Source organism: Aquarana catesbeiana, linkage group LG04, assembly GCF_042186555.1.
Source record: "Aquarana catesbeiana isolate 2022-GZ linkage group LG04, ASM4218655v1, whole genome shotgun sequence".
Taxonomy (NCBI): domain Eukaryota; kingdom Metazoa; phylum Chordata; class Amphibia; order Anura; family Ranidae; genus Aquarana; species Aquarana catesbeiana.
Window position 1 is genome coordinate 196,698,711 of NC_133327.1, and position 72,089 is coordinate 196,770,799.

The window sequence follows — 72,089 nt, forward strand, 5'->3', positions numbered from 1 at the left end:
AAAGAAAGAAAGAAAGAAAGAAAGAAAGAAAGAAAGAAAGAAAGAAAGAAAGAAAGAAAGAAAGAAAGAAAGAAAGAAAGAAAGAAAGAAAGAAAGAAAGAAAGAAAGAAAGAAAGAAAAAAGAAAGAAAGAGGGAGAGAGAGAAGGAAAAGAAAGGGAAGGAAATGAAAGATTTATAGCAGTTTTCAGTTACTGTTGGGGCATAACACACTGGGGTTGATTTACTAAAGCTGGAGAGTGCAAAATATGGTGCAGATGCGCATGGTAGCCAATCAGCTTCTAACTTCAGCTTGAAGTTTTAATAAAGCTTTAACAAAACAAAAAAATCTGGAAGCTGACAGCTGCTCTCTCCACCAGCAGATGGCGCTTGTCGCCTCCCCAGCCCTCCTTTTATTATTACTGTACTCTGGTTAGGAGAAATGAATGTGCAGGCCCCTCCCACTCAGCGCTTTAGTGCTCCTGTGGGCGGGTTAAAGGAAGCGATATTTAAAAGCAGCTAATGTAGCATGTGAGGAGTGTGTGTGTGCGAGTGTATGGGGAGGAATGGGCCGCCGGTCACGTACGGAGCAGCAGGCGAGAGTTGGATAGGAAGCCCTCCTCCTCCTCCTCCTCCTCCTCCTCCTAGAGACAGAGGCTCCTCCAGGGGACTACAAGCTGCAGAGCTGGGGCTCTCCGGACCTCACACTCTTCATCCTCAGGCAGGTAAGTCACCCTGCCATGGGACTATGTGCTGGACAGCGAAGCTGGATGTATGGGGAACTTTCCTAGGAGGAGTATGTTCTACACTGCGGGGCAGAACAAAGGATTCCTTCTTGTTCTATAGGAAGGCTCTGCACACCTACCTACTCCGGGGGTACACACCTACCTACCCATTTCTGGGGGGAGCTCACACTGCACCCCGATCTCTGATCACCTACCTACCCCAGGACTGGGGGGAGCTCACACTTCATCCCGATCTCTGAGCACCTACCTACCCCAGGACTGGGGGGAGCTCACACTTCATCCCGATCTCTGATCACCTACCTACCCCAGGACTGGGGGGAGCTCACACTTCATCCCGATCTCTGAGCACCTACCTACCCCAGGACTGGGGGGAGCTCACACTTCATCCCGATCTCTGAGCACCTACCTACCCCAGGACTGGGGGGAGCTCACACTGCACCCCGATCCCTGAGCACCTACCTACCCCAGGACTGGGGGGAGCTCACACTTCATCCCGATCTCTGAGCACCTACCTACCCCAGGACTGGGGGGAGCTCACACTGCACCCCGATCCCTGAGCACCTACCTACCCCAGGACTGGGGGGAGCTCACACTGCACCCCGATCCCTGAGCACTTACCTACCCCAGGACTGGGGGGAGCTCACACTGCACCCCGATCCCTGAGCACTTACCTACCCCAGGACTGGGGGGAGCTCACACTGCACCCCGATCTCTGAGCACCTACCTACCCCAGGACTGGGGGGAGCTCACACTGCACCCCGATCTCTGAGCACCTACCTACCCCAGGACTGGGGGGAGCTCAAACTGCACCCCGATCTGTGCACAAACTTTGTGATGGGCACACACAGATCATTGTATGGAGCTGTCACTCTGAGCCGGCTGATCGATGGCTTGTTATGTTATTGATAAGGAGGCGAGGGGTCTCAGGATCTGACAGTTCTAGGGGCTCCAGACATCTATGGGGCCTCATCATAGTCCTCCTAGCACTGTACAGTGTAATGGGGACACTGCAGTGACTGATCCGATCTACATCTATTCTCCTCCTATACTGAGAGACAACTTTCTATATGGACACCATTCTTCCCAGCACTGTACAGTGTGATCGGACATTGCAGGGACTGACTGACCTAATACTGATCTATTTCTCATAGTACCGGACAGTCTAATAACACTTCTCAGGAACTACAGAACTCACCTAATCTACATTTATATATACCAATTCTGATACAAGCAATGTAAAGAGACACTGCAGGGACTTTAGAACTGACCTGCTATAAATCTATACTCTATATTGATACTACTTTATATATGGACATTTCAGGGACTACCTGATTGACCTGCTGTTGATTAATAATAATATCTATCTATCTATCATCTATCTATCTATCTATCTATCTATCTATCTATCTATCTATCTATCTATCTATCTATCTATCTATATATATTAATATACGATTGTATTGGTATACAACTTTATATGTACACCATTGTTCTCATATCACTATACAATGTGAAGGGACATTACAAGGACTTTAGGACTGCCAAGCTATAAATCTATATTCATCATAGACCTAATACAAGTTTATATATGGATAGCAATGATCTCATAGCACTGTGCAGTCTACTAAGACATTTCTGGGACTATATGGCCACCATTGTTCTCATATCACTGTACAATGTCATTGGACATTACAAGGACCTCAGGACTGACCTGCTGTAGACCACTAGTATGAATGTAGTGATACCACTTTTTAAGTACAGTAATGTTCTCTTAGCACTGTACAGTCTATTGCCGTCTAGCTTGTCTCAACATTTTTAACACAGAGGAAGCCTTCAAATAACTTTGTGGTCTCAGGGGGCCCCAACTAATAATTACTGTATCTACAGCTTAATGATTATTAGTGTGGTGGTCAGTGAGAATAGAGCCCCAGTACATTGGTAGTCAGTCAGAGCAGAGCCCCCTTACATTGGTGGTCAGTGAGAAGAGCCTCCTTACAGAGAGCTGAAAAGATCATTGGTGTCAGTGTTTACTGCTCAGAGAGACAGAAAATTCTCAAAGAACCCCTAACAATCTCTGGAGGAACCCTAGTTGAGAAATACTGCTGTAAAAGGACTACAGGGACTACAAAGGTGAGCGGCTTTATACCCCTAGTAATCATATAGTGATACAACTTTATATAGACAGCATCGTTTTCATAGTACCGTACAGGGACTACAGAACTGACCTCTAGTACTCATATACTGATAGAACCGTACAGGGACTACAGAACTGACCTCTAGTACTCATATACTGATAGCACCGTACAGGGACTACAGAACTGACCTCTAGTACTCATATACTGATAGCACCGCACAGGGACTACAGAACTGACCTCTAGTACTCATATAATGATAACACTGTACAGGAACTACAGAACTGACCTCTAGTACTCATATAATGATAACACTGTACAGGAACTACAGAACTGACCTCTAGTACTCATATAATGATAACACTGTACAGGAACTACAGAACTGACCTCTAGTACACGTATAGTGATAGCCCTGTACAGGAACTACAGAACTGACCTTTAGTACACGTATAGTGATAGCCCTGTACAGGAACTATAGAACTGACCTCTAGTACACGTATAGTGATAGCACTGTACGGGGACTATAGATCAGACCTCTAGTACACGTATAGTGATAGCCTTGTACAGGAACTACAGAACTGACCTCTAGTACACGTATAGTGATAGCACTGTACGGGGACTATAGAACTGACCTCTAGTACACGTATAGTGATAGCCTTGTACAGGAACTACAGAACTGACCTCTAGTACATGTATAGTGATAGCACTGTACAGGAACTACAGAACTGACCTCTAGTACACGTATAGTGATAGCACTGTACGGGAACTACAGAACTGACCTCTAGTACACGTATAGTGATAGCACTATATAGGGACTACAGAACTGACCTCTAGTACACGTATAGTGATAGTACTATATAGGGACTACAGAACTGACCTCTAGTACGCGAATAGTGATAGCACTATATAGGGACTACAGAACTGACCTCTAGTACACGTATAGTGATAGCACTGTACAGGGACTACAGCACTGACCTCTAGTACACGTATAGTGATAGCACTATACAGGAACTACAGAACTGACCTCTAGTACTCATATAGTGATATGACTTTAAAAGCATATTGTTGTTCTCATAGCACTGTACAGTGTGAAGGAACATTTCAGGAACTACAAAGCTGTCCGTTTGTAGGAGGAGTGATAGTATGATCCAATGATACGTGGATAGAATAGCTGCCATAGCACTGTACAGAGTAAGGGAACATTTCATGAACTACAAAGCTGACCTGCTGTATCCATATAATGGTATACATGGTTAGAATAGTCCTCATAGCACTAATCAGTGTGAGGTTTTGGGAGTAGAATATTGAATTCTGTACATTTACTAACATTCAATGTATATGAATACATTAGGTGTGACTAAGGTTAGCTATACATTGTAGTGTTTAACCTTTGGTTTGCAAACAGGCCCATGTATAGCTTGCAATGCATATACACCATGTAGTCTATAGAACATCTATGTACATACATACCCCTCATAAATACCCCATGGGTGATGAGCTGTAGCACGGGGCTTGTTTATTCACAAACCATGGACAACAATGGGGAATTGGTAAAAAAAAAATCTCATCCAACATACACTTTTCTTTGCCTTGGTGTCCAGGGCTATCTTATAATGGATCTGTTGTATATGTAGGGGTCATTTACTAAACGTTCTTTAGACCTGCATTCTTTGTGAACTGAAACTCAGGTTATATAATGCATACACAAGGGGGAGCTTTATTTTTGGTGCAGTATATTTTATATGTAATTCAAGTAAGGGTGGCTGTTGATGGACAGTACATACTTAATCATCTTAATCAGATCCTTGCTAGGACAATGTTACATATAGTTACATAGTTAGTAAGGTTGAATAAAGACACCAGTCCATCCAGTTCAACCTGAGTGAGTGTGGGTGCGTGTCTACAGTTATCCCGATTTATTTAAGGTACCCATATAGCACTGTCAGTTTACGCAGCGCTCCACACAAAATCAGTCACTATACATGTGGATCTAGCTAGGATATACGAGATGCATGTAGAAGCAATGATCATGTATGACTGCACAGTGCTCTGAGGCCTAGCTCTCACAGGCTTTAGCTGGATTAAGACCAGTGTGTACAGTGACCTTTTACAAGGCTTTCAGTAAGGTTTGTTGGGGCCTTTAAAGTGACCTTTTAGCTCCAGCTTGAAAATGGTTAACAGAGATCTTAAAGCCAGTCTCCTGGGAAAACGTAAACCCCATCCCACATCTAAGTCTGCTGTCCATGTCCCACACCAGTGTGCAGGGGACCAGTAACCTGGAGATGTACCCATGCCAGCAGGTCCTTGCTGACCTTATCACTCCAGTCTATTGTTTGTATCCTCAGACTGCACTGCTGGACAGCCAATAGGAAGTTGCGTGCAACCGATTGCTACTTGTGTAGCTTAGACCATAGGGGGCCATGTGTTCCATTTCTTAGCGTTTAATTGCTAGTCGACCCAAGCTTCCGAGAGTTTAAAACTTTATCCACAATGTAGCTTAATCAAATTTCACACCTAATCTAATATGTTCAGGGCAATGACTGGCCCGTTTAGAGTTACACTAGGGGATAAGATGGAGAAGAGCACTTCCTGAAGTACTGACCAGTGTACACATTTCCAATCCCTGGGGCTAGTTGCAAAACAGTGGCGGCAAATTTCCAATCCCTGGGGCTAGTTGCAAAACAGTGGCTGCAAATCCTGGTGATACAATTTACATGAATTTGTCTTTCATTTGTTGTTCTGGGGAAGACGTTTCTTGTCTATGGTGAGCCCAGAGCTTGCAGAAGTGGGGTCAGTTTAATGGCTTATGGCAACATGCATTGTTTTCCTGTGTTTAGATTGCACATCAAATGCAGGTCAGCAAAATCCCATTGAGCAGTACATATGGCAGTTCAGGAGCTCCATTTAACCTGCACTGGGCAGCATTTCTTTGGATAAAAAACATCCTGTTGAGGTGTGTTTGAACTTCAGGCAAAGCCGGTCATACATAGCGTTTTCTTGTCAATACTGCATTTGACAAGAACGCCTGTTACGTGAGCCCTAAAAGCGGAGGAACTCTTCTATTAAAGGGGTTACTTACTATGTCTAAGGGGCTGAGATATGAGCTGTGGGAGAACAGCGGCTGTTAGGCCTCATATTGCCCATTATTGAAAGGCTTGTGTAGTAGATAGGGATAACTTCTGGATTACAGATTTCACTCACGTATTGAGACTGCTTTTCTCACAAGGAAATTATTTTATTTGTCATTATTCTAGTTAGAGGTCGACCGATATATCGGCCGGCCGATATATCGGCCGATATTTGGCTTTTTTTACTTAATCGGCATCGGCCGATTGTGCTGATAAAAAAAGCCGATTATAACTTCAGCGGGACTTGCAAATGACTTCTGTAATAGAAGTCAATTGCAAGCTGTTTGAAGTTTGTTTTCTCTCCTCCTCTGGGCAGCCTGCCAAGTCTGATAAGAAGATACATTTGTATCTCTTCGGGTTCTTTTTATCAATAGACTGAACTCCGTGGAGAATTTCTCAGTTTAACCATTTAAAGACTAAATCTTTTCTGACACTTGTTGCTTACAAGTAAAAATCCTGTATTTTCTGCTAGAAAATCACTTAGAACCCCCAAACATTATATATATTTTTTTTAGCAGAGACCCTAGGGAATAAAATAGCGGTTGTTGCAATATTTTATGTCACACGGTATTTGCGCAGCGGTCTTTCAAACGCAATTTTTTTTAAAAAAATACACTAATTAAAAAAAATAAAAAATAAACAGTAAAGTTAGCCCATTTTTTTTTTCGTCCAAAAGTTTTGATTACTTGTTTTTGTGTATTTAATATTTAAGATATAGTTATTTTTTTTTAATCTAAATTCTACATACAAGTAAACTGATTGGAGGTTTGTTTTGTTTAATAAATGTTTAAATGTAAAAAAATTTTCTGTATCACTTATTACTTAAGGCTGCTTTCACACTGGAGCGGGCATGCGTTGACGGTAAAACGCTGTTAGTTTTAGCGGCGCTTTACCGTCATTTTAGCGGCGCTATTCGGCTGCTAGCGGGGCGCTTATAACCCAGCTAGCGGCCGAGGAAGGGGTTAAATGCGCCCATGAAGCGCTGCTGCCAAAACGTTATGCAGGTGCTTCGGCAGCGGTGCGCATTCATTTTAATGGGCAGGAGTGGTGGAGCAGCAGTATACACCGCTCCAAAGATGCTGCTTGCAGGACTTTTTTTTTTACATCCTGCCAGCGCATCGCCTCAGTGTGAAAGCACTCGGGATATCACACTGAGACTGCAGGGGAGCCGTTTTACTGGCACTTTACAGGCGCTATTTTTATCCCTAAAAAAAATGCCCCAGTGTGAAAGGGGTCTAACTGTTAGATTTTATGAGATGAAGGGGGAAAAAAAAAGAAAAAAAAAAAAAAATCGGCCTAATATATCGGCCCAAAAAAATCGGCATCATATATCGGCCATCGGCCACCGCGATTTCTAAATATCGGCATCGGCATCGGCCAGAGAAAAACCCATATCGGTCGACCTCTAATTCTAGTCATGGAGGGACATATGTTGGATAACAACGCTCTTGGTAGATGATGCACAATGTGCAGTGTCTGACATAATGGAGGTGTCTGTCATTTGAGGGACTTCCGATGTTCCCATGGGCTCCTGTTTGAGTGTTTTAATGAACATTGCAATCTGGGGGATTCTGTTTGTCTTTGCTCAATGAATTCCCATAAGTCGTAGTAAAGAAAACAGAATTACATCATGTTATAGTGTATGCCCACATTAGTAATACACGGGTCATGTTCAGCTTTCTGTCTCATTGACTGAAAGGAATCGGCGTCCCAATTTAATTGTCGCTCCAGTGTAGCATTAGGGAGTTCTGTCTCTTGGTTGATTGGCATTTGGCAGCATTAATTAATAGTATACCACTTGCAGATTTTTGTTCCCAACTTGGGCGGGTATAATAATTTCAGTATTTGGCTGGATACAAAACAAGAAGTCAGGCAGCTCATGGATTCATGTTTATCCTTTGTTGCTTGAGGTGAAAAAAATCAATGATTTGTTGTAAATTTAATTAGGACATCACGTACCAAATATAAAATCACTGAGTTGTCGTCAGAGCTCAGGGGGTGAAATGGTGCATTTATTAAGGGGAATATTCTGCTTTGTTTCCAGTCAGTATAGTTACCAGATGAAAAAGATCTACTGGCTATCAAATATTTACATCATGTTCAGTCACCTTTCTGAGATCTATGGCCAGCTTTGTTAAAGTGACTGAACATGTTTAGATAATATTATATACCAAAAAACCTGTGCTTTGTGTAACGGTCGCTAATAAGACGATGTTTAGATAATAAACTTAGATATAGCATTGTGGTGTGTGTGGAAAGCATGGCACGAGAACAAAGAAAATCATAGAAATCCATTCATTTTTTGGGCATTGTAATGTATAATTCTACCATAGGGATGTTTATATAAAAGGAAGGATCACTTCATCATCTCATATTGGTTATTTAGTAAAATAAAGAGCTTAGGGTAGCCATACACATGAGGCGATCGTCATCTGGCCAATCAAACTGGGATACAATTGTACGTCTGTGAACACGCTGTCATCTCTGCAGACACTCCTGCTTGACCAATCACAAGAGATAAATAGAGCCATGATAAGGAGAGTTCCTAAAACAATTGCTATTGTTTCCGCAAGATAAGACAGGCGCCAGGTGTCTGCCCAGTGCATACAAGGGCATGTTCAGTCAAAATAATGGTGAATCTTATGGAAAAATAGGTATCCTTTGGCAGTCAAACAGCAATGTGGACAAAACATAACCATCAGGTTTATATGCTGTTATTATTATATCCTGTGTTGGTGCATTTATGGGCTTGTATAACCACTCGGTGAAAATAACCACAGCATGTAATTACCTCACAATACATTTCAGCAGGCCAAAGTGGACTTGGGCTGATCTCTTGCTGTGAGTTCCTCATACCACTGCTCATTGCTCTCTGGTATTATATAACAAAACCTTGTAACAGTGGCATCTGCAGTTTTAGTGATAGTTTTCCACCATTTTAAGGCTTCATGTACAGTAGTCTACTCTGGCAGCTCCTAAATGTCTGGTGTTTTTTTTTTGCCAAAGCTGCTAAACTCAACTCCATAAAAGCCTTTGTACCAATGTACACATGGGCTTTTAGCAGAGTTTAGGAGCTGCCGTGTTTAGGTGAGCTTCAACTTCCCTCTCCTGAATGCGGAAGAATCGCGTTCAGGATAGGAACATTTTGACCAATGGCAGTGGGAAAACGCAAAGCGTTTTGCATTTTCCCATGGCTGTGGTAAATGTAGGTCAGTGTACATGAAGCCTTAAAAGGATTCGTCTTCAGTACTTGAAGAGCTAGGGCAGTAGCGCATTCACTTTTTTTCATCTGGTCCCTTGATTAGTAAAACATCTGTTGCTTTAGGCCTCTGGCACACTGACACCTAAAAATCACACATTCTTAGGCATTCAGACATTTTTTTTTTTACTGATCTAAATGCACCCTATTGCTTTTAATGGGCTTGTACACATAGGAGCATAAACTTGCTCTGCATACAAATCAGTTAAATAACAAGAAATGCAAAAATCTGCATTGCTGGTCAGTATTTTTTTTCTGCATATGCCCATATATATGCACATATGCACATATGCCACACTTTCTTGATAAAGCGTTTTTTTCTGCTAAGAATGTCTGATGTTCATACAGCACTACAGTGTGCAAGTACCCTTAAAGTTGACCTCCTGGACCGTGGCTGCTGCTGCTAAGGGCCTTCAAAAAGCCCTGAAGGCTAAGATTGCCATTTACATAACAAAAAAAATAAAAGGTCACTGCCCCCACCGTTCGCCTTTTAATTAAACTGACCCCTGCAGACAAGGGGCCCCAGTAGTTTAAAATGCACTCCGTCATTTGTAAAAGATATTGTTATGCAAAAGCCATACCAGTAGGCCTTTTCTGTCATCCATGAAGCCTGGCGGAAGTACTACCAATGTTTACAATCCCAAGTCCTTACTTATTTCCAGGAGATAGCAGTTGTCATGCGCTCGCCCCCAGCATTGCAAGATCAAGCGATCTTCCTGATTCTAAAGCCATGTAGTGCGCTCTCTCATTCCCTGTCCCAGCAAGGCCAAGCTAAGTGCTGTTGGGATAAGGGGAGAGTGCACTGTGCATGCACGGCTTTTGAATCCGTATTTGCGCTCAGGTCTGTGTTGCTGGGGGGCAAGCTTCCAATGTCTGCCGTGTCCTGGAAATAAGTTAGGACGTAGGACTGTAAACATTAGGGGCTTCACGGATGACAGAAAAGGCCTAAAAATGAGAAAAAATATTTTTACAGATGCACTGTGCTCCCCTTGTCTGCAATGGCCAGTTAATATAAAAGGTGAACTTAGCCTTGGAGGCTTAGTGATCTGCCTCACAGATGGGAAAGAGAAAATGGACATGTGAATGTGTCAGACTGGGTGTGTGTCAGAGCGCAAGATAGTGAGTGAGACAGGGTGTGTACACATGTGACATTAGACAGCCTTTTAGTCAGCCTGTGCCTGACTGTTTCGCTAGACCTGTTTGCAATATACTGTGTGCTTTTTTTTTTTTTTTTTTCTTCAAGTCTTCTGCTAATGTAAATAAAAGGTAAGACGTGTGCAAAGATCTGATGTTGTTATGTGCAAGTATCTGTGGCTTTGGATACTGAGAGGCGAACCACCCTAAGGTGCAATGTACATTCCTTTGTGGTCGATGTCTGTTAAGTGTGGGCAACTGATGTATCCACTCAACATTCTTTTGATTCATAGGTACATTTAGCAAAGAGAATTCTAAATATTTCTGTTAGGACTTCTGAATTTGCATTTTTATCCTATGTTGCTTTTTTTGAATTTTTACCCCATGCTGTCTTATGGTCGTAAGAATGGCTGCTAAATGTTTGTGATTCCACACATTATTATATGCTGAACAGTGTTATGTTATCACAACCAACAATTCAATGTTTATCTGCATTCTTTTTTTGTGTAGGTTAGACTGGAAACTTTGGTCATCAACATGGAGGATGCTTTACAAGTAATGGAAGTGGGACCTGTGGGTGACTGTGCATTAAAGGGATCGGAAGTGTCAAGCCGGGAGTTTTCTAGGCACACTGATAAAATTCCTTTGGTGAAACCTTGTTTTAAAAAGAAGCCAGCCCAGAAAATATTAGATGCAGAAACCCTACATGCTTTGCAACCACTCTTCACTAGTTTTCTAGGGTCTGGTACTCTTAATGGGTTATTTGTGTCCAATGATCAGGCTGGGACTGCTAGTAACCTATGTGTACCCCTTGTGAAAAAAGCACTAGGCTCTCAAAGTACTGCACTGATATCTGGGAGTTCAAGTCTTAGGCCAGTAACAGATCACCCTACATCTGTGCATACCACACAAGAGCTGGAGGAAGAGCAGACACCTGTAATAGAGAGCACAGAACCCTCCTTTCCTTCAGAAAGCACTAGTGGAACTGTTCCTAACACTGCCAATGGCTCTTTCCAGGATCCTCTTTTACAAACAAATTCTAGCGATCCCACCAACCCAGTCTGCCTGGACAAGATGATAGAAAGTTATTCATCTGGGTTATTCCAGGACACAAGTCTTCTGGACCAATACAATGTTAGCCAAAATAATAATTCAAACGCTGGGATATTTGAGGACAAAACAGAGGAAGCATCTCTACTTCTTGTGTTTGAACTTTTGAATCAGCTTCAATACCATGTCCACCAGAAGGATGGGATTGACATTTGTGTGGAATTCCTACAAGGGTTATGTTTTTATGGTAAAGATTGCCAAAAACATCATACAGTGTTGCCGTATCATTGGCAAGTTAGGAAACGTAGCACTGGCCTTTGGCAAAGCATAAATGACGATTCCCAGGAGCATCTGGAAAGACTGTACTGTAGCCCGGATAGTGACAGAATCAAACTGCGATATCGGTAAGTATTTAAAATGGAAGTCTTTTGGTTAATCATGTTAATAGTAGTGTACTATTTTGTAATAGGTCTTTGAGGTTGAGCTTTTATTGACCTGCATGATATGACTTTGTTCATATTTTATTTGTGACATTTCGTCAACCCAGCTCCATATATGGTAGAAACAGCTCAAAATAAAATGATGAGAATGTCAGTTGTGCTAGCTCCTCAGGGCTACTCTAACCTTTTTTATTTTTTCTACATGTCCTGCTATACATAACTTAGATGTAGCTTTTGTTAACAGTTTAACATAATGGTAACTTTAACACTAGTGTAATCTTTTATGTTTCTAGATAATTATTAGTATAGTGTTGGTCCAAAAATTGTAATTCTTTGATACTACCTATATTGCATTTTATTATATGATGTTGTTGAAAGACTTCTGGTTGGTGCTAGTGTCTTTTGCATACAGTTTTATTTTTGTCAGTTGACCTAGTATGTGTATATTTCCTTTTTCAGCCTATGAGTGAGTCTTGTGGTACACTCTTCTGCCAGGTGGGACCACCAGTTTAAAATAACATGATACCATTGTTGGTTGTGTATACTTCATGTGCGTGTCTTTCTTTTATTATTGCAAAACTGTTGGAACTAGTTGAATGTCTGGATTACTATCACTCATGTTTTCTGTAAAGGTTCTCTGTTTCCCAATACATTTTTGTAGCTTATTCCTAGATTTTTTAGCCTTTTTTTCAGTCACAGTATCCTTTAAAAGTATCCAAAATCTTGGGACACCACAGTCCAAATTATGAAAAAAACATAAATGTTACTTACTATCAATGGGAAAACCTGAGCCTGGGATTAACGCACCACCCCCTTGATGAAATTTACTTTAATCAGAAGCCTCCCTTTATCAGAGGTCCCCCCTTCACATCAGAGCCCCGCTTCAAATCAGAGTTCATCCTTATCATTAGAGTACACCCATCACATAAAAGACCCACTCATTACATCAAAGGTCCCCCGTCACATCAGAGCCCCCCCATTACATCAGATCCCCCCCTCCCTCCATTACAGAATCCTCTCATCACATCATAAGCCCTATCAGAGTACCCTAATTACATCAGAATCCCCTCCTCAGATATGAGCCCCCATCAGAGTCCTCTGTTCCCATCAGAAGCCTTACATCTTATGGCTCCAGCAGCCATGGCAGAGGGTGGAGCAGATCTGGATGGAAGTGCACTTCTGTCTTCTTCTGAATGCTTGCAGTAGACTCTTCATGCTGATCCAGGGCAAGCTACATCCCATGTTTAAGGCAACCAAGAGTGCCTGGCACCCTAGTTGAGAATGAGAGGTAAGGGGAGCATAATAGCGACCCCTACCCCTGGGACTGACCCAAATTTGCTGTTAAACAGTTAAATTAATTTAATTGGATACTTACCTGTCATGTGATTTTTAAATCCTCTGGAATGTTCCGCAGTTAGTCAGGTGACCCAGAGTACCTAAAAGAAGAAGTTAGCCTTTAGAGAGGCAGTGATAGTAGAAGAAGATGCATCCCTCCCATTGTCACAGTCCTTTATGGAGTGGTCTTGTCCCTTCTGCTGAAGGGGACAGTTTGTTTTATTTGTTAACTGATTGATGGTTTGAGCTGTAATGGCTGAACTATTTATATGTTTAAACAAGTACTTTGGTTATTTGGTGTAGTTAGTGTAACTAAGTATTGTTATGAATAAATAAATAATTATTACTGGTCAAATTGTTATTATACAAATAATAATGTGCTGCAGCCATTTCATACCATTATATCTGGTTTGATAGTCTTTTATTCTGCCGTTTTTAGGTTCGATCTCCAGCCCCATTGCTAACTTATTTAACCACTTCTTTATTTCTATCGATTGTCAGGAAAACACCCCAACATTTACAGATATAGGATAATATGTTAACACTTATTATGCCTCCTACATACTGAGTTTTTTTTATTTTTATTTTTGTTAAATTCATCGGGTTGATTAAAAAAGAGGAGCTCAAAAGGAGGCGCTGTACTAACTATGCAACGTTAGTACAGTGATCTCCCAGCTGAGCTATTGTGTTCAGACAGGGGGACTGCCGTTGGCTGCTAGCGCTGATCGGATGCTGGTTTTCCAGCATGCACATTCGGCAGAAGTCGGCTGTTCAGTCAGCTTCTGTCGGACAAGCTGATGTACACATGGGCCGAATGGCGGCTGGTTTTTGTTAAACCCGCCATTACCGGCTGATATTTGGCCCCTGTGTACCAGTCTTTAGAACTGAAGAAGAAGCTTGGATATGAAATGTCTTCAACATTACTAAACAAGTCCAATTGAATGTGACTAACTACTGCTGGACATAGCACTGCAAGTTGTTACATTGCCCACGTAGAACTATATTGAGCCGTGTTTGTTTGTGGTGATGTCTTTTGTGTTCATTGTGTTTTAGAAACCCGTCTGCTTATTTTTAAGAACCAAATGAACCCATTGTGTAGTGTTTACCCCATCACAACCTGCTAAGCTTGGTCAGAGCATCAGTACCCAGACAGAAAGTTTGATGCTTTCTGTGGTTGTAATCAAGCAGTAATTAACTCCCTGAAGTCAGCATGGGTCATTTAGTCAGAGAGATCAATAAAAAGTCTTCACAGCAACCTATGCTTCCCAGTATTTGAAGGCAGTGTTGTGTTTCCTGGCAACAGAGCAAAAATAATTGAGTGTTGAGCCATTCAAAGGAGTTCCCAAACAAGTCAGAGCTGCACAAGCATGGTTACCACAGTACATGGACAAAGCTGTTAATCTCTTGTGGTCAGATGGGCTCAGCAGGCCTATCGGTTCATCATGGGCAAAACCAGGAAGTGCCTGCTTAGCATTTTACATAACCCAGAGAGGCCAAGTGGGGTAGCTGTTTGTTCCTGTTTTTAAACATTGTTTCCTTGGCATTGTAAGCAATTAATGCCCTGTCATCCATAACTCATCCCATTGTTTTTTGTTATAGAAACAGCCTTCTGATTCTTCACTTGCCTGTTTACGATGATTCATAAATAGGTGAACATTACTCAGGTAGCCAAAGAACATATGAACTGAGATAACTTCAACATTGTTCTAAATTGCAGGAATTTATGGCTTTCATTCTATCAGCCGATTATCACTGAATAAATAATACATCGCTGTATCACAGTTGGTAGAGGCCAATAGATCCAACCAACATCTGTTTTGGCAGAGCCTTTTACACTACACGTTTGTGTCACAAGACCATTAAAGTTTTAGTAATGATCTGCCATTTATATATCTATCTTTACATGTTGTTGCACTTATCGGAATAATTCTATGGGGTTGATTTACTAAAACTGGAGAGTGCAAAATCTGGTGGAGCTGTGCATGATAGACAATCAGCTTCTAACTTCAGCTTGTTCAATTAAGCCTTGACAAAAAATCCTGGAAGCTGATTGGTTTCTATGCAGAGCTGCACCAGATTTTGCACTCCCTAGTTTTAGTAAGTCAGCCCCTAGCGTTATTTACTAAGGCTGAAGAGTGCAAAATCTGGTGTAGCTCTGCATAGAATCCAATATGCTTCCAGGTTTTATTGTCAAAGCTTAATTGAACAAGCTGAAGTTAGAAGCCGATTGGCTACCATGCATAGCTACACCAGATTCTGAGTGCATTAGTTTTAGTAAATCTCCCCATGAGTCACTAGGCCATTTCATGTTGTATAGATATTCTAAAGATGGTGGGTTCTCCTGAAGGCTTTCATGGTCAAAAAATGGGCTCTTATTATGATCCTGTCATGGAGCTTGTTAGCCGTGGGGGTGAAACAGGAACTGGGAAGATGGCAGCAAGGTATGCAGAGCTGCTGATCACATGGCGCATCTTCGGGGTGATCCTACTGGTAGATACAATGTGTTGGTCTCTGGTGCAGAGTGTGCAAGGAGGTGCCAGGGCTCCTATATACGACTATTAAAAAAGTGCAGTGTATGATGGATGGGGTGGCGTGATTGTGCCTTGAGTTCATCGGACGTCCTAGAACTGCCACTGACTTGGCTGTGGTTTATGTGTAATTATGAAGTAGGGAAATGGCCATAACAGAAACACAGACAACAATAGCACTTTATCATGGAACTGGGGAAGGATCTAAACCTCTGACATGGTTTTATTGCAGTCTGTATCCCCTTGAAGAGATTTGCCTTCACTTCCTGCCCCAGTGACTGGTTTAAAGAAGAAAACTACAGATGACAAATCTTGGCACAAAGATTCTAACCCTTCCCCATTCTATCCAAAACCAAAATATTGGCTAGTTTAAGTTACAACTAATTTCTAAATTGCAGCTATACGCCTTCATCCATCCCAACCTGTTTAGAATGCGACAGCTAAAATATGTTAACAAGCTGAGCTGAAAGCTGTTTATTGCCTTCAGCCAAAGCTTGTTAGTGAAGTGGTTATTCCTAATGGAAGGTATGCATATGTGTACATGTGACATGTGTACATGTGACCTTAGAACATTACCTAACATTCCTAATGATCTCAGATAATAGCTTCCTTTGTCATTGACTTTTTTTTTCCATTACAGACATTAGATATTGTTCACCAATTCCGTTTTGGAGATCTGGGTTTGCAGAAATGTGATAAAACACTGTGAACATTTTACCAAGAATTTTTAAACAAACAAAAAAAAGCTTTATTTTTTGCAGTGGAGGCTGCAAAGAATTGGAACCAAAATGGCAGTTCAGAAATTGATGAAGGGGAGCGCTTTGGGTGTGGGGGGGATGCGGACACTAAATATTGGTTTAACATGAAACATGATCAGAAAGTTGGAATTAGCTTTTAAAAATGGGCAGTGTGTAGCTAGCATCACCTTTAAAAGCCCAAACTGTTTAAAGGAGAAGTATGGGCAAAGCTTTTTTTGGCTATACTTCCACTGTGGATCACAGGAGGTCAGTTAGTTCTTCACTCCTGTGACCTGTTTTCAGCTGACAGCAGGCTAAAATCCGCTGTCAGCTGATATCACAGAGCTGGTCCAGGCTTTGAAAAGATCCTGACCATATGGACCGTCAGCTGGCTCACCCTCTTAGCGAGTCACTTGAGAGGCTGAGCCGGCCACTCCTGCCCCCTCCACAGCCCAGCACTCCAGTGAGTGTTGGAGGGGCAGAGCAGAGAGCCGGTGATTGTCAGTCACCAGCTCTCTGCAGGCTGAGGACCAAGAGCGGAGCAATCAGCAGTGTTTAATCACTCAGTTCTTGGTCTTAGCCAACTGCAGCTTGGGTCAGTGCTGCAGGCACCTAGGTGAATATGGTGTTTTTGTTTTTCGATTCGCACAGTTCTCTTTTAAGGAAGGTAAACAGAACTGCATTAAATAATATTCGGTGACTAGACAACTAGTCCATTGTTTTTTCCTTCCTCGTGACTTCAGCTTGAGTTGTATTTCTGGCTCTTGTCATTTACACTTTCTCTAGCAGATGGCTCAGCAACAGATCTCAGTGTGTTATACTGTTTGTTGCCCCTGGAGAAGCCGCAGTCTCTCAGTACACTGCAATTATCCCGTTACTCTGCAATTTTAGCCATAACACACATTTTCCTAGGTGATGTGTGTTGGCTATGTCTATTTTGGTAGTTCCTGTTTTGCAGTAATGTGCAGAGTATATACGGAATTGGGGAATTTGTAGGATAAAGCTAGATTTCGGTCAGACATAGGTGATTTTTGTCTTTTCCCAAGTACTATTGTGCCATTGTGGAATGCTACACAGATATTTTCATTCTACGTTTAGTTGTATACGTGCTGTTGTACATGATCGACAGAAACAGGCTAGAATTAGGCTTGTCACCACAGTTGACAAGTACTAATATTGTCTTAATAATATATTGCTAAAAAACAAAGTCTTGCGAGCTACCATGTGAAAATCCAAATGATAATTAGAGATGATTAAAGGACAGCTGGTAGCGTTGATCACGTCCCATATGCTTGTGCCAATTTGGTGTATATATAACAAATATATTGGTATAAATAATATATTGCTGTTTGGCCCCCCAGAAGCATTCAACCCTGGGAACCTTTCAGTATTCGGATTTGGAGGGTGCCTATGTTGCATAGTGGGATGCACGTCACTGCCCCTCCTCCCTACCTCATTTAATGAGAGAACGCAGCATATTATATTCATGTAACTGGGTGCCCAGTAGGCTTTAGGACAGTCTGCCTGCAGATTGTGATCTCACAGGGATTGGCTGACAGTGATCAGGCAGTGACAGCCAATTCTTAAATCCAAGATGACAGCCTGGGAAGAAAGAAACCTGCAAAGACTTCAGGTGAAAGGAAGGTGGCGCTGGTTGTTATGGGCTGGTAAGTTTTTTTTGTTTTTTTTCTTAAAGCAGAACTCAACTGTATCAGAGCACCACAAACTGAAACGCTATTTAATTCATTTTTAATATTCAAAGCAAACTCACCCAATCCATACCTCTATACTTTTTTTTTTTTTTTTGACTTATTGGGAAATCATTTTGAAAACCCACCCTGGCATTTCTGGCCGTAGCCATCTTGAGTAAGGGCAGATGATTTATGTAGCATTTACTTCCTGGAATCCATCTGGCCTTAGCTGAGACATGCAGGCAGGAGGGTGAGCTTATGTGATAAAGCCACCCTCCTCCAGATGAAAGAAAAAAAATCTGCTTGAAGACTCCTAGGATGTATGATATCATTTTAGCCTAGGCCTGAAACCAGGAAGCCACTGAAGAAATGTAAAAAAATAAAAGTTTAGAACAAGTAAATACAATATTATCTACTTATTAATGCAAGCTAGGGCTGGGAGATTTTCTTTAAAAAAAAAAACTTGATTCATGATTCAAATTGAGTTTTTATTTATTTATTTTTTTCACCACGCCGGTCCTGAGTAGCTGCGGGCAGGAGTTTTTAGGTGAGGCTGCGGCTTCGGCCTAGTCCGCAGCGCCCGACCTCGTTGGACTAGGCCGAAGCTGCGGACTAGGCCCAGCGCGGTAAAAATAAAAAAATCGATTTGCTTAAATTTTGAATCGATTTGACCTCTCAACTCGATTCAAAGTTTAAATCTATTTTTGTCCCCAGCCCTAATGCAAGCAGCATAAGGATTAAAAATGGGCAATGCTGATGATAGAGAGAGAAGTTTCACTTTAAAGGCAGCAGTTCAGTACTTGTGGGTGCTGACTTTTATTTTTTGATAGCTGGATAAGATTCCTCTTTAAGATGGTGGTTCATTTAAAACTCTTGGCTCAATATTGTGTTTTCTATATCTGGAAAACAACAAGACAAAAACAAACTCTGTGGACTATGTTGGAGTTTTTCTGTATAAATAATTTGAAACTCAGCAGGACTTGGCAACACAAATGACAAAGCGGCCGTGTCCTTTAAGCGTCAGAGGGGTTTAAAATACATTCTTTGAGCAGTCTGGGTACTATCAGCTGCACGTTTTCCTATTTCCATATGAAATCAAACTAATTGGTTTCTACTCGAGCGATCCAAGAAGCAGCAAGCCTTTTGAAACGTGGTCCTGGAGATTCTGCAATCACAAATGCATTCACTATTTGTTTCATTGAATAAACTGTTTAAAGTTTCGGCGAGCATCTGTCACCTGTGCGTCAGAGCATCCCTTTCATGCGCCAGCTTTGAAAACGAGGAGTTTAACCACTTGGCTCTCTTCTTTTCCAGGAGGAATAATACTACATGATTGTTGCTGACTGCACAGCAACCTTTTCCTTTATTTCCCAAGGGAGCTATCCATTCATGAGCAAGTGCTTTCACTTCCTGAGTCTTGTGTAAATATGCCGTAGTACATTGTCCACAAGCATGGCTCATTGTTCTTATCCAATATTCTACACCGATAGAAAATAACCTAAAGAGCAAGAGCAGGCAGCAAGCAAAATTCAGTAACCTGCTGGTTTAGAAATGTACCTTCTGTATTTTTTTGTATATATATGCATTCCATTGGAACCACGTTCTGTTTTTTCATGGTACGTCCGCTAACACTGCAGCATTTCATCACAGCATGTCCTGTGCAGTTGCCATTGTTATTACCATACAGAAGTAAAACTGGCCATACATCGATTGAAATTCAGCCGGTTCAGTAGGGATAAGCTGAATTTCGATCCATTCATTGTTGCTGCGGTTGAACAGAAGTAAGTCTACCAACTGACTTCCATTGAACTACCATTTTGCAATTTTTTTTTGCTTGATCAGTGCAGCAGCCTATAGACTGCAGCCTGGATCTGTGTATTCTGATGGCGGGGGAGTTTCCTCACTTTCAGAATGCAATAACACAGCAGGGAGGATTCCCCCATTGACATTGAGTGCATGGATGGGGAAATAAAGTCAATTTAATTTCGTTCAACCTGCTTGTTGAACAAAAAAACTGACCCATGTAAGACCAGCTTTATTCAGAGAATGTCAACTAAGGTGGCCATACACCAGTAGAATTTTACTGTTCTTACAAAAATTCTGAAAAATAGTTTGAGAGCTTTTGATCTTGCCTTCATTGAATCAACTAATCTCATTCAAAAGCCCTTAAAACTAACCATTAGAAAGTTGAACGAGTGCTCAGAAAATGAAGATACTTTACATGGACCAAAAATCCTTTTATAAAAAAAAACACCAGAACCAGCAGTAAATTGCCTGATATGCTGTGATGCTGACAAAGAGTGCCCTGAATGATGCCAACATGGAGCCAGCTGATTCAAGTTTGGCTAAGCAAGATTGGGCATAGCATAGTGCAAGTCATGCTGTGTCTGAGCTCAACTGAACTTTGATCAGCTGGCTCTAGAACTGCCCATGCACACTGCTTCTTGGCGGAGGGGATTCTTTTTAAAAGGTGCTTGTTCTGATCCATTAAAGTCTGTGGAGTACTGGTGCAAGTAAAAAAAGTCCCTGATTTAAAGTTTATGCTTTAGCCAGACAACCTTGCCTTTTACATTATTTATATATATATATATATATATATATATATATATATATATATATATATATAATTATACAGATGTGGTATACAGATGGGTAAAGCTGCTGTGTTGGATGGTTAATCTTGGCTGGTCCCCCACTGTTGTGCACTCATTGTACAGCGATGGACATGGAGTCACACATTTATGCTTGTCTAGTATAAAAAAATTATTAAGTCTTTAATTTGTCACAGACAAGCTTCCAGGAACATTGCTGGCTTTAAAATATATGACTGATCTTGAACATATTCATATACCTTATTGTACATGGCTTGTAATATGTTGAACCATTTTTATTATTTAACCATAAAACCAGCTAGAAAATTGCTGGTTGGCTGACGTAAGGTATGCCTTAACCGTTTACTGCCCATAAAACACAAAAAAATAATTTTTAATTGTAGAAGTTAGTGTTGCAGAGGTGTGTGGGAATAATTTTTTGACATCCATCCCTCTTTACCTTGAGTAATTGCGCCTGTGTGGACGCAGTGGGTACGCGCGAGCCTGTGTGGACGCAGTGGGTACGCGCGAGCCTGTGTGGACGCAGTGGGTACGCGCGAGCCTGTGTGGACGCAGTGGGTACGCGCGAGCCTGTGTGGACGATGACACGTGAGCGTGGCTGTGTGGATGAGGCTGTTTTGTGAATTTGCTGGTAATGTTCTCAGTCGTGTCAAATATTTGAATGGGATTGCAACCCTTGACCTGCGCTGTTGTGTTTCATTTCACCTCTAACAAAATAGGGACCGCAGTGCGGCGTGTTTACTGAGGGTGGTACAAGATAACATTCCTACGTTCACGCTATCAGCACAATTTATAAGCATGTAAAAGCAGTTTAATCATTCATTTCACCACATTATAGAAGATGTGAGCAATCAGGCCAAATGATGTGACACCAGCACAACTCTCCTTATTTTGTCCAAGTATATGGTTACCGTAACCAAGATATTAAGGCTTGTGCATACAAGGGAGTGAGCCGAGGACTTGCATTTTCCCATAGCACAAGGGAAAATCATTCCTCCCAGATGGATTGAACAGTGTGGCTTTTCTGGCAGTTTCAGAAAGCCGTTCTTCTTCCCCGCCTATGAACACAAACCAGCTTTGCATTAAGAATATGCTGCTTAGCAGGCTGCACTTGCTGGGACAAGGTGCCCTTGCCTTCTGTTGCTGCACAGATAAAAAAATGACTAGCTCGTGCTTCAGTAATGAATGGCTAGACTGGACCTGGGAGCAGTTCTGCTCACCTGACCCCATACTGCTACCGGGAAATATGCTTGTTTCATTTATGTTCTTTCTTCCCCCACAGAGACGCTCTGATCTGCTCAGTGTTTTGTCACTGAGTCATAATAGGGTTTTAAATAAAAATAAGTCACTGAAAGTAAAGCCTGCAATGCATGGCTCAATGTTTGGCCTGTTCATGCTGAATTGGTCAAATTTCAAGCCGTGGGTGACCCCATTGGCACTACACAGCTTAATTAAAAAATCAAGGGAGTCGGTGGAAAATTGTCAGCTGAATAATAACTGCATCCAATCAGATGCACTTATTGTTCAGGTATTCAGACAGCTGCAGGTTTTGAACACCAACTGATGAGATACCGGATAGTTCTAGCAAAGCCGTATATTTGGCAAGTCCATATTCTAAAACTCAGTTCTAGTGACTCCACCCAGGTTGAGACTGATGAGTCCACACTGGTTACTCAGTATTAAAGTACATCTAAACCTAAAACCAAAAATGTTATATATTGCATGGTGGCTGCATTCGTTTTCTTTTTATGGGTGTTTTTTGTTGTTGTTGTTGTTGTTGTTTTTACCTGGTGATCCCACCAGTACCACACTTCCTGTACTTCTACAGTACCTATAGTGAAACACGGTTGTCACCTTAGGTGGCTTTCCTTTCTTGGACTACAAACACCTCCTCCCCTTTAGTTCATGGGGAGGAGGGGTTTTGCCGTTAACAGAATATAGCTGGGAGGGTTGATAACATTGTTTAAGATCTCAGATCAGGATGCAAAAAGTTACAAAGATACTGGGTTTCTATTAGAGTCAAGTATATATCTGTATACACAAAAATATTGGCATACACATCAGGCATCAATATAGATACCATCATATGGGAAGATTTACTAAAGGCAAATAGACTGTGCACTCTGCAAAGTGCAGTTGCTCCAGAGCTTAGTAAACAAGACAATGGGGTAATTAACTAAAAACAAATAGACTGTGCATTTTGCAAAGTACAGTTGCTCCAGAGCTTAGTATATGGGCAGAAGCTCTGACTTCCATCGACTAATTCTATGCAGGCACAAATGCAGTTTTTATTTTCCTTGCATGTTAGGGAAGCTTTACCTCATTTCCTAAGCTCTGGAGCAACTGCACTCCCAGAGGGCAACTGCACTTGCAAAGTGCACAGTCTACTTGCCTTTAGTAAATCAACCCCAAGCCTCACTTTGCAAGAAATACCCAATCACATGCAACACAAATAACAAAAAAAAACAGCATTTTTGCTTGCACGTGATTGGATGCTGAAAGTCAGCAGAGCCTCCCTCATTTACTAAGCTCTAGTCTAGAGCAAGTGCACTTTATTGAGTGCAATTGAACTTGCAAAGTGCATATAGTCTATTTGCCTTTAGTAATTCAACCCCTATGGATCTGTTTTCTTCATCTGCACCTTGGTAAACTTTTGCTGTAGTTTATTGTGATATACAGACATCCTGACAGTACAGGCCGAGGCAGATGGGAGGGGATTAGATTTATCCTTACTTTGGTTGGCCAAGAACTGTAGTTTCTAGGGAGGTGAAAAAGTAATAGATTTATAGGTATATACTTGTAAATTAGGGTTTAGTACCCACTGTATTTTGTGTTCCGAAAGAGTGTCATATATCATCCAGGTAAAAAATGTATATTAACTATCATAATTACATAGTCGGTAAGGTTGAAAAAAGACACAAGTCCATCGAGTCCAACCTGTGTGTGTGCGCTTTTATGTCAGTATTACATTGTATATCCCTGTATGTTGTGGTCGTTTTGATGCCTATCTAATAGTTTTTTAAATTATCTATGCTCCCTGCTGAAACCACTGCTTGTGGAAGAGAATTCCACATTCTTACCGCTCTTACCGTAAAGAACCCTCTACGCAGTTTCTGGTTAAACCGCTTTTCCTCTAATTTTAGTGAATGGCTGCGAGTCTTTTTAAATGTCCTTTCACTGAAAAGTCTTATCCCTATTGTGGGGTCACCAGTATGGTATTTGTACATTGAAATCTATCATTGTTCCTAAATTCCCTTGCGTGCTTTTAGTGTGGTTACTGGTTTTGCTGGTTAAGATGTAACATGTAAGTTTAGAGAAGTAGTAAATAATGAGCAGCTTTGTGTTCCTGTCACACAGAGTACTGGTGTTCTGGGACATCACCGATCTGCTCGGTCTTCCTGACTTGTGTCTGATCATCATTTGTTGTTCCATGCAGTCATTTTCCGGAGCACGGCGTGCTGCAGTTTCCCATGTTACACCAGACATTGCTCAACATGCAGATTTGCGGATAAGAGGTTGATGGCTTTTCAGAGGGAGGGTCATGTAATGGAAACTAAAGACTGATTATTCCAATAGGTTTAGAGGCCATATCTGCAGTGTCCAGCACTTTATCTGCAGATGGCAGGGACTGGCACTGACCTGCCGTTTATGTAACAGGCTTATTTTATGTAGGTTACCTCTCCAATCAAGTGCTAGATGTTGATCCTTAGCTTTTTATCTTTTAAAGATAACATGGATCCTATCCAGAGTCCACCAGCACTAATGCAAGTGTTTTTTATGTGCCGTTCCTGTAATTGATGACTTTGCTCTTTGGCTGTTAAAGGTTTGTTTGCAAGGATAATCTTAGTTAATGGTTTCACTCTGAAATACTTTTTATCAGCAATCCAGGATGTGCAGAACATAAAGCAAACCAACATGACCTGAACTGCACAGTACAGCACAGTGTATTCTGGTCACCTTCTCCCTACAAACAAGACGGCAATGGGGTGCAGAGACCCATAACAACCAAGCTTTAGTAAATACCCCCCAAAAATAAAAAAAGTTTCTACAATAAATGTGTATCTTTATTTAATGAAAATATCAGCTGCTTCTCCCAGAGACTTCCTCTCGCTTGTTATAAGTGGAAAAGGTCTATGGACTCGACTATCCTCTGCAGGGTTGCCACCGTTGTGGAGGTGTGTATGGCTTACACACTTTTTTGAGCAGCAGGTAGAACGAAAAAAAAATGAGGAGCTTGGGAGGAGATCCCGTACTAACAATCCGATGTTGGTACAGCAGTCTCCCCCCGCTGAGCTCTTTTGTTCTGACTGCGGGGCGGCCCCGCTACCAGAACTCACCGCTCTTGGCGTCATTGGCTGAGAGTGCTGATCGGATGCCAATCGTCAGACCTTTTTCAGTCATGCCCCTTTGAGAGAACCTGGACGTTGGGTGGGCTTCTGTCGGACTGGCTGCCGTACACACGGGCCGAATATCGGCCAGTTTCTATTGAACCGGCTGATACCGCCCGATATCTGGTCCGTGTGTACAGGGCATGTGATAGTGGCTCCTTCTGTTCCAAAGCCCAACCATCAACATTGTGACTGACAGTGGCTCATGAGCATTTTGTGTAGTCTCCGCCCTCAGCCCCCCAAGCAGTGGGGGGAAAAGGGGGCCAAGTGGTCCCTTGACTGCAGATGAAAGCCCAAATAAAAGGATTTAATGCTAGAAAATAGGGGGAAATCTTTATTGATGGTGCCATGTGTTTACATTTGTTTTACTGGCTTTGCATTTACAAACCCTTTAAATATGCCTGAAGCCAAACTTCAACTAAATGGATAAATAAACAGTTGAAAAACAAATGACTGAACTATTTTGTTTAAAGTGAAAGGCAGAAGGTTTTTTATCTTAAAGCATTCTATGCGTTAAGATGAAAAACCTTCTGTGTGCAGCAGCCCCCCTAATACTTACCTGAACCCCATCTCGATCCAATGATGTTGCACGAGAAACTTGGCTGGCCAGGACTCTCCCACCTGATTGGCTGAGACAGCAGCAGAGTGCCTTTGGCTCCTGCTGCTGTCAATCAAAGTCAATATGCCAATGAGGAGAGGGATGGGGCCTTGACGTGGCTCCTTGTCTGAATGGACACACAAGGCTGCAGCTACACTCGGGTGACCCCAAGCAAGTTGCTTGCTTTGGGGGCACTCAGCAGGGGGGAGGGGCTAAAGAGGGACCCGAGAAGAGGAGGATCCAGGCTGCTCTGTACAGAAAACCACTGCACAGATCAGGTAAGTATAATATGTTTGTTATTTTTAAATGGGGAAAAAAAAAACATGGCTTTATTATCACTTTAATTTGGTGATCCAGACACCCTCCAACCAGCTTAGCAAGGTTGGTGACCCTCCCCCCCCCCCCTCCCTTTCTCTGTTCCAACTTGGTTATCAGCCCGCCCCCAGCCTGTGATTGGTCCATGAAGGAAAAGCAGCGCACTGATGAGGTCATCACTGTGCGCTTGTCGACACTGATGCCTGACAGTACTCAGCAATCCAGTAGAGTACTCATTGGCTCAGAGACATACAGTGCAGGGGCTTACAGAGCAGATTCAGATATTTACATTATTTCTATTGAGCATTTAATAATCCACAACGGGATTCACTGATCATGTATTACTATCTACTTGGAGTTCAGCTATAAATTTGGCTTTGCTTACATTAGGAAGGAATATAATTAGCAGTCAGTATGTGTGCATTTGCAGTGTCCTAGACTGTTCTAGAGAAACCTTAGCAGTTCATTTAAGGCCTGTTACGCTCATTCATCTTTATTGCTAATGTCTTGATTGGATTTCCCCCCTGAGATAATGAATCCCGCATAAGCCAGTTACACTGCAGGGTATGGTATACAAATGCATGCACCCACTGTGATTTCTCTGTGATGATACCACATTTGACTTGCAGCATGATAGGATGGTAATGTCTAATGAAGTACATCTCTGAGCTGCTCCATTACAGGAAGAATAAGCCGTAAGGCTGGAAACACTTATCTATCTATCCATCTATAGAAGGCTTGGCTCTTCTGATTGAGCATTGCCCTGAAGAGATGCTGTGAGGTCAGAGAATAATAAACAATGCTAGTACCACAATGCCTAGAGATTCAGAAAGGGCTGGATTGAAACTATCACCTCTGGAGGAGAAGGGTTCCATTCATTTATAAAAATGGTTGGAGAATATTTTTTTAAATGAGCAATTTCTTCCCTGTGATCAGGAAAAATAAATACTTTAAAGTGGATGTAAATCCGAATTTTTTTTTTTTTTTTTTTATGTCCAAATGTAGAGTATAAGATTTCCTATCATTTGAGCCCAGTCTTGCCAAAAAGAGTTAATCCATCTCTGAGCAATCCTCTTTTATTGTTCAGTGAGATAAATCTTGACAAACTGAGAAAAACTTTGTCAAATCCTCCCCCTTGCTGTGAGTGACAGGTGATTTACATCTCGTGCACTAGCCTAAGACATGCATTATTTTTTTTATTCCCTCCCACGCCTTTCTTCATCAGCGCTGCAAGGATTGGATGTTCCACACCTCAGCATGATTTGGCATGCTGAAGTCATGTGGTTACTTTCCTGTCTTTTCACTGGATGTTAGAGATCATAGCAGATGTTCAGTATAAGAAATACACAGGAGAAAATGCATATTGACAAGGGGAGTGTAGAGGTGGGCGGGGAGTCTACTGACATCACGACTCCACCCACCGAGCTCCAGACAACAGACCCACCCACAGAATCTGCAGTTTTTCGGGTCTAATAACAGACAGAGGGGAGACATTTGACAGGTAAAGATATATGCAGGAGGCGTGTATATCCTTATAGATAACCCCTATTGCAGTAGTTTAGAAAAGATGACATTGGGTTTACATCCACTTTAAAGAGGAACTGCAGTCTGCTCACATACATAATTTGTAATTAAAACATCTGTGCCATTCTGAAGCTTCCCTCCAACAACTTTGCGTATTATTTTATATATACTGTGATTCTGCTATGATTAAGCACTTGGTGTAAGTGCAAAACACGTCAGCTATTTTTGTACCACCCCACAGTCGTGTTTTGTGTACCCCATGATCCTGTATTTTGAATAAAAAGACAGATTTATCTGTGCGGCTGTCCAGGTCTTCTTGTTCTCTTCTACTGTGATTCTGTACTTGCCAATTATGCTGCAGAAATCTCCCTGTCTTCAGATTTACCAAAACCATGTAGTGCAAGGGCCTGCCTGATTGCATACAAATTGAAACTCTTAAGGTTTGACCTGATATTATATGGTTTTGGTAAATCTAAAGACAAAAATCTGCAGAAAATCTAATTGTGTGTGTGGGGCTTAAGTCTGGCTGCATCCATTTTAACTGGGCAGCTGAAGCTGCTGCCTGTTCACTTCCTGGATTTACACAGACACACAGAGGCACACCTCCAGCTCTACAGCTCTCATTGGCCCTCTTATGACTCCTCCCCCTCCCTTCCTGGCAAACTCTCACAAGAGTGTGAGAGAGAGCTGTGCATGATGTCATAAGCCTAGGCTTTTTACCAGACAAGAAACAGGGCTGTATAAGATATTTACTGGCTGAAAAAAAAATGTTTTCTTATCCAAAGTTAAAACAACAAGGACAGAAGATTTAATAGATGGAAAGTTGAAAAAATGACTGAAGGTCCACTTTAATTAAAAGGGGTGCTAGGCTCACACCGCTAAAGTGGGTTGCATTAAAACATGCAGTTTTTTCGAGTGTTAAAGCGGGGTTCCACTCAAATTTTTAACTTAATCTTACCCCCTTCAGTTAATTGCATAGATGTTCAAATGCCACACGAATTTTTTTTTTATTGCTGTAATTACCTTTATATTGTACTTTATTGTGGCACTTCCTGTGTTTATTGCCTTTCCCCGGCACCGCACTGTCTCCTGGGAGCTTAGTGTCAGGCTTCCGCAAGCTGTGAATGAACAGCATTCACCGCATCCAGGAAATCAATGCTTGTGGGTTTCACATGCCCACAAGCAAGATGGAAACAGCCAGCATCATATTTTTTAAGTTATTCTTCAGTACGAAAACAGACAGGCGGAAATATTACACCCAAACTGTGAGTATTATTTTGGGATTAGCAAAGTGTCTCAATGACCTAAAAAAAAAAAAAAAAAAGATTGGTGGCCGGACTCCCACTTTAACATGCCCTGCATTAGGCATTAAAAAAACTACCTGTTTTCTGGCACCGCACTGCACCACAACATGTTAGTGCGTTGTTGTGTATTGCGTTGCAGCACACCTCCATCAGCAGGATGTGTTAAGAGTGACGGGCGCTGCATCACACCAATAGCATGTAGTACTGCGCGGTATAGGAATGAACATACATTCCCACAACACTGAAATATATTCAGAGCCTTATTGCTGTCGTGTCAGTCAGAAACCACATTATTCATTGCAAGACCAACATAGATATATTTTTTAAATCTGAAAATGCAGAGTCCACAGATTCCGTACAGCTTTTACTGATGCACTCCTTGTGTACACGTAAATGACACCATTGCTGTTTTACCGGTTTTGTGTCACCACTCCTTTAAATATAATACTTGACATATTCATATTATTCATATTACTGTCACTTGTTTCAGGAACAAAAATTGATAAGTGACAGTAATCAGTTTTAGCAGTGAACAAAGGGAAGTTCTTGTTGTTTACAGTGAGAAAGGTAACCACTCCGAAATAAAAACTGAATCCAGGAAGTGAAACTGACTGGTCTACAAACCAATACTGCTTATTCATGGAACTTCACCAGATCACCTACATTTCACCTGCTACGCAATTTCCTTGTACGATACCAGATCGTAAGATTTTCCTTTAGTCAGTACAGTTGTCATCCGAAAATACAATACAAAGACATTACAACACATGACATCACTTCCGATTTTTTTTTTTTTTCTGTCGTACGAGGATTTTCGTGACTCTAGTAACCTGTTCAATTTTTACTTGCGACTATTAAACGAAAAAAGTCAGACGATCTGTCGTCCGATTTTCGGATTGTGTGTACAGGCCATTAGGTCTGTTACTGGGCTTGATGCTTTAAGGGAAACTATGGTCACAGAACTATAGATGACATGGCATTCTGATGCTCCAAGTGTCCTCCAAACAGCATGCAGGTAGATGAAAGAATATGGCAACGCATACATCCGTGATGAAATCTTTTTTTTTTTGTTTTTGTTTTCTTTTTTTTTTTTTTAGCTACAGGATAGTGACAGTAAAAACAGCTTACACTTTTTGGCAAATATCCTTGGCTAAGGTTACTTGGCGTAACGCATAAGCTGTTTTTACTGTCACTATCCTGTAGCTAAATAAAGATTTGATCACGGATGTATGAGTTGCCGACTCCTTTCATCTACCTACCACTGACCTGTAACATGCTGGATGAGAGGTCAGACTTCAAATTTCTCTGCTTAGTGACCCAGTAGGCAATAGTAGGATGAGAATGGAGATTTTTTTTTTATATAAAAGACCTTTCTGTAATCAAAGTGTTTAGTGACAGGCCTAGTGACACTAAAAAAAAAGTTGAGAATTTGTTTGTTTGTTGCGTATTTGTGGACACAGCACAGCAGCATTCTGGCATCTGCTGTAAGTATGATCTGATCCTGGGAACACAAAGTTTACTTCCTGGCAGGTCTTACCAGAACTGCAACAAACTCATAGTTCCGCATACTGCCAGGAAGAAACAAGCAGCCACTTTGCTGGTGATTTTAGACTAGACTCATTCAGAGCGCACAATTACAAGCTGTTCTGAGTAATCCCTTAATCAGGTCAATGTCTTCTTCAATTAGATACTGTATAATTTGTTCTGTACACAGTACCTGGGGTAGTTACATTTATTGACTCTTCAAGACAAAATGCCGTCTTTTATTCTATGCATCGAAGCAATGCTTAGATGTATTATAAGTGCCAATAAAAAGCTATATGCTTACAGGAGCATTGCTTGCTGCCCCCTGCAACCAATTCAGTGCTAACAGCTTAAGTGTGAAGAAGATTGGGTGATGTGGACAATTTTTTTTTTTTTTTTTTTAACTTTAGCACAATTCATATATTTAGGGCCCATACACACTTTGTAACAGTGTAACTGCTCCAATGCACTCACATTGCTGTGCTATAGCAAAGCACCCCACAACTTATATACCTCGCGTTGTGCTGTGCTGTGTTCTACAAAGGGTCACGCACATTTTTCATCCGTTGCGTGTTGGTAGCCCACTATTCATGATAAATGGGCTGCCTTTATGCAACACGCGTTAACACATGCTATGCCGCCACAACTGATCACTTTAGTGTGAATAGGCCCTCCGTATTAAATGTACACCTGTCATGAGAAACATTATTTGTGCTATTGCTGACCTCCTTTAGGTAATGCTAGTGCTTTGTTTTATGCTGACTCCCTGGACACTGATCAACAACACATATGCAGATCAGAAAAGTCAGAGCAAAGTCAGAAGTCCTTTTTATATACATGTCTGAGGTCAGTGACTAAAAGTGGCTGAAATATGAACAAAGCACCATCTATAGTGTGTATTTTCTCAGTTAAAAGCTCAAAGTGTAATTTCTGTCTGCTGCTTCATTCCTCTGCGATCAGCATCAGTCACTATTGATAGATTTTCCTGACACCAAGAGAAAAAATGTGACAGGGGAGGGACCTCCAGCTGATTGACACTCACCTCTCCTCCTCTGTGCTGTGTGAAGGGGTGTGTCCCTTCCCTCCAGTCAGCTCTCAGAGCTCTCATCACTGAGCCCTGCAGAGTGTAACTTCAGCTCTCCGTCCCCCCCTTTTTTTTTTTGAAAGTTGAGTGAATCTATAAAAACTCTGAGCTTAGAATGACTGTAGAGAAGAGAAGACTCCAGATAAACAGGTACAATTAATGTAGGAGGATTTGTTTAATCTGTGTATCACCTGAGGCCAATCACTTCATTGGGTGTATGTGAGGGTTTACAACCACTTGAAGCATTTCAGGAGAGGTACACAATGGCAGCTTCCATGTGCTCCTCATAACAGGTCCCATTTAAGTGGTTAGCACTGATGACACGTGCATGGACTTTGTATGTTCTCCCAGTGGAATGTGTGTTTGTTGGAATATATTATATAGAAATACTAAATGCCGCATTCATGGCTGTATGTGAGAGCTCAATGGCAGCGTGTGAATAACGTACTGGCATCTCTGTAATTTTCCTGGAAACATGTAGAGTTTAGAAATAGTACAAGTCACGTCACCATCAATTAATCATCAATCAGTGACCCCATAGTACACACCCTCTGTGCCTTCCCTTCACTTTGTCTGCTTAGAATGCATCTGTCCTTTTCTAATGTAACGCAGAAGCCTGGATAATTATGGGCTGTGCACGAGAATCAGTGTGGGTGTTAGTTCACTGTGCCGTGATTGAAATATGCCTTTATAATATCAGATTAGCCAAGTCAACACTCCCGGAGGAGTATACAGGAGGAAGAAGGCAAATTAAGGGTGATGCCACACAAGCACCATAAGATGTCTCTCACTACGTTCACTGCATACCCTCACCATTCTAATTTGAAGCCCCCAAAATCTTATGTCAACACCAATTTTTAAATGTTGGTATTTACATAGGGTATGGTTCCTCATCTCCTATGTGACGTTGCTTTTGTATTTAGTTGGTGGCAGGGGGAGAATGTGTTCCCTGCACCCGAAAGTACCAGATTTTCCTCAGAAGTCCAATGGCAGCTTTATTTACCTAGGGTTAGAAGTTATTCCCCATCCCAATGTGACAGTACTCTTGTATTAATTGGTGGAAGGTGAAATTTGTTCTCTGTACCCGAAAGTACCAGATTTTCCTCAGAAGTCCAATGGCAGCTTTATTTACCTAGGGTTAGAAGTGGTTCCCCATCCCAATGTGACAGTACTCTTGTATTAATTGGTGGAAGGTGAAATTTGTTCTCTGTACCTGAAAGTACCAGATTTTCCTCTGAAGTCCAATGGCAGATTTATTTACATAGGTATGGACATGGTTCCCCATCCCTGATGTGACAGTGCTTTTGTATTGGTTGATGAAAGGGTGGAATTTGTTCTCTGTATCCAAAATACCAGATTTTCCTCTGAAGACCAATGGCAGATTCCTTTACATAGGTTTGGACATGATGCCCTGTCCTCGATGTGACAGTGCTCTTGTATTAGTTGATGAAAGGGTGGAATTTGTTCTCTACCCGAAATACCAGATTTTCCTCAAGACCAATGGCAGATTTATTTACATAGGTTTGGACATGATGCCCTATCCTCGATGTGACAGTGCTCTTGTATTAGTTGATGAAAGGGAGTAATTTGTTATCTGTACCCGAAATATCAGATTTTCCTCTGAAGACCAATGGCAGATTTCTTTACATAGGGTTAGAAATGGTTCCCCATCTCCGATTTGACAGTGCTTTTGTATTAGTTGATGAAAGGATGGCATTTGTTCTCTGTACCCAAAATACCAGATTTTCCTCAGAGGACCAAAGGCAGATTTATTTACATTTGAACATTGTCCCTTGTTCCTTATGTCAGTGCTCTTGTATTTAGGCAGCAAAACCGCTCACAGGTTACCAAACACTAAGCCAATATAGGAAATACTCCCACAGCCACACAGGTGCCGGCTCTGCACGATGAGTAGATAATGACTCGAAGAGGTCTGGATGGCCGCACTACCGTGAAAAAGCACCTTTATTTCATTAAAAAGTTGCAGGTCATATCAAAGTGGATACATAGGACAAAAGACAGCTAACGCGTTTCACATCAATGGATGCTTACTATGAGTAAGCATCCATTGATGTGAAACGCGTTAGCTGTCTTTTGCCCTATGTATCCACTTTGATATGACCTGCAACTTTTTAATGAAATAAAGGTACTTTTTCACGGTAGTGCGGCCATCCAGACCTCTTCGAGTCATTATCTGCTCTTGTATTTAGCTTGTGGCAGGGGAGGATATGTTCTCTATATCAAAAAGTTCTATATTTTCCTCTGACGACCAAAGGCAAATTTAAGAGTTGGTCATGGTCCCTCATAGGGTCAGTAGCAGTGCTCTTGTATTTAGTTGGTAGCAGGGGGATATGTTCTTGGGACCCTAAAGTACCAGATTTGGGGGCTGATGGCAGGTTTGGCTGTCGGGGGACAGGGGTTATAAAGGGGAGAACAGCCATGTAAAGCCACATTATAATATTGAGGTGTGCAGAGTGAGTTTACCCCACTTTGGGATCTGTTGTAAGAGAACTGGTAAATAATTATTTCTGTGACTCCTGAAAATCATAATAAGTGTACAGATAATGCAGTGTTTATACAAAAGACTGTCACCAAAGTGTTTCTCAAGAAGGTGTTGAAAGATCACAATCACATTAACAGTTTTGTGACCACACCATGGGAAACAAACCCGTCAAGCTTCCTGACGCTGAGATCTGGCTCCGATTGTGATTGCTTTCTGGCAGCTGACGATATTTCTATGGTCACGTATCATTCCAATTGTTTGCTGTTTTGCAACTGCGGTGTATAGCTGTACAGCACATGTGTCCCGATAAGAAAAATAATCATCACCCTCAACTTCTTCTTTTTAATGAAGCGCTTGCTCACTAATATTTCTTAATTTCTTTGAGAATTGCACACTCTGTTTACCTGTAGATTGAAACTTCCTTGCAGTTTTCCTTAATCCTAAAATCACACTCGGTGTTGCAAATAGTATTAGTGAAAACCTCCAATCTAATGGTGACTATACACAGTAGGAGATTGTCTCACAATAAATATGATCTTGTGACAATCTAACCATTTATGTCATTTTACTATTTAAGTGCTGACAGTCATATCAGGAGGGGGGCATTTCATGCGGCTCAACGGCTTGGAACATTTTGTGAAGTAAACTTTACAAAATAAAGAAGTACAACTAAAGGCTCCTTTATAACATCCTAAAAAAGTACCCAGTCCAGCTATGTGATACACAAACCTAGCAAAATAAACAAAAACTTCCTTTACCTTCCCTACCTAAACCAAATCCTCTTTATTTAAGTCTCACACACCCTCCTCTCAGACACTGCAGCTCACAGTGTAAGAGTATCAGCAAAACAGGCAGTACTGTCAATAGAGGGCTGGACTAGGTGTGGCCAGGTGCTGATTGACAAATTACAGCAGTGACAGTGCTGATAGCCACGCCCCTGCAACGTTTTTTTTTTATTCCACTGTAGTGCAAGCAGACACCGCCCATATATGTGTGGCAACTGCTCTTATTTCAGAAGCAGTGCAGCATTGTTACCACACCATCTGCATTAGGTGGACTTCACTGCAGGCTTAAGTGGTATTTGTGGGACAAAAAGTGAACTGTGGTTGCAGATACTCACCCATAGACAATTATGGTAAACCTGGAATTGGAAATGTCCACTGAAAGGAAATTAAGCTAGAACGTAGATTAAAAATCAAAACTTGATGTGATTCCCAACAATTAAATTTCACCACACACCACTTCATTCAAAGTGTATGTCCAGGATTTACCAGATAATCCCCCTAAATTTAACAGTAGAATTTTCCAGAAATATTCTCTTCTTTTATCTTGTTCCTGTAGTGAGAAACTACATCTTTGCTAGGTAGCGCTCTTTATATACACTTTATCACTCGGTCCCTATTGACATAAGCACGCACCCAGAACTACATCTCTCAATGGCCCTTTGCCTGTACACAGTGTGAGGGCAGCCTCTTTGGGGTCAAGGCAAGCAGCATTATTTTGCAGAAAAGGAAATCAAATGTATGTATGTGGAGTGGGACAGAGAGGGTTAAGGGATGGGTGGAGTTCTGTCGTCCAGGAGGCAGGACTGATAACACTGCTTGGGATTTTAGCGCAGCAAGGGTACTGTGCTGTCACTCAAACAGGTAGGACTATGTTAAATTTCTGGCAGGTCAATAGATATTTTTTTGTATGTGATGTTAAAGGTACAGAATAAAACATACATTGGAGAGATGTACAAAGTACTGTATGTTGTGTTTTTTTTTTTTTTTTCCCGACATACACCCTAACACTTAAGTAAATCAGACAGTGTTTTATGACTATTACAGATTGTGCACACAAAGCGAATGGTTAATGAACAATGTATAACAAGGGTTTCAACAAAGTATTCCTGTATACTTCTGGATATTAAAAGGATGAGGAATTCTTCAGCTCCCTTTTTACTTAATGTCAGTTAATCACTTCATTTTACTTCACGTCCCACTTTAGTAAATCAGGTTTCATAGACTTTATTCATTAAGACATACAGTACAATCAAGAAATGTCTGTTGTTTGAGCCTAACATTTCCCGAAAAGGGGGGAATACACAAGGAGGGTCTGAGAAAAATTATCAAGGGGTCTGGACAATGCTAACCTGGGGGGGGGGGGGGGTGCAATCTGGGAGTTATTAGCCTAAAAGCCTAGAGGGGTCTGGGAGACATTAGCCTAGAGGGGTCTGGGACATACTGTCCTAGAGGGGTCTGGGACATACTGTCCTAGAGGGGTCTGGGAGATGCTGTCCTAGAGGGGTCTGTTTGACACGAGCCTAGAGGGGTCTGTTTGACGTTAGCCTAGAGGAGTCTGACACTAGCCTACAGGAGTCTGTTTGACGCTCGACTACAGGGGTCTGTTTGACGCTCGACTACAGGGGTCTGTTTAACGCTAGCCTAGAGATGTCTGTTTGACACTAGCGTAGAGGGGTCTGTATGATGCTAGCCTAGAAGGGTCTGTTTGACATTAGCCTAGAGGAATCTGTTTGACACTAACCTAGAGGGATCTTGAGACGCTAGCCTAGAGGTGTCATGGAGACACTAGCCTAGAGGAGTCTGACGTTAGCCTAGAGGCATCTGTTTGAAACTAACCTAGAGGGATCTTGAGATGCTAGCCTAGAGGTGTCATGGAGACACTAGCCTAGAGGAGTCTGTTTGACGCTCGCCTAGAGGAGTCTGTTTGACGCTCGCCTAGAGGAGTCTGTTTGACGCTCGCCTAGAGGAGTCTGTTTGACGCTCACCTAGAGGGGTCTGCTTGACGTTCGCCTAGGAGCCACTAGCCTAGAGGAGTCTGTTTGACGCTCACCTAGAGGGGTCTGCTTGACGCTCGCCTAGAGGGGTCTAGGAGCCACTAGCCTAGAGGAGTCTGTTTGACGCTGACCTAGAGGGGTCTGTTTGATGCTTGCCTAGAGGGGTCTGTTTGACGTTAGCCTAACTAACTAACTAACCTAGGGGGGGGTCTGGGACACACTAGTTAAGTCTTCGATTTATCCAATCTAGGCATGCCATGCCAGCTGACAGAAAGTGCAGTGCCAGGGGGAAGGCAGTACAGGGAAAGTATGTATTTCATGTATGAAAATGGACACATAGGCTCTGTGTAATAAAACAAAGAGTCTAGAATGCAGCGACAAGTCAGTTTTACGCAAACACTTTTTCCAGGTCATGGTTAATGATACCTATTTTGAGCAGTCCATGTATTGCAAAATGGTTGGCTGTAGCAAGATAGCGTGAGAGAAACTGTTGCAGCCTCTGCCTTTCTCATGCAAATTATTATTTATAGTCGTGCTATGCACATGTTTAGATAGCCGTAGTCTGAGCAGTTACACTCAGACCAGGAATTCCTTCCCAGTGTGCACATAAAATAGATTCTCTGCCTTGTACAAATGTACTGTCTTCATGGGAATAAGAATAAATGTGACAATTTTAAACCTTATACAACATAAAGAAGATAAAAAACTCCCTGCCCTAGTTCAAGCATTCTAAATACAGTCTTACCTGAGATATTTCATTTCATATATACACATTACATTGTAAAACCTAGTAGAGAAAAAAGAAGAGCAGCCATTTGTTAGCTTCTGGAGTTTAACCCCCCCCCCCCCCCCCCCCCACCCCCCCCCGCCCTAAAGTGACAGTTCACATCTGATTTAGTTGCAACAGATAATCAATAGCAACGGTTTAAAGAAATATACCATTAGAAAACAATCTATCAAATGACACTTCTCCCACCTTCAGACACATGGATTTCTGTTCATAAATTAATGAATTATTCATTTGCTGATTGTTCACCACCAAACACCTGTTGGATGATTTAAAACATTCATAAAGTACATTTTCCAGTACGTTATCCAGTTGAGCAACATTCACTGCCCTTGATTTTATTAAAGTATAACTCAAATTTTTGGATAGTTTTTGAGTGTTTTTATTGCCAGTGTCCCCATTAGATAGGTACATTCTATCAGTCCTGGATGACCAATGTCAACAGGAATGAAAGTTGGGGGATGTTTGTTCCAGTGACAGCTGTCCTACAGGGGATATCCCTCACATATATCCTTGTACTTCCTGTTGAGTCAACGGGACAGGAAGTCAAATCTCCCTGAGACACAGAAGGCAACAAAGGCTAAGTGGTTTTAACCTTTTCCTACCCTATCCCCTCCCCCCCCCAATAAAAAAAAACCTTTAATGAATACTTTAATGATTCAACAATTCTTCATATCGTGACCCCCCACATTCGCTCCAGTTCCACTGTACTGCAAATTAAAATTTTGCCTTAAAATGTTATTTTGCATACGCTGACATTGGCTGACATTGGCCCTTTTTACCTGCCGCTGGGAAACTGTGAAACAAAGGTGACTGAGTGGATTAAGGCATATAGCATGCTGTTTTTATATATGCCTAGTAAAATATCCTGTAAATACCAGTGACGTTGCTTTTCTGTTTTTTGGAACTGTTTACAGGAAAAAGCCCCACCCAGCAATAACTATTTTTCCCAGGGAGGACTGACAAGAAGGAGGTGCCCTCTTATCTGTTTCTGCTAATTGCTGGTTTAAATGATCATGGACCGCAGTGCTCTGCTTTTAGGGCACATTTACACCAGAATGTGGTGCGAGAAACTAGCTTTCCGTGCGCGTTTCCTGCACTGCGTTCAAAATGGACTGCACTTGTGATCTTCAGTGCGTGTCAATGCAATTGCACATCTCGAACAAAGGTCGCAAACACAGTGCATTTGCCTGCACCGGATCACATGGTACAGAAGTACTATGCGATCTGGATGCAGTGCATTTTTTTTAGGCTGGGTTCGTACTATGCGATCTGGTTGCAGTGCATTTTTTAGGCTGGGTTCACACCGCAGCACGGAGTGGCCCACAGCAGGGGTCCGGTGCGTCCCTGTTCTCCGTTTCAGGGACAAATTAGGCTCGAATTTTTGCCTGAATTCGGACCTGAAACAGAGCCAAAGACGCACAGGACCTCTGTGCAATCTGATCTGCGGCCAGTCCAGAGATGTGTGAACCGGCTTCATTGAGAGCTGGTCACAGTCTCCTGTCATGCAAATTGGATGTGGGGAAACCCTCATTAAATTTGCATAAGTGTGAACCCAGCCTCAAAGTAATGCATGCCCTACTTTTGGTGTGGTGTGATTTCAACCCATTCAAATGAATGGGCTGCAAATGCAATGCATTTAAATTGCACAGGAACATGAGCGCAATTCCTGGTGTGAACTGGCCCTTAGTTGTCTATGTTGTGCAGAGAGCCTGCATACCTAGTCAACAGCCAGTGGGAATTTTATATAACTGTATAAATAATAACTTTGTGTGAACTAATAGAAAAATATTGTGCTAGAAATATAAATCCTACAATGCCATTCTACCCATATTACATAATTTCATAAACCTGTTATGCAAAAGAGATTTTAACAACAGCCTGTTTAAGGATTATGGGAATGGAAAGAATAATGCCAGGCATTGGCCTGTTATATATAGTTACATTGGTCCAAGTAATTATGTATATGACACCACTACTCCGATGATCTCAACTTCCTTCCGGGTCCCACTTTGATTGGCTGCTCCCCTGTATTGTGAACACAGGAGGTCCGCCGTTCAGCACAGGTAACCAATCATGTGCTAGGGAAATTTTTTAAAAAACAGATTTTTTTTGCACATGGTTGTAATATTGAATGCAGCTTTGTCTAGGTCAGGGGTCTCAAACTGGCGGCCCTCCAGCTGTTGCAAAACTACAATTCCTATGAGGCATGGCAAGGCTGACAGTTACAAGCATAACACCCACAGGCACAAGCATGATGGCACTTGTAGTTTCGCAACAGCTGGAGGGCCGCCAGTTTGAGACTCCTGGTCTAGGCGAACGCTCATTTTTAAAGTGAACGCTCTTTTCTTTTAGTAAACTATTCCCGGTAAGTGGATGCTGTAGCTATATTCTACAGACTCTTGGACACGTGCCAGCGTTAATGCCCATATGTGTTCACCAGAAAGTCGTGAAATGGGACCGCTTGACACGACTGAGGTTGTGACTCACAAATGTAATTGCTGTGGGTACTGTTAATCAGCTCTGTCCTATGGCAGAGAGATCTTTTGTATGTATCAGTAATCATGTGTGCGGATCTCCCGGGGGTGTCAGCAGGACATATTGTCGCTTTGCTGATTGGGAATGATAATATGATTAGGGCTGCGGGTTGCCATGGTAACACATCTGAGGGTTAACAACAAGGGCCGTGTGTGTCAGGCATGTAGTATTAGAGCACTGCACTTTCAGTTCTCAAAAGAGATTGGTGTTTAGGAATGCTGCCCAGTTTCGTTTTTCGTTCACGTTTCTGCTTACAGCTGTAGAACAGATGATCCATGTAAATCATGAACTCCTTCGTTTTAATTCTCAGCAAGGCTTGCAAAACAAGTCATGCACGAAACACAGAAAACCCCACTCTGTTTTATGGAATATTGTGAAAGTTGTCAAATGTTTTGAGGTTTTGAAGGTGGTCATCATTAGTAAGGTCTTGGGGGTAACACATGGAATTTTTGGGTGCTGCAATTTCTGCAAGTGCTTACTGGATCAAAGTAGATAGACCTCAACTACAAATTCAATTCCAGCTGTGGTTATTATTGCTTATAGGCAGACACATAGGGGTGATTTACTAAAGGCAAACAGACTGTGCACTCAACACACATTCACTTGCACTCATTTTCCCCAGAGCTTAGTGAATGTGGTAAAGCTTTGCTGATTTTCATCATCCAATCATGTGCAAGCAAAAGTGTGTTTTTTGTTTTTTTTTTCCTGCACCTGATTGGGTATTCTTTACAAAGTGAAGCTTTACCTCATTGACATTTATTAAGAAAAAAGTGTGCAACTGCACTTGCAGAGTGAAGAGCCTATTTGCCTTTAATAAATCAACCCCATGACGGCTTAGCTTGGACCTATAAAAGAAATGCTGAACATTTTTCTATCATGTCAGGTGAAGTTAAGTATTTGCTTTAGGGCTTGTACACACCAGCTGGGATGCACTATGCTAAGTATAGCGTGCAAATGCTGGTTTGTGTTGTGTAGGTGTGTTGTTACAACACTGGTTACCTTTTTTTTTAATAACTTTCTTGAAATGTCACAAAATGACATTTCATTCATCTCTATGCAGTGCAGCAGTCGGGTAACATGCAATAAGTTGCACTCCATAAAAATGCTATATTTTGGCCCATGCACACGTCCACCTGGTGCTGTACAATGTAAAGTTTGGCCTTATTTCCCAGGCCGGGAGCCACATGTGCTGCATATAGAAAGCAGGAACTGCCACTTGCATTTTTGTCAGTAAGGGCCTGTTCACACCATATGCACTGCTTTTTTATTTCTGCATCAAAAACACTTGAAAAGTAAGTTATCTGAGTTCCAATGGCAAAGTTCACACCAGTGCTGTGCATTCCAGTGCATTTCAGGTCCAGGAAAAAAAAAGTACAACATGCTGCTTTTTTCCTGCACAGAACTGTAGTAAAACACATCACAAAATGCATCAAAAACGCACCAGCCCCCAGTACAGTGAAAAAGAAGCAGGATCTGGATACTGGAGGAGTCTGCATCCGGAAACTCATCAAAAATGTGTTAAAAACACGCATGCAGAAATGCATCCGAAGCAGATCTGGACGAGGTTTTTGTGGTGTGAACGAGCACTGAAAGTAATAGGTTCATTTCTCTTTAAAATTGCTTGTTGTAATTAGTCAAAGTTTATACTGGTGGTTCACATTGGGTGCAACAAATCAGAAGCAATGTTTGTAATAAAGCTGTAGTAGTCCAATTTAATTTTAAGCCAGAAAAAAGAAAACAGCAGCATTGCATTATTCAGGTGTATCTTTATATGCATTTATGAAATCAGAAGAAAGTATGTTATTGACAACTCTTATGTGTTTTATTTTTTTCTTAGGGGACATGATTTCTTAGTGAATTTGGACTGTATGACTATTTATGAATCTTCTGAATTTGAATTTGACCAAATCCGACGCTTGTCTACCCCTTCTACCTCTGGTCTTGGCTCCAATTACCACACGGTGTGGAAATACTTTTGCAGAGATCACTTTGGGTGGAGAGAGTACTCAGAGGTAAGTTGGCTCCTTACTTTCTGGTTCATATTATTCACTTGTCTTCATAAGAATGTCATCAGGAGCCCATTGCCTGTTCACAAACTTAGGCTGGCCATACACGGTTCAAATCTTGGCCAGTTCAGCAGGAACCAGCTGAGACTCGAATCATTAATGAGCAGGATTCGTTTCCGATTATCGCAAGCGGCTGCTATAGCTGCTAGCAATGATCACTGTCTTCTCCCAGCAGGGATGGCTCCGCCCCCCAGGGAGAAAACAATGGCTCTGCAGTTGATGGATTAATCGTGTGAATTTGAAATTTGCACCGTGTATCGTTTGCAGCAACCTGTAGCTTCATTATCTGGAATTCTTCTATATATTGTGCGCAAGAATTATTAAACTGGACCTGTCCCACTTCATTACCCTTCTAATCCAGCTAGCAAAAATGTTCTGTAGTGCAAACACCATTATCTGCCCTTCCGTTATCTGCTCTGCTAAAGCCAGGGTTCCAGTATCCCAGAACTGCATCCTTCCTTGGCCTCCTTTTACTATTTGTACAGGAGCTCCCTGTATTTGTGGGCTTGAAGCATTAAAGCAATGGAATAGAGAAAGTTGGGAAAAGATTGCATGAAAACTTTCTTTGTAACAGCTGACATCTAGGTGAAAAACACTGTATAACTTAGAAGGCTGGCCATTGACTAGCCTGTATTTGTAGAAGGAGTCGGTGCCTTATAATCCCCCCTTCTCCTCTGCTTTCTTGTCGGCTAGCATTTCCGAGTTCCCTCCCACCCGTTCCACTTTTTCCCACATTCCATACTTAGGTTATGCCCTCTTTTAAGCATACGCTCACGGGCAACCATGGCACACCTCAGGTCGCCATGGGTGGGGTTACGTCTCCTCCAGTATCCAGACTCTGATTACAAACCCATTTATTGAAACAGACAATTATTACATGAAATTGTAAAACATTTATTGCAACAAATAAGCCAACTGGTAACTGTATTTGTTTTGTCAAACAGCCTGTGGTGAAGCTGATAGAGGAAGCCAATTGCCGAGGGCTAAAAGAGGTCCGCTTTGTTACGTGGCACAACCAGTATATACTGAACATCAAAGATGGCTTCCAGCAGAATGCCTGCTTCAGGAAAGAAATCAAAAGACGACCCTTCTTTAGATCCTCCGTGATGTTACTGCCACATCTACAGTAAGTTGACAGATTCTATAAATGTGTTCTGTATATTGTCATCATAGAAGTATTCTCATTGCACTCCTTGCACTCATTGCAGCTGTTGCGGAACTACAATTCCCATCATGCCTCTGCCTTTGGGAGTCATGCTTGTAACTGTCAACCTTGCAATGCCTCATGGGACTTTCCACAACAGCTGGAGGGCCACATGTTGAGCTCCCATGGTTAAGGTATTCAAGCATCTGTGGGTGCTACGGCTACTTAAATACCATAGCCATGACCGAAACACCCATGGTACCCATCCAATTGGATGCAGCCACTGTTCGGCTGACAGTTTTCTACCAAGCTCCTTTGTTCTTTCAGTTGAGTTTTGTTGAGCCAACCGGGCCACCCAGAGCTTGAATTTCAGCCAATTCAGCAGATATCAGACAAAATCCAAGCCATATGGCACTTTCTACTGCTTTTGCAGGGGGCTATTTGGTTTCATTAGGTTCTCTCACAGTTTGGTTATATTCTCTAGTTGTACAGATGGCCATAGCATTTTGAAACAATATGTACATGAGTTTGTATGTGAGGCCGTAAGATCTTTTGGTAGATCATTTTCCATATCTTCGTGTCTGTTGGAATGTGTATTCACTATTGGGAACCTCTGCCTATAGAAATTGTATTGTATGATATAGAGCTGCACGATAAATCATTAAAGAATCAATCTCGATTCAACCCCCCTTGCAATCTTAAAACAGCATTTCCTCAATTCAGTGCAGAGAGTTCTCTGCTCAAGATAGCTGTCAAAAAAAAAAAAAACAGGCAGCCTGCCAAGTTTATCACAACATGCTCTGGGGAGATAAAGAGAAACATTGTAACATTTGGTTCTTTTAGATCAAAGGAATGAACTTTGGTCTGTAGATGAGGGCAGTTTAACCACTTAAAGACTAAACCTTTTTCTGACACTTGTTGTTTACAAGTTAAAATCAGTATTTTTTGCTAGAAAATTACTTAGAACCCCCATACATTATATATATTTTTTAGCAGAGACCCTAGAGAATAAAATCGCAGTTGTTGGAATATTTTATGTCACACTGTATTTGCGCAGCGGTCTTTCAAACGCAATATATTTGGGGAAAAATACACTTTAATACATTTAAAAAAAAACGAAACAGTAAAGTTAGCCCCATTTTTTTTTTTTTGTATAATGTGAAAGATGATGTTATGCCATGAGAATCATGATCTTTATTCTAAGCAAAAAAATCGTGATTCTCATTTTAGCCAGAATCATGCAGCTCTAGTATAATATTTCTAAATGTGACGGACATAGGTGGAATTCCAATTAGCGCAGTCTCTAGTGATAGCCGTTATTGGACGATGATATGAACGGTCAGTCAGTATGCTATTATGCACAGTATTTTATAAACCCTTACAACTTGTAGGTTCCATTCAGCGATGGCAAGCCATCTATAAATATGTAATGTAATGTGCCAATACTTAAAAAAAAAATATTTATATGAAAAAGTGTTTTCTATAAAAACGAGTGCCCGGGACAGTAAATTACCATATCACTGCGGGATTCATGATCAGAAAGAAAGAAGTGTTCTTGCAGCCCATAGCAACTATTCCCAGTGTGTTATTCACCATGGTGACATGAAAAGCTCAATGTCCTTGCTGTTGGGAGGAAGAAGAGTTCTTTCTTCAGACATTTGATCTGAGGCCCCTCTGCAGTTTTAGGAGTATAACCTTAGTAGTGATTAGATGATTCATTGAATGCTTAACACACAGCTGGTCACATTGTCTGTATCCACTCCCAGAAAAGTATATGTGGTAATGCATACCATCATCAGCTCTGTCTACATGTGTAACGTACAAGACGGAGATGCTGTTTCTGTTTTAGAGATAGTCGGGGGGGGCACATTCTGTCCGTGAATCCCTAATCTGAACCACACTGGTAAATGTTTCCATTAACATTGTGCGCTGTGAACAAAAAGTGCCCTCTGTCAGGACATTGCCGATTCGTCATGTTCCACAGCAGTGTTGGCTTGGGCGAGCCACGTTTACGAGGTGCTGCAGCTTAATCTGTTTTGATTTGAAGCTGTTTGTGGCATCTCATGCACAGCTGGAGGCAGGATTGCAAAGCCCAGTATTTAGGAACACACTGTCCTCTTAGGATAAAGTAGGAAGCTGTTAGTCTGCCCAGAGGCTTGACATGCAGAGTCTAGCAAGAGCGTACATGCTGCACGTTAAGGAAAGAGGCCCTGGAAGCAGTTAAGCATGTTATCATAGAATGCACACGTTCGCCATGAACTTTGAAGCATGCTGCACGTAGGAGGTGAATAAAAGACATAAAATGCGTAATGTTTTGTCTGCTATTTTTAGTACTCTGAGGTATAGTCCATAGTCAGGCGTGTTTAGGCTTGATCACCCCCAGCTACAATATCAGAGGAGCACTTGTGAAAGTACAAGACCCTCAGTCAGGGTTTGCAATCCAGTACAAGAATTTTAGGGCTCTGTGAAACAGTATTGAGCCCAACGTAAAAGTTAAAAGGGTTGATTTACTAAAACTGGGGCATGCAAAATCTGGTGCTGTTCTGCAAAGAAACCAACCAGTATCCAGTTTTTGTTTTTGTTTTCTTTTGTCAAAGCTTAAAGGAGTTGTAAAGGCAGATTTTTTTTCATCTTAACGCATTCTATGCATTAGGATAAAAAAAAAAATGTGTGTAGCAGCCTTCCCAGCACCCCCCTAATTACCTACCTGAGCCCCATCTCTGTCCAGTGATGTCCACGAGTCCCTCGGCCGTCCGAGACTCTCCCTCCTAACTGCCTGAGACACAGCAGCACCATTGACTCCCAAGACTGTCAATTAAAGTCAGTTAGCAAATCAGGAGAGAGGGGCAGGACCGAACTTCAGCTCTGTGTCTGATTGGAGGGACCCGAGAAGAGGAGGATCTGGGCTCCTCTGTGCAAAACCAACTGCATAGAGAAGATAAGTATGATATGTTTGTTTTTTTGTTTTTAAACAAGACTTTACAATCACTTTCATTAAACAAGCTTAAGCTAGAAGGTGATTGGCTCCCTCGCCCAGCTGCACCATATTTAGCACTCTCTGGTTTTCGTAAATGAATCCCAATGTCTGCCCAAAACATTGTTTAACATAATCTGCCCCCCCCCCTCTTCCTGGAAAAGCAAGGCATATTTTTTTTTCTTTATACTAATTTTCACTTACCTCTTCTTTGCCCCTGTGGTCTTCTATCTACAAGATTAGGGATCCAAGATGGTGCCCTGCATCCAGCAGCAGGACACCTGGTTGGATTACGTAGCCAGTTCTGGTTGGCAGTGAGAGCAGGGTCATCGGCAGATGTGTGGCATCGTAGCCCGGTGCAGCAACTGGTGGTTACCACGCTGCAGTGAATTGTCACCCTCCTGGAGGAAGGCTTGAGGACTGACAGGATCACCATTATGTGTAATTTTGCACTTTTTTATATTTTTTAAGGAATATATTGGAGTTTGTTTTTTTTTCCATTTGTGGCATAGTTTTCTATTCATAGCTTACCTGATTAATACACCAAGGCTAAAAAATAAAATAGAAAAAGCTAGTTTTGTACAGGCTCTTGCGCTTGAACTGTCTATCCTTATTTATTATAGGTACTTGTATAACGCCATCAGTTTACGCAGCGCTTTACATATATATTGTACATTCACATCAGTCCCTGCCCTCAAGCAGCTACAATCTAAGGTCCCTAACTCACATTCATTCATACACATACTAGTGCCAATTTAGACAGGAGCCAATTAACCTACTAGCATGTCTTGGGAGTATGGGAGGAAACCGGAGTACCCAGAGGAAACGCATACAAGCACAGGGTGAACATGCAAACTCTGCGCAGGTAATGCTGTGGTTGGGATACAAACCGACAACCCTAGTGCTGCTAATCGCTTAGCCACTGTCCTTTATTTCTTCTCTTTCCTCTTTCTGCACAAAAACTGGAGAAAGGGATAGAATAGAACATTATTGGGTGTCATTTCCCTCTATGCAGAACTGAACTCTCTGCATGTATCTGGAAATTAGAGAAAGAATAAGCTATCTATCTCAGTGTTCTCATCTATATGCAATATTCAGAGTGTGAATCTGATGGGGTGACTGTTGACAAGTCACTACATTTCTTAGGAATAGTGTACTGATACATGGAGCATTTTGATCAGTATTTCTGTGATGTGTATCTTTGCTTGATGCAATCTGCAGTTCTTTATGTCAGCAGATGCCTTTTGTTTTTTTGGTCTGATTTTGGAGAACAAAAAAATAAAATGAAGGACAGACAGAGGAAAGAGTGTTCTGATCTCTGATCAAGCCTCTGACAACATGGTAATGAAATGGTACAACCAGATGCCTTCCCTGTGCCAGTCAATTATTTGCTTTGATCTTTGCCCTCTGCTCTGAGAAGAGAATGAAGAATGTGCCCCAAGAGGTGAAGAGAACTCAGCACTCAGTATTACCGGCACAGAGAGTCCTTCCTAAAATATTTTTTTAGTGCTAGAACATCAATGAACGAAAGGTTCCGAGTTGTTGTTCCAGTTTTTTAAAGGTGTGACATAGTTATACAAGGACAGGTGGAAACCTCCCAGGTACATAGCTAGATGTTTTTCTTCTGTTTATGGTGCTCAATGTCACGTTGTATCTTGTTTGTTCTGACAACTGTACTGCCTGGCACAAGCAGATGAGAAGTAATCCTCATTGCTTTAAAGCTGAACTCCAGCCAGGAGCAACATAATACTATAAGCAAGGTACTTGCTTACCTTGTACAAAAACGCTCTCCATTTTTCTTTTGTAAAGTCCTTGTTTCCACTATTTCTTGTCCCCCAGTCATGTCCTTTGTGATTCCTGTTTGGTGTCTTTTTGGCTGTATGACCAAGCGCTGCTGTTTTCTGCCTATGGAGAAATGGCTCCCAGTCGACTTTCTTCCTCTATATAGTTTAGAACAGGGGTCTCCAAACTCTTTAAACAAAGGGCCAGTTTACTGTCCTTCAAACTTTAAGGGGGCCAGACTGTGGCCATCAGAAGTAGAAAATGTCCCAGCATTAGTCGGAGTAATCAATGATCCTTCTTTGGTGTCAGTGAGAGGAATTGTGCCCCATTGTTGGTGTCAGTGGGGGGAACTGTCCTCATCATTGGTGTCATTGGGAGAAATTGTGCCCCATCGTTGTCACTGGGAGGAATTGTGTGCCATCATTGGTGTTGTTGGGAGGAACTCCACCCCATTGTTGGTGTCATTGGTAGGGATTGTGCTCCTTCTTCGGTTTCAGTGAATGAAATAGTGCCCCAAGGGCCAGTTAAAAGCAAGCAAAGGGATGTGTTCCCAAGGCGTAGTTTGGAGACCACTAGTTTAGCAGAAGGTGCAGTGACAGGGCGTTGTTATGCTTCCATTTGTAGGCTTGTATGATCTCCACAGCCCCAGTTGCTACATTCCCACAGTCATTTGTTGGGAATTATGCACATGGACTCCAATAAAAAAAAAATACAGTACTCTCCCTTATAGCCCTGAGCTCCACGTGCATACCCACTCACCACATGAGTGCATTCCCATTGAATCATGGGAATAGTAGTTCCAGTTGCCCTACTCAAATATGATGTGCGGCAGTTCCACCCCTCTGCCCCCGGGTATAAAACATTCTTCTGCCGGAGCTGAGGACATCACAGGTATAAATATTGTGAATTAAATAAGAAGTGGTGCATTAGTTGGTAATAATTTATAGTGTTTTTATTGTTCATTGGGGAAGGGAGCTAGGATTCCAAACTGGGCAGTATCCCAGGGTTCCCAGTATCCCAGCTCTAATCTTTAGAAGGTACAACTTGCAGAGTAAATAATATATAACAGCCATTCACTCATATTTTCTTTAATTTGTATGATCGTACATAGGGATTCCTTTGGTTTTGCTTTTTGTTTTTTTTCTTTTATTTATAGCATTGTCACATACTGCAAAATTTACCAATACAAAAAGAGCCTTAGATAATAGCCAGGCTGTGCTGAGTGGTATTTTGCTCAAACATAGACTTTTTTGACTCTAGTACAGGGATCTGCAGACTGCGGCCAGCAGGCTGAATATGGCCTGGATGTGTGCCTCAGTAGGAGGCATTAATCCTCCTACTGACACCAAAGAGGGGGCACTATTCCTCCCACTAACACCAACAATGGAGTGCTATTGCTCCCACTGACACCAGAGCTGGGGAACTAAGTCTCTGATTGACACGAATTATGGGGCACTATTCCTCCTACTGACACCCATGATGGGGCACTATTCATCCCACTGACACCAATGATTACTTTTTTTTTTTACTCGCAGTGTCCACTAAGCCTACAGCATTCTTTACTCTCACCAATGTCAGGGCATTTTCAACTGCCAGTGGCTACAGCCAAGCTCCCTAAAGTCTTAAGGGAAGTAAACTGGCCCTTTGTTTTGAAAGTTTGGAGACCCCTGCTCAAGTAGTACAACTCATAGTACCCCCACCAGTCAGGATTTTGTGACTTCCCTGCTAAGTAGCTGCAAGTTTTTTTATTAAGGATCTCTTGGCCTTTTGTGGCATAACACGGTTGACTTCCCATTGAAAAGAATATGCCTACTTTTCTCAATGAGGTGAATGACTTGTTATAATGCCCAGTTCAAAAGCTCTTAGTGTCTCCTAAATTTCACTGGCTGTCTCCTAAGTTCTCCAGCACCTTTGTATATAGTGTGTGTGTGTGTGTGTGTGTGTATATATATACATACACACACACACACAGATAGATAGATAGATAGATAGATAGATAGATAGATAGATAGATAGATAGATATGAGGGTATTTACACATTAGCTAACAGCTCAACTGCCTCAAGCTCTTTCTGCCTTCTGCCACTCATAAACACACTTGTTCGGTCACAGGCCGTAAATGTCAGAGAGTCACAGTGCCCGTCTGCATTGGATAGACTATTTCAAGCCAAACAGGTGGCTTTTCTTTACCGAGAATTCCTCTGATTTTGGTTGTTGTGCTGTAAAATATCCAATAGCCTGACCGTCATGTGAACGTAACACACTGTACTGCATACGTCCAAACACTACAGAGATATTATATTAGGAATTCACATCTACAAACCTGGCTCCCCATCCAAACCTTAGTACCAATAATGCAGTAGTTTAACTTGTCTTTACAATGCTTGCTAGAGCCCTGAACGTAACCGTAAGGTACACATAATTGGTCTTGCCGACGGACCGGCTACATTGCTTGAGCATGGTATGAATAAAGGCCCTTTCAGCATGTAAATGTAATGAATGGACTGCATTAAAATGCATGCTGAGAAGTAGTTTGCATTGATACAATACTTCATAGTTTGGCTTTGTGGCGTTAGAACGCTGCATAAATCTCAATGCCCAGTAGACACTGTTAGAATTGTAGCCCTTTTGTAATTATGCTGTAAAACGCTGGCTCAGCTTGGAATCTGTTCTCTACTAAATGTTTCCTTTTATACAGAATAATCTGCAATGCTATTGCTTTTATCACCCGTTGATGGTTTTTCATTTCTGTCTGATATCATTGTTTGTTTGATATAGGGCCACAGTTTAATGCCCCTAGCTTCAAACTGAGAATCAGTTCGTTTGTTCATTTTTAATAGCCACATTTACCAGAATAACTGCTCTTATGATATTCATTTTATTTGATGCATAAAGCTAGAAACTGCTGTATTTTTTTGGACAAAGCAAGATAAAACATTGATCTGTAATGCAGTGATTAGGCCTCTAAAATCTGGACAGTGAGGTAAAGTCGAGTTCTAGGCAGCTTTATGTATATATAGACTCCTCTCCTGTACTGAAACAGCTTACTCATTTCACTGTATTGGAAGCTGCAGCATGTCAAATAATGCCCGTCTCATTTCCCAGCTAGATGATATCTAGCATCATCCAACCATTTTCTCCCCAGCATGACTGGCCCTGGCCTGCCTGATCTTAGTTCTTTCATTTATGGAGGCTCTCATGTAGGTGTTGCCAGTGGCAGTCTGCAAGCAAATATAGCTTGCCTATAAATGCCTACTCCTCTAGGCTGACATTCACCCGTTAGTGAACGTGCATCACTTGCATCAGGGTTGAGGGCCCTTAAGAGGAGTACTGAGACAGGGTGCTGTGATGTTTTTGCATAGAGAAGCACACAGAGATCAGAACCCAGTGATGACATAACTAAGTCTGAAAGACAGCGGGGTTGATTTACTAAAGGGAAAAAAGACTGCACTTTCCAAAGTCCAATTTCCTGTTCTGCTGGCACAACAAAAAGTGAGGAAATTTCAGTGAGGACACAGACAGCAAAAGTTTAGGGGACTCAGGTTGCAGTAAATACCTGACCAAGGTTCTAACTTTTGCCTTTGTATCCAATATAAACAAGCATTGCCTAAATATTCCATGAATGTGGATCCAGTATGTCTCTCCATGGTGTTTACTAGGCGGTACAGCTGCCAAAATTTTGTATGTTATGCTTTATTGTTACAAAAAAACCCTTTTTTGCCAGTATCTATTTACTGATGGTACAGAATTCAGACATGAAGCTAATTGTACATTTGTCTTATCCTAGGACACTGAGTGGGGTATCCCCAGCAATTTCCCCGATGGCTGAATCTCTGCAGGTTTTATCGCCTGTCGCAATAACAACCCCAAACTTCTATCCTGAAACCTGGATCCCAATGGACTCATCTCAGGAGTTTACCCAAGTGCCTATGCCAAAGGAAGACAAGAGTTACCGAACAGTTTACACCCTCTTCCACAAAACAGTGCCCGAGACCAAGTTCCGCATTTTGAAAATAATGCGAGTTCAGAACCTCTTCCTGTGGGAGAAATATAAAAGGTAATCTTTTTATAGCAGAACCAAGAGAATGTTAGCTTTACAAATAGATCGGTGAAGTCACGGGACCAAAAATGTACCGTAACCTATAACATTTATTGACCTATAACAATTATTGACCTTGCAAACATTCATTTTATTCTTCAGAAAGCCTGCCATTCATTATTACAAAATAATCTGAATTACAGATTCCATACACTACTTTGCTACATATATATGTGCATTTTATATAGATGTAGTTAAAAATTATAGCAATCATTACATATTTTTAAGTGCAGTTATCTATATCGACCAATCAGAATTTCCCACTCATGACAAAATGACCTTTTTGGTGCTCCCCTGCTGAGCCATTGGTTTTTTATGTTTTGTTGTCCTAACACTGTGTAAGATCTGTCTGGGATAGTATCATCGCTTACACAAAGGGAGAGATTTATTAAAACCGGTGCATCTGATGCAGCTCTGCATGGTAACTTGAGCTTGTTCAATTAAGTTACTAAACTTACTAAAACCTGGAAGCTGATTGGTTGGAAGCTGATTGGTTTCTATGCAGAGCTGCACCAGATTTTGCACTCTCCAGTTTTAGTAAATCTTCCCCACTGTTACCATCTTCCTCCTCCTAGTTAGGTGACAGTTCTCGGGCCTGGTCATTGACCACTCAGGGCCTATGTACTGCATCCTGGGAAGAGGTCACATGCTCCTCCATACCTGGAAGAACCAATTATTTACCCATGGCTCTGACAGGGAACAGTATGGAAGAGATCAGCGAGTAGGGTTTTTTCATTACAAGAGAATCTGTCACTTTGCGCTGAATGAGTAAATTGACAAATTTTCTTTCAGAAATAGGAAGTTATAGGCGGTTTAAGAATATTGACTACTAATATTAATGATTCCCCTTCTACTTAGTGCTTATTATCTAACTATAGATTGCGCCCAGTGCCATCCCACCCAGTTCACAGTGTGCTGCCCAATTTTCTGAAGGCAACATCATGTTCATTAAAACATGTCCAAGTATTTATATATTTAATTTAACGTTGGCCTTTCTAAGGCACCATTAACCCATAATGATAACGCATTCATGATATTGTTATTGTGTAAAGAATTGTTTAGCTACTGTTCTTTGCTCTCTATTTACCTTTTGCTGTTTTTCCTCACATTTTAGGAAGAAAGAATTCATGACCAGGAAAATGACAGGACTGGACAAGATTATGAACGAGAGACATCTGTTTCATGGAACTTCCCAGGATGTTGTTGATGGAATCTGCAAACATAACTTTGACCCCCGTGTCTGTGGGAAACATGCCACCATGTTTGGACAGGGCAGTTACTTTGCCAGGAAGGCAAGTTATTCCCACAATTTCTCCAAGCGGTCACCAAATGGAGTTCACTACATGTTCCTAGCAAAAGTATTAACGGGAAGATACGTAGTGGGGAATCACACCATGCGGAGGCCTCCGCCACTAAACCCTGGGGACGTTACCAGTGACCTGTACGACTCTTGTGTGGACAACTTCTTTGAGCCTCAGATTTTTGTTATATTTAACGATGACCAGAGCTACCCGTATTTTATTATCCAGTATGAAGAAGTTAGTAACACTGTTTCCATTTAAACCGAAAATGCTGCTGACCTGAGCTCTAGGAGACATTTTGTTCAGAAACAAGAAAGGACTGGGAGGAAAACCAGAAACTTCCAAGCTCTTTGATAAAGACCAACAGTGCACTTGTTTATAATTTATGTGCATATTGTAAATAGTTTTTCTTTGTTAACAGTTTGTGTGCCTTTTTGTTAATAAAACCTTTATTTATGTGAGTAAATATTCATGTGTTGAAATAAAAAAATGTGTTTTTCAAGGATGTTTTACGAATCATAATGCCAGTGCCTGGGTTTGCCTGGATTAAAGGCTCAATCCACCCAAAAAAACAATACTCCAGGTGGAGTGCGGGTTGTAGAGCACTTATGGGTTTCTTATACGTCCGGCTCTGACACCTCCATGACTACTCTAGTAAGAGGCTTGAAAACTAAGAATATAATAGAGTAGACTATCCCCACTCCTACTGTTTTCTCTTGGTATATAAAATGATAAATCCGTTGGGAGAGTAGGCCCCATTGGAATGGCTGCAGCAAATGTGAAGACCAGAGATTCAGTTTTTACTTTCCTTCTCTTCCATCCTTGGCTTTGTATATTTCCCAATTGTCAGTTGTTTGGTAAAGTACACACAGACACCAGAAGGCTGTAGTCTGACTGTACGACTGCTCTTGTAAATCCAGAGAAGCCAACCAAACAATAGCATTTTTATTGGTAAAGATCATGAAAAATCACAATGATATAGTTAAAAACTCCAGTGTTGCTAAATTATATATCCCTACACAAACATTTTATTCTTTTATTAAAAATGGACTTTCCATTCGTGTAAGCCACCATGATTTTCTATAACTGCCAAATGTTTCTTTCTTTTTCAGCGGCTATAGAATTGCAAGATAACATTTCTTCAAACTTTTATCTTTACTGCCTTATCCAGAAGTCTTCAGATAGTCTGAGGTCAAATCACAGGCTATAAGGCCTCGTGCACACTGGACGTTTTTACAGCTGCTGTTTTTGGCTTCAGATGTTTTTTTCTGCAGCCAATAATCTCCCCAGCATGTTATCCTATGTGTCCATGCACACATAGACTGTTATCGGCAGTTGTTGGCAGGGGTGTTTTCTGGCTGAATAAAACCCCAGAACTAGTGTGTTTTGAGAGAAGTTTTTGGACTGTAAAAATGCTCTAACTCTGAAAAATCCCTAAAACCGCCAAAAAACACTGAAAAACTCTGCTATTTGGCGTTTATCAGCATTCTGAGCCATAAACTTTTGTGGGAGTATAATTTTGTTTAAAAAAAATCTACTGCTAAAAAAACACGAAAAAACGCTACTTTAAAAATGCTGAAAAACTCATTCTACAGCTACTGCTTTCTATAGCTAACGCTACTGGCTTTTTTATAACGTCCAGTGTGCATTGAGGCCTTAAGATTATGTAGATGATGGTGGTCTTGTATTACAACAATAAAAATGATCATTTAATCATAGCAAAGGCAAAACCTGTAAAGTACACCTATCATGGCAGAAGTACAAAGGCTGAGCTGCTTCTGAAAATGGTAGTTGCCATACAATGTCTACCTTTGCACCAGAGACACAGATGGATAAATACATTTGATCAGTGACTTAAGCTGGCTATACACAGATTAAAATTAGGCCAATTCCTCCTGAATTGACAGACATTTTATCCATGCCCTGTCAGCACTATCTGGCTTGCCAAATTTCCCTTGGAAATTTGAAGAAGCCATATGGAAAACTGTATGCCAATCATAAGGAATGCAAGCAGTCATGGAGGTTGCAGCTGCTTGAATACAATAGCTGGTAGCAGAGATTTCTCCGTTAATGCTGTTGAGTGCAGATAGTGGTTCTTTTAGATTTCTCTTGTATGGCTGGCCTTAGAAAGTGGTGTATCCAAAGCATCAGCATGACAGATAGGAAACTAACATTCTTTAACCACTGACGGACCGCCCACCATCGATATACGTGGCTACTTTGGCATTAAATACTGTTGTTATGGCAGCAGATGGCTGCCATAACCCCAGTGTTTTTTTAAACAGCAGGCGGTCCGCTTTAAGATAAAAGTGGTCTTCGCAAGATCACTTTTATCGGCAGCGGGAGAGGAGCCCCCCTCCCTCCACGTCCCGGTCATCTCAGCCGCTTACCGGAGCTATCGGTAGCAGCAGAGGCGCTCCGGTCCTTTCCCCTGATGGACAGGAAGTCGAGTAAGGGAATGATGGCCCCCACTTGACTCTGTGCCATTGAATGACGGGAGCGAGGTCAAACGTCACTTCCGCCCAATGGCCTTAAAGGAACATTTTTTTTTTTATTGCTTTTAAGTGTAAATGTGAGATCTGAGGTCTTTTTGACCCCAGATCTCACATTAAAGAGGTCCTGTCATGCTTTTTTTCTATTACAATGGACGTTTACATTCCTTGTAATAGGAAAAAAATTGATCCAAAAAAATGTTTTTAAAAGGGACAGTGTAAAAAGAAAAATAAGAAAAAAAAATGTTTTAAGCGCCCCGCCCCTTCGTGATTGTGGGCAGAAGCAAACACATACGTAAGTCGCACCTGCATATGTAAACAGTGTTCAAACCACACATGTGAGGTTTATCGCTGCGATCGTTAGAGTGAGACCAATAATTTTAGCAAAAGATCTCCTCTGTAACTCAAAACTGTTGCTAAAATGTATGCATTGTTGACTTTTAGCTTTGAATAGACCAAAATAGATCTATGTCCTAATTAAGTGTGTATTTCCATACAGAGTTCAGATCTGGATTGGTTAAAGTACATGTAACTCATGCTATTATACATGCCTCAAGAGGTGTGCTAGGAGTTGAAAACTGTTACTAGCAGCTGTTGGCAGCAATGTGAAAACGCTCCTTCAGCTAGCCATAGACAGTTCAAATCTCAGCAGGAACTGGCCAATCAACTTGGGTAGAACCAGCCTTCTGGATTTTACATGCGGTTATTGCTAGCGGCTAGCAATAATCACTGTGTTCACCCTCCGGGAGAACACAATGGCTCCGTGGTAAGGATTCCCCTGCCAACCTGTGGTTGCAGGAAAGAAATTTGCTCCGTTTATGGCTGGCCTTAGTCATAATAACCTGCCTCTCGCTGTCAAGAACACAGTGCATAAGTATTCTGTAGCCATCAAGGTAAAAAAAAACCTTCAAACCAGGATAGTTCTGGCTAGGAAGGTATTGGGCTTGATTTACTAAAGGCAAATAGTCTGTTTGCTGTGCAACTGAATTTTCCTCCTAGCTTAGTGAATGTGGCGAAAATTCACTTCGCTCAGAATACCCAATTTTGTGCAAGGAAAATTTAAAAAAAAAAAAAAAGAATTTTTCTAATTTGATGATGGAAGTCAGCAGAGCTCCACCTCATTCACTAAGCTGTGGGGATAATTCCCTAGTGAACAGCCTATATGTCTTTAGTAAATTAGCCCCATAGATGGCCGTGGACATGAAGTCTGAGCTGTGTAATTAACCAACATGGTGAAATCGTAGTAAAAGTGTAAAATGTTCTTTTCTGAAAATCCTGCAATGAAAGCAGCCATCTTCTGAATACCAATCCCAGAGCAGTAAAGCCACTGGTGACTTAGGTGACCATTTCCAACATATGCGGCCTGCCAAGTTATGTCACATGGATGCCATGATAAAACTTGGCATTGGACAGTAAATCTTTGGCACAGTTAGAAGACATCATTGGTATTACAAAGGCTTTTTTATTTGCCCAATTTAACAGCTCTGCACAGTGTGAACAGACACTCTGGACTGGCTTTAGGTGCATCAATCTGCATGAACTCACTTTGGGGAACATTATCACTTCATTCTGCAATCCAGTTTCACAACTGTGTCTGAGGACAGGGCGTTCTGATCTGTGAGTCACATGTTCTGTTGAGTTTTCATTGGTGTGTCCTATACAATGCCCAGGCAGCATCCCTGACTGGGAGAGTGCCTCGTCTTGAGGAATGTTTTAGGGAAGCGAGTGGAACAAGTCGTGTTCATTTGTATTCATGTTTCAACACCATTGCAGCTGCTCTGAGCTCCGCATTGTTCATCACAGAAAGACATCCTGCAGGATTGTGTTCCACCCAGATGAGCTATGCTCCACGGAAAATAAGAACGCTCTACAGTACAAGTCTGGATTTAAGACTTCACCCAAGGCAGCATTTTATATTCTTGTTTAGTTTTATTGGAGTCTACAGGAAAGTGTGTTTTAGGTATCCCGAGCTTGCATGCCCTGATTAAGCTGCTACAAGTTAAAAACAAAAGTAAGAAAAAAGAAAAAAAATATATAAAGGCCAGTGCCTAATGGTATACTTTTACCTGACTATAAATGGCCCTGTAATAGCAGTGATTTCTAGCAGTTTTATGTAATGTCTCAAGTCTATGATGGTCTCCTAAAGCATGTCCCCAGTCTCCAAAAACTAGCGCATCCACAGTTTCTGACAGTGTGCCTGCAGTCCCTGACCATCTCTTGTATCATGTCTGTAGTCTCTAACCATATCCTATACCATGTTCGTAGTCTTTGACCATCTCTTGTCTTATTATCACAGTCTCTAACCATCTTCTGCATTATGTCCACGGTCTCTGACCATCTCTTGTATCATTCTCATAGTCTTTAACTATATCCCGTTGTGTGTTTGTTGTCTCTGACACTGAATATTCACAGAATTTTAAGTGTGGCCCTTTAGTGATGTTGAGAGCCACTTTGAGAACCTCCATACTAAGCAAGTTGACTACCACTGATTTAGATAAAGGGAAAAAATAATAGTCATAATAAAGAAGATATTTTTTTTTCTAGCTTGGCTGCATAAGCTGATGTACCAACAACAGTTAATCTTTTAACTCCTTTAGAAGCTTTACCATGTTATTGCAGTTTTAAAAATATTTTTTATATACACTGAGCAAAATTATAAATGCAACACTTTTGTGTTTGCCGCTATTTATCATGAGCTGAAATATGCCTAAATCTGTGTTAGTGAGCACTTCTCCTTTGCCGAGATAATCCATCCACCTCACAGGTGTGGCATATCAAGATGCTGATTAGACAGCATGATTATTGCACAGGTGTGCCTTAGACTGGCCACAAAAAAAGGCCACTCTAAAATGCAGAGCAGCAGATTCAAAAGTAAATGTGATTTTTAATATAATTCAATTATAATATGACTTGTGTAGCAATTGTATATGTTATATTCTTTTTTTTTTTCCCAACAAAAGTTGAGCTACCCTTTAAACCAGGGGTCCCCAAACTATGGTCCTCCAGTTGTCTAGGAACTACAATTCCCATCATGCCTAGTCATGTCTGTGAATGTCAGAGTTTTGCAATGCCTCATGGGACTTGTAGTTCCGCAACAGCTGGAGGGCCGTAGTTTGAAGATCCCTGCTTTAAAGATCTACCTTGGAAGCTGACAGTTCCCCAACTGGTCGGTGTATCTGAAAACTCCATATGTACTTCAGTGTGTACATTTTTACATACATAAAATACAGGTATGGTTAGGGGCAGTTAGAGACAGACATATTGTGTACCAAGGGAAGGAAGAGAATTATGGAAATGGTACCTCCCTGGCAAATAATCGCACATTAACCTCATGTCATACTCTTCTACACAAGAAAATTTGTGCTTAAGACCCCTTTCACACGGGCAGGCCGTTCAGATCTGCCTGTCAGTTTTTCATGTGGACCTGAACGGAAGCTCCAAACATCTCTATGGAGCGACGGATGTCAGCGGTGACATGTCCGATGACATCCGATCCTATCCGCTAAATCCAGACGGATGTAAACTCTATTTTCCATCCATCTGGCAGATCAGATCGGATGAAAACGGACAGGTGGTCCTTTTTCATCTGATCCCCCCATAGAGGAGAACGGAGATCTGACAGGTCTGTTTCTGCACAGTGTGCAGAGACGGACCTGTCATCCGCCGGCTCGGCAGGGGTCAACGGATCGATCCCTGCTGAGCAAGCGGATGTCTGAAAACGGATCCACCCAAGTAAGAGGGGCCTAACTCTTTTACATTTCTTTGACTTGAGCTTGTTTACACTGGGACCATTTACATGCATTCTGCAGCATTTTGCGAAACTGAACATATGATAGCCATCCATTCCCAGAATCATGGGCCCCTGGGCAAAGTAATGCACTGGGGCCCCTACCAGCCTGCCCCAATTTATGTACCATCTCAAGAATGAAAGAATTTTAAACAATAAGAAAACGTGCCATAAATCAAAGGTAGCAGTATGAGGGGGGAGGAGCAGAAGGACATAGTACAGGGGGGGGTCAGGAGGGCACAATACTGGGATCAGGAGGGCACAATACAGGTTGTGGAACGGTGTCCGGGACACGGCCATCCCAGGACAGCTTAGTAAAAAGCATGACTATCCAACTAAATCTGGGACAGTTGGCAAGTATGATGCAATGCAAGATTATCATGGAGCCCCCATTAACCTGGTGCCCATGCATTAAGACAGCCCTGCAGGTTCCCAATGTCACACTCCATTCCAGCATGCTTGGGAAAAGACCTGTATGTTACATTTTCTTGCAATGACCTTTGCGGTTCATTCAAGTCATTTAATTACTTCCATAACACCATGCAAAGTAACATTCATTGCTGTGCATCTTACCCTGTAATTAAATCTTTTGTGGGAACAACAACTGTTACAGGAACCTCTATACCTATACAATATATTGGTGCATTTAAATAAACACAATTGATCTAGACTGTATTACAATATTACATTTTTATTCAAGGCTGAATACCATAAAAGATCACAGCGTTCTCCTTAATGATTAAAAAAATAAAGTTACATTTCAGTTCAATACATTACAATAGATACAAGGAATATTCGGTAATCTTAGTGTAATACAAAAAATATGATTTTCAGGAAATTAAACATTCCATGGCCTACAGATTAATCTAGCAACAAAAAACAGGGCATGCCATGACTGTCAATGTATGGGAATTTAATGTCCTTGACTTGCAAACTGTTATATAGCGGATTTACGTGTGTCCTGATTGTAACTGTCACCTTAATGTAACATCTGGATCAGTCAAATGTTGATTTTAGCTAAATTCCTTTTTTTAGCTAAGAGACCTTCTGAGACTATCAATTCAATTCCTTAAATCACTGTTTATTAAATCTGAACTGCAGGCAAATAAACACACAGATGAAATGCAGATAGGAGAGATTTACTAAAACCGATGCACACAGAATCTGGTGCAACTGTGCATAGTAACCAATCAGCTTCTAGGTTTTATTTAAAAGTTTAATTGAACAAGCTGAAGTTAGAAGCCGATTGGTTACTATGCACAGCTGCACTAGATTCCTCATGTGCCAGTTCTAGTAAATCTCCCCCATAAAGTTGCTTTATTTTTGGCAAAGAATTTGTATTTCTGACCAACCAGCCCTAAGATTTACACTGTTCTGCCACAAAGCACGGCCCTGCATGGCAGCTGAAGAAACCTGTTTTTTTCTCTGCTGTAGTCTAGTGATACCTACAGGACTTGTCCTGCCCCCGGCCTGTGATTGGACATTGAAGGAAAAGCAGCACACTGATTAGCTCATCTTTCTGTCATCTCCTCCAATCAGCAAGCTCCTTGCACTGCTGCACAAATGATTGGCCCCTTGTGATGCTTATCCCTCTCCCAGAGCTCTGTTGTACAGGAGGATCAAAAGAGGCTGGTGGCATTTCAAATTCAAGTACTCCCTGCAATAAAAAAAAAATACTTAATGATATATTAGTGAATACTGGGCTGCATTGATTTGCCATTTTTTTTCGTTAAAAGCTTAGTCCACCTTTCTGTCCACCCATATTTAAGGTGTAATATGACACACTGTCACATACCTCAGCCCCCCTTACTAAATCCTGCGGTACTTCTCCCTAGAGCACCCTGTGTTCCCTTTCATTTGGCAAGGCTGTGTGTTGCTCCACCCACATAGCTGCATCATTCATTCATTCATTCATTCACGGTATCGTGAATGAAAAGACTAAAATCACTTTTCTGTACAACTTGGGTAAAGAAATTTTCCTAATAAAACATTTACTGGGAAAAGATTACAATAGAAGTAAGGTATATCTGTGCTCAAATCCCAATAGCTTCTACATGTATGTAACCCAGCAGGTGCGGGGTTACATCTATATAACCTAGACCTAAAGCCTGGCATACACTAATAATTTTCTTTTCATTCAGCCCAGCTGTCTGAGATCTACCCCGCTGAGCTGTTGTGTTCTGGCGGGAAGGGGACATCCCCCCATGCCAGAACACTCTAATCAGCGGCTGAGAGCGCTGATCAGGAGCCGGTCAGCTGCTGACTTTCCAGCATGCTCATCCGACAGCAGCCGGCTTCTGTCAGACCGGCTGACATACACACGGGCCGAATGTCTGCCAGTTTTTATTGAACCGGAAAATGTCTCCTGTCATTCGGCCCATGTGTACTAGGCATAAGACTTGCGCCTCTCCTACAACTTGTGTCTATCTACCCCATATTGGCACGGTATCCATTGTAGCATCTGGATTTTGCAGAGCAGAGTATGGACTGGCCAGAGAGGAATTGCTTTTACACAGTTGGCCAGCTTAAACAAGTATTGCAATGTACGTGAACTAAAAATCTCCCTTTTTTATTGCAAAATTTGTTAAAGAGGGCACGTTGCATTGTGCAGAGGGATTTGTGAAAAGACTACAAATCCCATCTTCCACCAAGGCAGAGGGACCCCTAGTTCTCAATGGAGCTGACGTCTATTGTTGCTTCCTCCAGCCCTGTAACTGAAGGTCCATATTTCAGTATGGACATGGGCTGGGTAAATAGTCTGCAAAAGCCTGAACATTGCACCTGTGATCCACTGATCATGGTTGCAATGCTTTGCAGGCTCCATTGCAGAAGCATGATGCATGCACATTTTTTTAAAATCAATGTGGGTGCATTTATTATTATTTTTTTTATTATTAGTTTTTTTTTAATCAAAAGGTGGAATTAGCCTTTAAACATGTCCACATTAGTCAAGTTATAGAAGATAAATTCACCCAGCATGAAAACGTCTCAGCAAAAGACACAAAGCTATTTTTTGTTCCGCGAAGAAGCAAATGTGGTTTTAATGAAGGTTTAGACTTCCCCATTACAAGTCTCATGTTACGCTGTGTAAGAACAATTTGTCCTCATCTAGTTCAGTCTTGTGTCTCACCAGGTTGACTTGGACAGTCCTGGTGAGATAATAAGCAGACTACTGTTTTCTTAAGAAACCAGTGTTTTCCAGTGTCACAATCAATCCTTTTATTGGTGTTTCTATTACAAGTATAAGGCATGAAGAGGTGGGAGACTGCAATGATGTAACAGAACAGCAGTTTCCTTACATCCAGGGTACACGGTTGAAGAATGTTTCCTGCTGCCTGTTCAGACTTGACTCTGTACATGGTATGGAAGACTTGTCTACAATTAACTCTTTCCTTCACAGATTAGTCAGCTACTGTGAGGTATAGGCGCGTTAGATTTCATTTCTTGAAGCCTCACTCATGGATAAGGATCTTTATTTTCAACCGTGTGACTTGAATTTTTAAATTCCAGATGAAAATAATTGTTACTGTTATCAAAATAATTATCATTATCCTAATGATTGGCGGATCAAACCTAGTCCTGCCTGCTTTTGCATCCAAAAAGTAATTGCTTTCGCGTTAAATGATACATTTGAGTTTAGTGTAGGAATTGGCTCCTGGGCCCCTCAGCAGATGTCATTGAGGGCATACATGATGTATTTGGGCTGCGTGCTGTGTGCTGCATCGTCACATTTTCCCATCAGATAAAGGGCTTTGTATGAGAATTCCAGGGAATGTTAACGGAAGCCTGCTATTACCAGGCTCATGCAAGAATCTGATGTTTCATGTTAAATTATTTGTTTTACAAATGTACTTATGAAAGGTAAAAAAAAATGACTTTGAGGCTCCATGCACACTAGCTTTTTTTTTAAGGTCCTAGAAGCTATTATCTGTATTTTTTTCTGCTCCTAGAAGCTAAAAAGTGTTATCCTATGTGTCCATGTACACTACTTTAGGCTATTAGCATTTGTAGAGCTTCAGTGTATAGGAGGAGAAAAAAAAGTTTCTTGGAACGTTTTCCAGCAGAAACTAAAAGCTACTAATAGCAATTTTTAAGCTTTTTTTAACCACTTTAAAACCACCCCACACTTTACTGCTACAGGGCGGCTGCTGTGCACAGGATCATATATACAGTATATATATATATATATATATATATATATATATATATATATATATATATATATGTGATCCCACATTTTCGGGTCACCGGTGTGAATATGCGCCGCCGCCAGCTCACTCCCGCTGTGATTATGCACAGTGGGAGCCGATCAGTGCGTACCGTGGATTCGATGTGCGCCGGCACCCGCTAATCATTCGTTACACAGGCAGAATGCCAGTCTGCCTATGTAAACAAGGCAGATTGCTGTTCTGTCAGGAGGGAAGGCATGGATCCTGTGTTCCTGCAAAGCAAAGCAGGGACATGAATCCATGCCTTCCCCTAGTAAAAGCAGCTTCCACACAGTACACAAACACTGGCTAGGCACACAGGTAACCCTTTGATCGCCCCTAATGTTAACCCCTTCCCAGCCAGTGTCATTAGTACAGCGACAGTAATACAGTGCATATTTTTTATCACTGATTACTGTATTAGTGTCACTGGTCCCCAAAACGTGTCAAAAGTGTCAGTTAGTGTCCAATTTGTCTGCCACAATATTGCAGTCCTGCAATGAGTCGTTGATCACTGTCATTACTAGTAATAAATAAAAATTCCATAAATACAGTTTATCCCGTAGTTTGCAGATGCTATAACCTATCAATATACGCTTACTTTTAGATTGTAAGATCTAATGAGCAGGGCCTTCTGATTCCTCTTGCACCAAATTGTAATGTAACTGTAATGTCTGCCTGTATTTTGTTAAGCGCTGCACAAACTGTTTGCGCTATATAAATCCTGTATAATAATAATAATAATAATAATAATAATAATAATATTGGGATTTTTTTACCAAATATGTAGCAGAATACATATTGGCCTATATTGATGAAGAAATTAGATTTTTTACATTTTTTTTCGGATATATTTTAGAGCAGAAATGAAAAAATATTGTTTTTTTGTTTTTTTTTGTCAGCCTTTTTTGTTTAGAATGCAAAAAAATAAACAAAATTGAGGTGATCAAATACCATTAAAAGAAAGCTCTATTTGTTGGTAAAAAAGGACATACATTTTATTTGGGTACAGTGTCATATGACCGCTCAATTGTCAGTTAAGGTACCGTACTGCAAAAAAATGGGGGTAAATCTTCTGGAGCTGAAGTGGTTAAAGAAACCGCAAAAAATGCTAATAAATGCTAACGCTCCTAAATGCTACTAAGAAACACTATTACCAGCATTTTTTAGCTTAAAGCGGGGGTCCACCTATCTATGCTTTTTTTTTTTTTTGAGTTCATTCACAAACTTTTCTTCTCCGCATTACATACTCACATATTGTGTGTAATATGTCTGCCTGTGTCAGATTTTGTCGGAAAGAATAACTTATATTATTCACTGCAGGCGGTTTCCATCTTCATTGTGCGCATTTGAAGCCCACAAGCATTTATTTCCTGGGTGCAGTGAATGCAGTGCTCCCAGCATTCACCGCTCGTTCCCGCACATGCTCAGTGGCATCCTGGGAAGCCTGAGACTAGCTCCCAGGAGTCTGGGAGAGGCTAGAAACACGCCTACTCCCACGGGAGGAGAACCAGGAAGTGCAAAGAAGAATAGAAAAATAAAAGGTAATTACTGCGATTTAAATTTTTTTAAACGGCATGTCAGCATCTAGGCAAGGAAGAGAATACATACAGATATTGTTCAAAATTTGGGTGGAACCCCGCTTTAAAAAAATGCTAGTGTGCATGGAGCCTAAAGTCTAAATTTTCTGCCTGAGAGACAAGATTCATAGTCACCTGAAGTCTGACATTTGCTAACCCATTAAAGGAGAAGTTTGTTGTTGTTAAAGAAAATAAACATATTCCCCTCTATTCTGCTGCATCGGTGTGATGCTGCAGTTGTCCCCCGCTGGTTCTAAGACCAAGAACTGAGCAATCACATGACAGCTTATTGCTTAGTTCTCTGGTCCACTCTAAGCAGGGATCTATGAATGGGCTCTGCCTATTTGTTGCTCACTGGAGAATTGGGCTGTGGAGGGGACGGGAGTGGCTGGTTTAGGTTTTTTAGCCGCACGTTTAGAGGCCGAGACAGCTGTCAATCAAGCATCCAGACAAAATGCCGGGGACATCTGTGATGTCAGCCAACAGTAGGCTTTAGCCCGCTGTCCATTGTGTCTAAGTCACAGGACAGCACAAGAAGTGAACTCCCGTGACCCACAAGAGAAGTATGGATGAAAAAGCTTTGGCCATACTTCTCTTTTAAATTCTTGCTTTACACAACAGGATGCATTTACTAAAATAGTAAACAAATTACAGAGAAGTGAGTATTCGTTTGGTGAATAAGGTGAAGTTGTATTCAGTTCAATTAGATGTCCAACAACAGAGCCCTGTAGTAACAGAATAACTTCAGTCTCTGTAATGCTGGCCCCATTCTTGACACCAGCGCCATCATCTTTGAAAAGGTGCCAAAAAGCTTTTGCCTGACATTCAGGACCTGGCAGAAATATGTGGCACATCTGGGCACACACCAAATTTTATGGCACATGCGCAGACAATCCAAGATCTAGGAGCAACTGTCAGACTTCAGGTGACCTCAGATCCTTCCTCTTGAAAAATCAGACTCAGACTGTAACATACCTAGTGGAGGCAATGTTGCCAACCTGTAACAAACAAATGGCCCGTGCCCCCACCTATAGCTTACCTTCACAGCAAGGAGCACATGGAAGGGCAATCACATAAAAGACAAAAACAGAACATTCCAAAGCTCAACTCACCAACCAGTCTGCCAGCTGACCAAATTAACCTGTTCAACAGTCTGCATTAAAAACAGGGGTTTAGTTAGCACACATTTGCAAATGCATGTATAAGCTGCAAGGCCTCTTCACAGCACCCTGTGTATTGCTTGCATTCCTAATGCTACTGAATTTATAAGCGTCTCCACAATGGAAGCACATGCATTAAATGGTTAGATGAGGGCAGGTGGGCGTGGAGGCAGCCCAATCCCCCTTAAAGGAACAGGAGCTCACTGGACACCCAGCAAGAGCACAGCGGCAGCAAAGGTTTACAGTGTGTCCCCGGACCATATGTAACATCAGTAACAAACAAATGGCCCATGCCCCCACCTATAACTGGCCTTCACAGCAGGGGCGGATCCAGAGCCTAGTCTCGGGAAGGGCACTGCCAGAAAATATGCTTTTTTGGGGTAAATTTATCAGGGAAATGGCTGGTGTTAGTGCTTCAATCACCATGCCACCATGGTTTTTATGGTGTCAGGATGATTGAAGCGCATTATTACTGTAATTACATTGTTATAAAAAATGAAATGGTTGAACTCACCATAATGCAATCATATCATAATGCAATAATCAGTGGGAGCCCCGCCATTACTAGTAAAAAATAATTAAATATAAATGCCATAATTCTATCCCATAGTTTGTAGACACTATAAATTTTGTGCAAAACAATCAATATTCGCTTATTGGGATTTTTTTTACCAAAAATATGTAGAAGAATACGTATCGGCCTAAACTGTGGAAGAAATTTTTTATAGCAAAATGCAAAAAATATATTTTTTTTTTTCAAAATTGTCGCATTTTTTATATTGCAAAAACCGCAGAGGTGATCAAATACCACCAAAAGAAATCGCTATTTGTGGGAAAAAAAAGGACCTCAATTTTATTTGGGTACAACGTCGCACGACCGCTCAATTGTCAGCCAGTCAAAGTAACGCAGCGCAGTATCACAAAAAATGGCCTGGTCATAAGGAGGGGTAAAACTTTTCAGAGCTCAAGGGGTTAAGATCAAGACTAAAAGGGCATTTTTTGTTTCATACATAATGCATGGCACAGTGGCACACATGTATTTTGCATGACACAAGACATTCATACATTCTTTTACTCGCATTTAGGTGCTCTGGTGAGGGTAGGGGTTCCCATGCAGGAGCAATGGAGTGTAAAATGGAGATGGATCGGATGGATCCAGTAATCTTCTCAATAAGTCTTCTTTCTGTATTCAATTCACTGTGCTCTGCAGACTGCCCAAGGTGGAGAAGATGGAGGAGGTGGGTGGAGCCAACACTAATTCAGGGGCGGCGGAGGCCTGCAGTGTGGACAACATGGAGGGAGGAGGGTGCCGGTGGGTGGGGCCAACACAGTCACGGGTGGAGAAAGCCCTGACGCCACTGACTGTGGACGCTGGCTGGACATGTTAGTGCAGTAGTTAGTTACTGTAGGTAAATGGTTGGAACGGAACACAGTCTGAACAGACTAAACTGCAACTGGGCCCTTTTTGAGGCTCCAGCAGCTCCTGTCATGTCGGTCGGCTCTGAGAAACTCGAGTCCGACGTGAGCTTGACTCACTCTGACTGACGTCACTCGTTGCTGACGCCTGGGCCGCCTGGCGTCTAGCAACGAGTGCAGGGAAGAGGCTCCACCCACCTCCTCCGGCTCCTCCTGGTATCCTTGTCGGTCAGTGAGTGACCACATTAGACGCGAGTCTCTCTCTCGGCGCCGCTGATCGGCTCATGTGAGAGAGAGACTCGGGCAGTGGCAGCGCAGCGGCAGAACAAGCAAATGAGTGTGACGACAGGACAATGGCATATATATCAGTGCTATTATTTCGGGGGGGGGTGCAATTGCCCTGTTGCCCCCCCCCCCTCTGGATCCGCCCCTGCTTCACAGCAAGGAGCACATGAAAGGGCAAACACATGAAAGACAAAAACAGAACATTCCAAAGCTCAACTCACCAACCAGTCTGCCAACTGACCAAATTAACCTGTCCAACAGTCTGCGTTAAAAACAGGGGTTTAGTTAGCACACATTTGCAAACGCATGCATAAGCTGCAAGGCCTCATTATGGCACCCTGTGTATTGCTTGCAGTCCTAACGCTAATAAATTTATAAGTGTCTCCACAATGGAAGCACATGCATTAAATGGATAGATGAGGGGCAGGAGGGCCTGGAAGCAGCCCAACCCCCTTAAAGGAACCCTGTGTATGCTTGCAGTCGTAACGTAATGAATTTATAAGCGTCTCCACAATGGAAGCACATGCATTCAATGGATAGATGAGGATAGATGAGGGGCAGGTGGGCCTGGAGGCAGCCCAATCCCCCTTAAAGGAACAGGAGCACACTGGACACCCAGCAAGAGCACAGTCAGTTGGCAGACTGGTTGGTGAGTTGAGCTATGGAACGTTCTGTTTTTGTCTTTCATGTGATTGTCCTTCCATGTGCTCCTTGCTGTGAAGGCCAGTTATAGGTGGGGGCACGGGCCATTTTTTTGTTACTGGTGTAAAATATGGTCCGGGGACACACTGTACACCTTTGCTGCCACTGTGCTCTTGCTGGGTGTCCAGTGTGCTCCTGTTCCTTTAAAGGGGATTGGGCTGCCTCCAGTCCCACCTGCCCCTCATCTATCCATTGAATGCATGTGCTTCCATTGTGGAGACGCTTATAAATTTAGTAGCGTTAGGACTGCAAGCAATACACAGGGTGCCGTGAAGTGGCCTTGCAGCTTATGCATACGTTTGCAAATGTGTGCTAACTAATCCCCTGTTTTTAACACAGACTGTTGGACAGGTAATTTGGTCAGTTGGCAGACTGGATGGTGAGTTGAGCTATGGCATGTTCTGTTTTTGTCTTTCAAGTATTGCCAACCTACCAGATTGAAATTTATTGACATGACACCCAAAATTTACTGGCACAGCCAAGTTTTTACTGGCAGTTCCAAAAGTTACAAAATTACAGTATTAAGTACAAATTCCAGTATTTAGGCTACAAATAAGTACAATATGCAATTAGCAATGTGATCTAAGGTAGATATTAAGGAAAAAAACATATTTCTAATTTTATTTTCAATATAGTAAGTAGCTCAGGGACAGGACTCAGGAGGGCAAGAAATTAGAATGGGTGATTCACACATGAAATTGACTCTCACAGTGATACTGACAGCAGTGTGCTGCAGCACAGATCACCGTCATGACACATCCCCTCCTGAGTCACAGTGACAGTCTCTCTCCACGCCAGGTGGTCCCTTCAGTCCACTCCGATCCAATCAGCACTGACAGTCCTGCTCCTGGCTTGCCTAAATCCCGTCCGGCAGACCTGCACACTCTGCTCAGAGCACTCCACTCCCTTGCACCTTGACATCACATGACATGCTCAGACACTGCCTCCACCAGACCTGTCCCCCCCCAGTGGCACCCCCTAAACACACTGTAACAGGCACTTGGATGGTCTCGGACAGCTCCAGGCCCAAGCTGCGCATGCGCATTTTCGAGACGAGCGTCACCGCCATATTTTTTACTGGCAACCTTTTCCTCTTACTGGCAGGAGAAAAGTGCCCATTTTTTACTGGCTGCCAGTAAAAATACTGACAGTTGGCAACAATGAGTGGAGGCTGAGTGAATGAGAAGGCTTCCTTATACCTCCTGCCAAATACCCCCTAGAGTAGGAGACAGGGCTCAGCAGGGGGAGGAGTAGCATGGTTGCCTGCAGCTATTCCAGATGCAGCAAAGATTAAAAGGCATTCTTGGCCTTGGCCGTTTTGCTGATGGAGATCCTCGGACCAGGTCTAGACAGGAAACTGGTACGCAGGTCAACCACAGGAAATTGAACGTGCAAGGAGAAGAGTCATAGTTTGGATGAGCAGGGTTTGCAACATCCTGGCAGCATAGGTACCAATTCAGAAATACTGTAGAAGCAAGGTCAATAACCGACATGCAGCAGAGGTACAAAGACAGCAGCCAGAAAGCGTAGTCATTATACGAGGCAAGGTCAGCAATGGGAGAGCTGGATGTAGCAGAGTCAGGGGCAAACCCAGGATAACAGAAAGCAACTTAAAGCAGATCTTCAGTCATTTGTTTATCTTTCGTGCTATCAAATCTACTGCCTTGCTGTGTTAGCTTTGGAAAGTAAAACATTCATTTAGTGGCAGTAAATATCTTATATTTGCTACTTCTTGAAATTCGCCTAGGCGTGTGACGTGTTATACAACACTCGCGCTGACACCCAGGATAGATTCTAGGGGTATCGTTTTTCTAACCGAGGAGGGGGCGGGGAGAGTGGAGAAGGGCTGAGGGAAGTCACACAAAAGCAGGTAGGCTGCAGGGCTGGAGGAGGCCGGATGAGGGCGGTGATAGGAGTACATTGCCTCCCGGTCGCATACATAGTTACATAGTAGGTGAGGTTGAACAAAAAAAACAAATCCATCAAGTCCAACCTATGTGTGTGATTATATGTCAGTATTACATTGTATATCCCTGTACGTTGCTTCTTGAAACTATCGATGCCCCTGCTGAGACCACCGCCTGTGGAACTACGTACTGTGCAGTAATCAGAGCACTTCCAATACTGGTTACTATGGCAGTGTCAGCAAACTGGCCCTGCTATATCAGCATGTAAACAAAGGGCTGCGCTGCTATAATACACTGAACAAATCGGATCGTAAGGGCTCTGCTTACTGCTCATGTGCGAATGGGAGGTGCTGTACTGCGCATGCTCGAGATTTCACGGGCCAGCGAGGCGGAGCAACACAGGCTATTGCAGGAAAACTGCTGCCAGGGCTTCAGTTGCCCTCAGTAAACATGGCTGCTCACACAAGAAGTGTGGGGTATGAGAGACGAGCAGTTTGACAGGTAAAAATTTAGGTTAAAAACAATACAAATTCCTAATACTGCTTTAAAATGTTAGAACTACATACTGTTGTATTTTTTTGGATTATGTGTATTTGACTGCAGTTCCTCTTTAACCACTTCAGCTCTGGAAGAATTTACCCCCTTCCTGACCAGAGCGTTTTTTGTGATTCGGCACTGCGTCGCTTTAACTGACAATTGCGCGGTCATGCGGCATTGTACACAAAAAAAGTTGATGTCCTTTTTTTCCCACAAATACAGCTTTCTTTTGGTGGTATTTGATCACCTCTGCCGTCTTTATTTTTTGCGCTATAAACAAAAAAAGAGCGACAATTTTGAAAAAAAAGACAATATTTTGTAGTTTTTGCTATAATAAATATCCCCATTTCTTTTAAAAAAAAAAAAAGCTAATTTTTTTCTCAGTTTAGGCCAATATGTATTCTTCTATATATTTTTGGTTAAAAAAAAAAATCGCAATAAGTGTATATTGATTGGTTTGCGCCAAAGTTATAGCGTCTACAAAATAGGGGATAGATTTATAGCATTTTTTATTATTATTTTTTTTTTTACTAGTAA

The 72,089-nt window shown here is 41.8% G+C and overlaps 1 protein-coding gene across 1 annotated transcript; it reads left to right on the plus strand.

Annotated features, from left to right (window-relative positions):
• Positions 1 to 475: 475 nt before the first annotated feature.
• On the plus strand, positions 476 to 53,980 carry TIPARP (TCDD inducible poly(ADP-ribose) polymerase). Its single transcript, XM_073626079.1, has 6 exons — positions 476 to 702; positions 10,887 to 11,830; positions 41,951 to 42,125; positions 43,124 to 43,305; positions 51,866 to 52,135; positions 53,292 to 53,980. Exons 2-6 carry the CDS (start codon positions 10,914 to 10,916, stop codon positions 53,737 to 53,739), a joined length of 1,992 nt encoding a protein of 663 aa, XP_073482180.1. The 5' UTR covers positions 476 to 702; positions 10,887 to 10,913; the 3' UTR covers positions 53,740 to 53,980.
• Positions 53,981 to 72,089: the final 18,109 nt, after the last annotated feature.

Coding starts and splice junctions, on each gene's coding strand:
- TIPARP (XM_073626079.1), top strand. CDS start 10,914: ATGGAGGATGCTTTACAAGTAATGGAAGTGGGACCTGTGGGTGACTGT. Junction 11,831..41,950: donor AGAATCAAACTGCGATATCG/GTAAGTATTTAA, acceptor TTTTTTTCTTAG/GGGACATGATTTCTTAGTGA. Junction 42,126..43,123: donor GGTGGAGAGAGTACTCAGAG/GTAAGTTGGCTC, acceptor TTTGTCAAACAG/CCTGTGGTGAAGCTGATAGA.